The 72089-nt window shown below is 46.1% G+C and overlaps 1 protein-coding gene across 3 annotated transcripts; it reads left to right on the top strand.

Annotated features, from left to right (window-relative positions):
* The first annotated feature begins 43069 nt into the window (after positions 1 to 43069).
* On the top strand, positions 43070 to 69300 carry LOC139272754 (cystatin-POGU1-like). Of its 3 annotated transcripts, XM_070888865.1 has the most exons (6): positions 43070 to 43152; positions 52279 to 52467; positions 61740 to 62025; positions 65513 to 65873; positions 67848 to 67922; positions 69055 to 69300. In XM_070888865.1, exons 4-6 carry the CDS (start codon positions 65652 to 65654, stop codon positions 69124 to 69126), a joined length of 369 nt encoding a protein of 122 aa, XP_070744966.1. In that variant the 5' UTR covers positions 43070 to 43152; positions 52279 to 52467; positions 61740 to 62025; positions 65513 to 65651; the 3' UTR covers positions 69127 to 69300. The 3 variants fall into 3 exon arrangements, with proteins under 3 accessions (XP_070744966.1, XP_070744968.1, XP_070744967.1); XM_070888866.1 differs by lacking the exon at positions 52279 to 52467 and having other exon boundaries at positions 43072 to 43152; XM_070888867.1 differs by lacking the exons at positions 52279 to 52467; positions 61740 to 62025.
* The last annotated feature ends 2789 nt before the right edge of the window (positions 69301 to 72089 follow it).

Raw genomic sequence — 72089 nt, 5'->3', positions numbered from 1 at the left:
CTGTCTCAGCCTGAACCAGACTGTGCACAAGTTCGGCATTCCTATTTGACCCTCAGCTGAGCTTCCAACCTTGTATCCTCTCCATCACCAACACAGCCCACTTCCACCTCCATAACATTGTCCGTCTCTGCCTGCCTAAGCCCATCTGCTGCTGAAACCCTCATCCATAATTGTGTTGCCTCCACACTCGACTCTCCCCTATCTTTCACCCTCCATAAACTTAAGCTCCAAAACTCTACTGCCTGTGTCCTAACTTGCAGCGTGCGATTCATCCATCACCCCTGTGCTCACTGCCCTACATTGGCTCCCAGTCCCAAACGCCTCCATTTAAAAATTCTTGTGTTCAAATCCCTCCATGGCCTCGTCCCTCCCTATCTCTGTAACCTCCTCCAGCCCCACAACCCCCTCTCCCCTCCCCTTCCCCCGAGATATCTGCATTCCTGCAACTCTGACCTCTTTTTATCCCCCCACTCCCTTCACCCCATCATTGGAGGCCGTGCTTTCAGCTGTCTAGGCCCCAAGCTCTAGAATTCCCAACTTAAAGCTCTTCGCCTCTCTCTTTCTTAAAACCTACCTCTTTGATCAAGCTTTTGGTCACCTGTCTTAATGTCTCCTTCTTTGGCATGGTGTAAATTTTTTACCTGATTACACTCCTGTGAAGTGACTTAGGACGTTTTATGATGTTAAAGGCGCGATATAAATACAAGTTGTTGTTGTGCTGCTGGTACTTGCTGTTCTGGCCTTCGGGAGTTTGCTTCTGAATGTTGTGTTTGACTATTTATTATTACATCTAAAGTTCTTTTTTGTGGTTGTTTGTATATCTGTATCTGCATTATCATTGGCGCATTACTTCCTGCTGTTGTTTGGCCCTTTTTTTCCCACAGACTCTTTACCCACAACAGTCGTGCTAGCAGCTGGGAATTCCTTTGGGTACTTCTAGATTTGGAGCAGATGTTTATGTAGAGGAAGAAAAGGAAGGTGTGATTACACAAAAAGCATTTGGGACCCACTCACCTTCATCCCAGGAGTGGCATGTTTAGCCTTAGGTGCACCTGCCTGGGTATGTCTGAAGAGACCAATCTTTTTCATCTAAGCTTCAAACGGGAGACGGTGACTATCTGCTGCTTCAAAGGAAGCTCCTCTGGATGAGAATACTCCTACCTTTGTTGTAACTCTCTCCTAGCTCCAATCTTTAGGTTCAATTCCTTCTCCAGTAGTTGTTACCCACAACTTTGAGTCCAATTCTGAGCACCACACTTTAGGAAGGATGGGAAGGCTTTGGAGAGGGTACAGAAGAGATTTACTAGACCACACTTGAGCGCACTTGATCAGCTCCGCTGGGCAGGCACATTGTCCACATGCCAGACATGAGACTCCCAAAGCAAGCGCTCTACTCGGAGCTCCTTCACGGCAAACAAGCCAAAGGTGGGCAGATTAAACGTTACAATGGCACAATGAAAGCCTCCATGAAAAAGTGCGACATCCCCACCGTCACCTGGGAGTCCCTGGCCAAAGACCACCCTAAGTGGAAGAAGTGCATCCGGGAGGGCGCTGAGCACCTCGAGTCTCATTATCGAGAGCATGCAGAAATCAAGCGCAGGCAGCGGAAAGAGCGTGCGACAAACTGTCCCATCCACCCTTTCCTTCAACCACTGTCTGTCCCACCTGTGACAGGGATTGTGGTTCTCATCCTCAGCCACCGAAGGACTCATTTTTAAGAGTGGAAGCAAATGATCCTCGATTCCGAGGGATGATGATGACTAGCAGGAAACTATAGACCAGTAACATCTGTGGTTGGGAAAATGTTGGAGTCCATTATTAAAGAAGCAGACACAGGACTTCGGGGCTCAGCTTCAAAAGAAGCCTGGGGGGGAGGGGGTTGTAACCTGAACCCCGAGCCCCTGTGTCCGGGCGAGGGAGCGATTTTGCCGGCCAACGCTCCGACCCTTGAGCCCGGTGAGGAGAGGTTTGATGGTGGGGTAGCGCCTTGAAAAAAATCAAAAATTCAATAATCTCAATGCCCTTCGTTGCCCCAAATGTCTTCATTGAATGCCTAGCTTCCCGTTCTAAGCCAGCCTATTGCGCATGCACAGACCAGGGTGTGGTCCATACCAGGGCGTCGACCTTGGGGAGAGAGAGGAAATAAGGTGTGAGTGCTTTGTCCTCCTGTTTTGAGGTTGTTGCAAAGCTACAATTTAATTATGGGGGCACTATTGACAATGCCATACCTCGTGCAAGCCTTCTGCATGATGGTGCTGCAGAGGAGACAATTGATTCGACGTCATCACCTGAGGAACTTCACAGCACGTAGGATGATGGGCAGGAGGCCTACCCACGTCGGGTATATCGAGACAGGCGTTCGTACCTGCTCCTGAGTGATGTAGAATGTGTGAGAAGGCTGCGTTTCTGCAAAGAAGTTGTAACCGAGATCTGTGAGTTAGCAAAAGCAGACCTGCACCCTAGAAGGGTCAGGAGGACTGCTTTGTCAGTTGAAGTAAAGGTTACAGCTGCACTTTCATTCTATGCATCTGGACCATTCCAGGCCACAACTGGGGATGTGTGCACCATTTCTCAACATGCAACACATATCTGCATTCGGCAGGTGACTACTGCACTATATGCCCAGAGGAATGACTACATAAAGTTCCCCATGACCACCCAGGCAATGCGTGACAGGGCTGAGGGCTTCTCCAGGAATGCTGGCTTCCCAAAAGTACAGGGCTGCATTGATTGTACCCACATCGCCTTGCGAACACTTTTGGAGGATTCCGAGATGTGCAGGAACAGAAAAGGCTTCCACTCCATTAATGTGCAGATCGTGTGGGACAACATGCATCGCATCATGTCAGTCGATGCAAGATACCCTGGGATTACATATGATGTGTTCATCCTACTCGAGAGCGTTATATCTGCCATGTTTCAGCAGCAGCCAGAAGGCAGAGCTGGCTGCTGGGGGACAAAGGGTACAGCCTCGCCACCTGGCACATGACGCCCCTACGTGTAACCCAGATGGAAGCTGACCGTGAATACAACATGTCGCACATTGCAATGCGCAGCATCATAGAGAGGACCATTGGCATCTTGAAGCAGCATTTCCGAAGCCTGGACCATTCCGGAGGCAACTTGCAATACTCCCCTGAGATTGTCGGTAAGTTCACTGTTGTGTGCTGCATGCTGCATAACTTAGCCATCATGAGGCAGCAGCAGCTGATATTAGAAGACCCACTAGAGGTGAGAGTGGCTGATGATGAAGAGGAAGATGCAGACGAGGAGGAGGAGGAAGGTATGCAACTACCTGAACCCGGAGCACGACGACGGAGGAGGGCGGGCCGTCGTGCCCCTTTAACGATTGCTCGAGTCTTGCGCCAGCAGCTCATTCGTGAACGCTTTGCTGCCTGAAGGCCCAGCGGCAACTATTCCACATGGACCATGTTTACTGTTTGGACCTACTCCATAACGTTGTGTTGTGTTAATGGAACAAATAATGGAAATGATTCCTCTTTAGTTCAAAAAGTTGTGTTAATAATGGAGCAAATGATGGAAATGATTCAGTTATAATTTAAAATATATTTTATTCAAAATTTTAACACTTCTTTGTACTTAACTTAACTTTAATAAACATATTTTGTATCAAACAGTTAAGATCACTTACAAACTTTAAGATCACTTACAAACTTTTAAACTTGTAAATTTACATCACCTACAAAAAACTTTTAATTTGAGAACAGTTACAACAGTAATAACAATAACAACAACAGCAGCAGCAAAGAAAGGCTGCACCAATCTCTCCTCCACTTTATTCTAAGACAGCTTGGTCTTGGTCTTGGTGACTCCACCCCTGCCTGCAGGCAGTGGCGCAATGTTTCTCGGGTTGGTACCAAGCTTATTCTTTCAAGCATTTTGGGTAATGTTGACTTCTTGTTGGGGGGCAGGCGGTAATGTGGAAGGCCCGGCTTGGGCCTCTTCAGAGGCTAGTCTGGGGATTGAAGTGGGAGTGGCAGTTGATTCTGTCAATGGGCGCGGGGTCTGGGCATGTTCCCTTATTGCAGCAGCTAACTCCGACATTCCCTCCCTCATGTTCACCGACAGTGTGTCAACTACCTCCAACATTCCCTCCTTCATGTTCACCGACAGTGTGTCAACTACCTCCAACATTCCCTCCTTCATGTTCACCGACAGTGTGTCAACTACCTCCAACATTCCATCCCTCATGTTCACCAACAGTGTATCAGCTACCTGCGACATTCCCTCCCTCATATTCCCGGACAGTGTTCCCATTTCTCGTGAGAGTGTTGTTACTTCTCCCGACAGTCCCGCTACCTCATCACCCACCTACTGATGGTGTCCAGGAGTGATCGTGTAAGGTCAATGCTCTCCGCACTCATTACCATCATCTGAACCACATCTGTTAGATCCTGCACCTCAGGAGAGCGCTGTCGAGCTCTCCTTCCCCTCCTCACCCTGGGTGTGGCTCGCTGCATCACACTGGGACCCGCAGCCTTGGACTGTGTGAAACCATGGAATGTCCCAACACTCGTACCACTCAGGAAAGGGCCTGGCACCTCAATGGGTGGCACCAGCACCTCCTCCAGAGTGAGTACAACAGTGGGGGCTTCCTCCCCCCTTCCCTCTCCCCCTCCCCCTCATCCCCATGCTCTTGGCCTGGAAGATGGGATTGGAAGATGTTCTCCTCTTCAGGCTCGTCCACGTCTGAATCATCTTCTGCATCGGCTTCAGCCTCGTCAGGGTTGGCCTCAAGTTCTGCAAAATATAACAGAACAGACAAATGGTTAGCAGCAGAGGAGGGGCAGGGTGGCATGAATAGGCTCACACAGCGCAGGCAGCAGGTTCATTTGAAGGATCATGATGAAACATAGAAACATAGAAATTTACAGCGCAGAAGGAGGCTATTTTGGCCCATTGTGTCCGCGCTGGCCTACAAAGAGCCGCACGGCCCTTGGTCAGCAGCCCTAAAGGTTACATATAAACCTATGAACAATGATGGAAAGGCAAAGAGCACCTAGCCCAACCAGTGAAGGATGCAAAATTCATGAGAACCGCCCCCCCCCCCCACCAGTGTTTGGGCTCATTCGAAAGGAAATTTAATTTGGGACTATCTACCAAAAAGTTTGGAACCCTAAAGTGCTTATGGAAGAAACTACGAACTTTAAGCGAATTTTGGATTTTGAAAGACGAATTCAAGGCTGTGGGCAGGTCTAAAAGGACTAACAGGAGACAACTTGATTAAGTGATACTACCTGGGTGTGAGGACTAAGTTAATTTGTCTGGAGAAATGGGTATTCGAGAATCCTTCTCCACAAGAGACATTAACATCACAAAATCACCCAGAGAGAGCTACCCATCAACATGGGTCTGGAAAACCATTTCAGCATATACATCACAAAGAGGCCCAATCCAGCCTGTATGCGAAAAACTAAGCACAAAAGGACATTGCAATTACCAAACTAATATTTCCATCAGGAAACAGTTTTCTAACATCAGCCAACCCGAGACATATTAACTTTTAACGAGCCCGCCAAAATATTACAAAGAAGAGCCAAGCCCGCCAAATTTAAACGAGGAATTCTGATCAGATTTGGCACCAAGATTAGAAGCACTGAAATCATATAACTGGCCCCCTGTTTCAACAGAGGGTATGCCATACTACACCGGGTTGCTAGGTAGCTACAAGATTGCTGCTACCTCAGCAAGACAAGGAGAGAAACAAACGCGACAGTTGTAAACTAACTTCTCCAGCCTCGAAGTCCTGAAGGAAGGAAGAACATCACCACTGCGGCAGCCACCGACCACAACCAACGTGGTATCAACGAAAAACCACCGCGGTCGACCAAACTCGAAACAAAACTCCAACGGGGAAAAAAACGAAGAATTGAAAAGTTTTCACTCTACAATCTAATCCTGACCTACCAATGGGTAAACCATTACCTAAACGACTGTAGAAACCTATTTCTAACCAAAAAAAACGGATACTTACTCCACAGATCCAAAACGCGCCTTACCGCATCAGCGGACTCAAGCCAACTGAAGATTGCGCAGCAGAACGTCTTCTCCAACGTTCGGGGTACGGTAAGCAGACCTTACCGCATCCAGCGAACCCCGAAACCGCGATCTACCATTAACTGTCAAAAGGATTGGTAAGCATAGTCCCTGACTGCCCTGGAGTATAACCTAGCTAGGATTAGGTATTGGGAGGTGGGAGGTATAATTCTACTGTAACCCCCTTTGAATGTAATGTGTTATTCTCGATTAGAGTCATTATAAACTATTGTAACCCCCTCTGAGTGTGTAAGGTATTGTTCTTTAATAAGTTTGAATACATTTTGACATTGTACTTTCTTATTAGAGTAATTATAAGATTGTAATTTCTTGACTGCAATAAAATCAAAGTTCTTTTACATCAAACCAGTGTTCTTTGCACTTTGTCACATCCCCCAAATAAATCCAGAGTCTAGAACCCAAGGGAGTGGGAGTAATTCGAACCGCTCAAGTTGGTCAGAAGGGAACCTGACTCCCTTACAAAATGGCGACCATGGCAGGACTCTGGTACAAGGGATGTGATGCAGAGAGTGCTGGTTTGGGGCAAAGAACCAAGATGGAAGAGAGGATTTCCTCCTATGTGTATAAGAAAGTGAATATCACTAAAGAATGGGTGCTTAGTCTATTGCGCGCTGAGCGTCCAGCTGACGCTGCAGCCCAGTGGACAGCAAGCAAAGATCAGAAAGAAGCAGTAGAGAAGGCAATTTGGTTGGTCTGTCTACAGCTACAGGTCCAACTCCTCGATAAAACCAGTGAGACACTACAGGCAGAGTTATGGGAATGCGCAGAAAACTACCAGGAAATGGTTATGTCAGAAGAAAGGTTATGGGGAGAACTCCGTAAGCTAAAACAGGAAAGGACCCAAATAATGGAAAGGTTTAAAAACAGTCAGGATTATTTTCAATGTCAGGTTTCCGAGGCCAAAAGTAATGAAAAGTCACTGAGGGAGGAAAGCACTCGCCTCACCCTACAAGTAAAAGAGCTCCAGGAAAGATTAAAAGATGTGCAAGCAGCGTATAAAGTAGCTAGCACTAATGGGTTTGAATCGGGAGACCATGGTCGCTGCCAGCAACAAATTAAAAGTTTAAACCTTGCTCTGTCCAAGGCAAAAGGCATGGTATGCCTAATAAGCCCGGGTACGCCCCAGGTAAACCTGGAAGAGAAGGAGGATACTGCCCGGCCACTACCTGTGGCACCGGTGACTACATCCCAGACATTAGAACAACAACGAAATTGGATGGCAAAACAAAAGAAAGATAAAACCAAAAAGGCCGGAGTATTACTAGTACATCAGTTAGCAGGACTAATTGAGCAAGTAAAGGACGTTAGAGAGAAAAGGGAAGAGAAAAGTAAACAATTAAGTCAGGCACAAGGAAAATGTAGGGAATGGGAAAAGAAATGCCTGGCGTTAGAACATCAGATTCAGAACCGTTCCCAATGGGGGGGAGAAACAGCCTCACTGCCCCCTTACGAAGATTACCAAGGTGAGGTAACAGCCTCGGGTCAGGAAGATCTAGAAACCTTCCCGGCGGCGCCAGTCACCAGGGGAGGAACCGCAGCGAATCCCACTGCAACCTATAAACCATTTACCCCCGGCGAGAGACAGCAGATAATGGCATCCCTATGTAAATTACAACCCCGGTGTGCGAATACCAAATTTTGAGCAGAGCTGGATACAGTTTGGGTGGGCCACCAACTACACCTCAGAGATATCCACCAACTAGTCCGAGTGGCTTGCCCGGCAGATCGGTGGAGAGTAGTGGCCGGAGGACCCGCGGTAGCAGCCAATGCCGACTTTTCAGGGGGACGTTGGACACACGCAGTACCTTTAACCACCGAAGTAGATGGTCAACAGACGGCCTTTGGCCCTTTTAAAACCCAGATCCAACGAGTTTTAGGTAATGCCCCTACTAATTGGAGTAAGATTACTACAACCAAACAACAAAAGGGGGAAGGAGCCTCAGCGTATGGGGAACGATTATTCCAGATATATCAAGAATGCTCTGGACAGGGAAACCCAGGCCACGGCAACCGAGCATTTATCCAGACATTTAAGGACGGACTATTCAGGGCACACCAGAACATTATAAAAATGGGAGTAATTGTAACCCAGGATTATGATGAACTGGTCGAGTGGGCTAGCGGCGTCCAGGGAGGGGGCGATGAAAAATCCCAAACAAAGATAAAACAAGAAAGGGCTTTTGCAGCAGGGACGGGGGGAGGACAGAAAAAGGGGACATGCCATAACTGCGGGAAGGTGGGTCACTTTGCCAAAGAATGTAAGGGGAAACGCATGGAAAAACAATGCACATATTGCGGCAAAAAGGGACATTTAGACGTGACCTGCTATAGTAAAAATAGCTATCCTAATAAGGCAAGGACTCTGTACAGAACAGGAATACCAGCAGTGGTAGGAGTACAAAGCCATCCGGTGATGCCCGGCGGCCCCTGTACAAAGTAAAAAGGAGGGAAGGATATATGTGTCTGCACTAGTAGGGGGCTGACAGTGTGAGATGCTAGTGGACACTGCAGCCTCAATATCCATTACCAATCTACCCCTAACCGACAAAAAGGCTTTAATAAACGGAATAGATGGACGGCCAACACTGGCCTACCTGAGCAGCACCCAAGTGGTGGAAATTGATAATTTATGTATACCCATGACCCATGTTTACGTATGCAAGAATCGTGAGGGAACAATATTGGGGAATGATGTAATGAAGGAATTCCAGGCCCTGATTGATTGTGGCGAGGGGAAATTAACATGGCCAAAGGCAGATGGCAGTAAGGGAGATTTGGGACAGATAGCTCACCATATGGAAAGTTTAGGTGTAGCAACAGCCACAAAAACCAACTGGCATCCCGAGACTGGAGGATATGGCGGCATTTGTGCCTCTGTGCCCGGGGTTTGGGCACAGACAAAATTGGATACCGGAAAGGCGGACATGGACCCTATTAAGGTCCCTGGACCATCTCATAAACCACACCGGCAATACCCTATAAGACCCAAAGCCAGAACAACAGTTGTAGAAATAGTAAAGGGACTAGTGGAAAAAGAGAAACTGTTAGCACCACTAACTCCCCAACATGGCCAGTAGGGAAGCCAGATGGGAGTTATAGACTAACCATTGACTACACTGCCCTTAATAAGGTCACCCCCAAACTATACCCGATAGTGGCCAGACCCTCCACAATCCTTAATGGATTATCCCCTGAACATAAAATCTTTACAGTCCTGGACATAGCCAATGACTTCTGGGCACTTCCCTTCGACCCAGAATCACAAGAGAAATTCGCCTTCACGGTGGAGGATAAACAATATACTTGGACCTGATTATCACAAGTGTCCATAATAGTCCTGCCATATTCCACCGAGTCATGAGCGACGTACTAAAACAAATAGAAGTACCGGCAGGAAATAGTATTTTACAATATGTCGACGACATATTAATAGCTTCAGAAACCAAGAAGGGACATCAGGCAACCCTATACCTTACGAGCTTTGGAGATGGCAGGCCTTAAGGTCAACCCCAAGAAAGCCCAGGTAGGGAAAACCCAAGTCCTGTACCTAGGGTACTGCCTTTCAAAGGGGTTGAAAGAAATGCTTTCGGATAGGAAAAAGGCTGTCAAGGACATGCCTAGACCAGTAACGGTAAGGGGGGGGGGGGCGGTGAGGAAGGTACTGGGTCTCTTTAATTACAGCCGGAACTTTATCCCTGAGTTTGCAAAGATTGCCGAGCCTATACAAAGACTAGTAAAGGGAGGAAAACCGGCCCTAGACCTTACAGAGTGGGGCCCTGAACAAGAACAGGCGTATAGTAAACTCAAGTCAGAACTAGTCTCCGCACCTGGATTGGGACTGCCTGACATGGGTAAAGATTTCTACATCCACTGTACCAATGAAGATGGGTTCTATACAGCCGTGGTCACCCAAGATCACGGGGATAAAAGGAGAACTATAGACTATTACTCCACCGCCAAAGGTCCGGTGGTGACCGGATTATCCAGATGTATAGCTGCACTAGACTGCGCAGCTTGGGCAGTAAAAATAAGCGAGCCCATGGTAATGACCGGAAACATCATTCTCCACACCAAACACACGTTGGTAGAAATGTTAAACACAGGAAAACTGAGAACCGTTTCTAATATGAGATGGGCAAAGTGGGAAGCAGTCCTCTTGCCACCCAACAAAGCAGTAACTATAATTAGAGATGTAGGGGAAAACCCCGCGGAGGGCATAATGCAAGAGGGAGAGCCCCACGATTGCGGGGATGTGGATATGGACATGGAAGAGGATAGAATAAAAGACACGCCCCTTCAAACCGCAGAACAAACCTTGTTTGTGGACGGCTCACGAAAATAGGTAGAGGGACTACCTCGTAGCGGATGGGCTGTAGTTAACCAGGATCTAGAGACAGTGGCAAGGATATTGACCGAGCAGGTGATTCCCCAATGGGGAGTGCCTCTTCAGATAGATTCCGACCAAGGCACCCACTTCACCGGGAAGATTGTAAAAACAGTATGCCAGCTGATGGGCATAAAACAAAAATTCCACATCCCCTACCACCCGCAGAGTTCTGGAATGATAGAACGCATGAACCGTACCCTTAAGAACGCCCTGGCCAAGGCCATGCAAACGTCAGGAAGAACGTGGACAGAAATATTACCTATTATATTAATGAAGTTAAGAGCCACGGTAAACCGGACAACCGGATTAACCCCTTATGAACTAATGACAGGAAGTGTGATGCAATTACCAGAAAGCATCATATCAGGTGGGGCCGACGTAGGCCCATTAAAAGACAAAATTAAACGGTATGTTTTGGAACTAAGCTCTCAAATCAAAGGGATGCGTAAATTAGTAAGAGACAATCAGGAAGAGAGAGACGCTCAGAAAGAGCTTAAAAGGCTCCCTGACGTCCCGATGGCGGGACGTCGCGTCATGGTAAAAACATTACCTGAAAAACCAGGGTTTGCACAAAAATGGAATGGCCCATATGAGGTCATAATCAGTGGAGACACCTGTGCCTGTCTGGACATTAGAGGGAGCATTGGCGCAGAGTGATCCTTGATGTGTGCAAGGTGACCTCTGGCGTTTGTGATTTGACAAAGAATAGGGAAGAGTGTATGGAAACATTGGACCCAGTTGAAATTGTACAAAGAAACTAATCAGTAAACATAAGACATGTGATTCACGATAATGTAACTAGGATACTTGTTTATGCACCCCGAACAGGTGACGACTGCAAGCAAGTCCAAATTACGGCTACTGCTAATGTGTAAATATTGTATTGTTTGAGCGTAACAAACATGTCTAAGATAGCGTATATAATTGCGTTACTCTATGTTGTCACGGTTGCAAAGCTAATAGGATTAGAAGATAACTTGTTTTTCAAGACCCATATACGTTTACACGGCAATCGAACCGTGTGTTACCCACTAACACAATCAGTAGAGGCCCTGTTTGTGGCCACCCCTGGGTGGACCCCCTGTGACGTATATACGGCGGATACCTCGGACGCACCCTGTGAGGGACAAACGGGCGAATATAGAAGGGGTATACAGGGAAGATGCGTGGAATTAATAAATCCCACAGATCCTGTGTGCAGGGGGTCCCGGGGAAAGGACGAAACGGTATGCTCAGACAATGCAAGCTACCCGCTTTGCTTCTCGGGGCAAGGATGGGGGTGTGTATGTGCCCTGGTCCCCGAGAATGCCACCTGTGTGCAGACGCAGTGTGCCCGTCAGCATTGTCGAGTGCATAGAGGCCAGTTTACTTGCACCTGTAATGAGCAAAGATGCCTGGACGTGACTGCAGGGAGGCAAGTTATCTGCGGTCAGTGCAACGGAACTCATGTCAGCTCAGAAACATGGGCATGCCCGTTTGATGCTTACCAATTGGTAGGATTGGGCTCAAATTCAAGGGAACCGAGCAATTGGTGGTATAAGCAGTTCACGAGTGTTAGCAACACCGACGTAAAGTGTTATAGCATACAATATCACCCAAGCCATTGATGCCATAAGAAAGTAGCTTGATGAGTTCAGACAAGGCCCAAAAAGGGGGAATAGCTGGCTTGACTGGCTATTAGGGGGATCCTGGAGGTCCTATTTAATGCATGGAGTAGTTATTCTTGTTGTAATAATAATTACTTGTTGCTTGATTATCGGATGTTTTAATATCTGCTGTAAAGTCATGATGGCCCGAATAGTGCCGGTGGCCAGCGTGATCACCGGAAAAGAACATCTGATGGGAACACCCGGAGACGCCGAGGAAGACGGAGCGGACGACGCAGGCACAAAACACCACCTATGAAGGGTAGGCTAGAGCTACAGGCAAGGCGTACATACGAAATGTCAACGAAGTAACTTGCCTCGAAGGCCGCATATTAGGCACTGAGCCACCTTCATTGTGGTCATCTGGATTTCGTGAACATCCTCCAGGACCAACAGGGGGGACTGTTGGAGTGGATTTTCAGACATAGCAAAGCATGATGGGGTAAGCCAACTATCTGCCTTTTCACTAAATGAACTTTGTACCAAGAAGCCTATCTGCTGTCCGCTAATATGAACTCTGCAGCAACAAGTGACTCATGGCCAGGTGCAGGCCACTGTTTCATAGAAAGTTTTGCGACAGAATAACTAACCACAGAAGAAGATAAAGAGGAAGGGCCCCCAAACTCGCATCATGCTATCAGGTTTCACTGGGACTAAAAAGTTGTGCAACAATATGATTGGTTGTATGTAAATGAATTGCGTTGCCATATGGATTGATTGGTTGTATGTAAATGAATTTAAATGATCGTATTCCGCCCTCTGTAAACTGCTTATAATCCCGTGGCACCAGGCACTCGGGGAGAAGGTGCCTCGCAGGTCGCGGGATCTCAACTCTTCTCCCAGAGCTCTGTTAGCAATAAAGTTGTCTCTCTTACTTTACCAGAGTCTATGTGAATTTATTTTCACTAACAATTTTAAATGGAATACGGGAACCTTGATGTATAGACATACAGGTCATCATTAATGGGGGCAGCGGAAGTTGTTAAGGCCATAAAGCAGGAAACTTAGTTTCTCCAGACACAAAGAATATAAAAGCAAACAGGCAAGATTAAACTTGTAGAAAACCTCAGTTTGGCAGCAGCTGGAATATTATGTACCATCTTGGTACCCTATTATAGGGGGTAAAAAAGCAATAAGAAACATAGGAATATAAGAATTAGGAGCAGGAGTAGGCCATTCAACCCCTGATCTTCTACTTCAACTCCATTTGCCCGCACTATCCCCATATCCCTCGATTCCCTTAATAGCCAAAAATCTATCAATCTCTGTCTTGAATATACTCAACGACTGAGCCTCCACAGTCCTCTGGGGTAGAGAATTCCAAAGATTTACCACCCTCTTCAGTGAAGAAATTTCTCCTCATCTCAGTCCTAAATGGCCAACCCTTTATTCTGAGACTGTGATCCCTGGTTCTAGACTCCCTAGCCAGGGGAAACATCCTCCCTGCATCTACCCTGTCAGACCCTGTAAGAATGTTGTATGTTTCAATGAGATCACCTCTCATTCTTCTATACTCTAGGGAATATAGGCCTAGTTTCTCTCTCCTCATAGGACATTCCCTCCATCCCAGGAATCAGTCTGGTGAACCTTTGTTGCACTCCCCCGATGGCAAGTATATCCTTCTATAGGTAAGGAGACCAAAACTGCACACAATACTCTAGGTATGGTCTCACCAGAGCCCTATAAAATTACAGTAAGACATCTTTATTCTTATACTCAAATCCTCTTGTTATAAAGGCCATCATACCATTTGTTTTCCTAACTGCTTACCTGCATGTTTCAATGATTTGTGTACAAGGGCACCTTGGTCCCTCTGCACACCAACATTTCCCAATCTCTCACCATTTAAACAATACTCTGCTTTTCTATTTTTCCTACCAAAGTGGATAATTTCACATTTCTCCACATTATGTTCCATTTGCCATGTTCTTGCCCACTCACTTAGCCTGTCTATATCCCCTTGAAGTCTCTTTGCATCCTCCTCACAACTTACATTCCCACCTAGCTTAGTATCATCAGCAAACTTGGATATATTACATTTGGTCCCTTCATACAAATCATTGATCATTGAAAGGTACAGTGTAGATTCAGTAAAATGTTACCAATGAGAGTCTGGGGCCCAGGAGAGGCGAGGGCCCAGGGGCAGCACGGGCTAGCCCACACTGTGATATGTGTGTGCACTAGGTCTGTGCAGCAGAGCTGGTCTCTAGTCGTCTTGGTTAATCCTTGTCACTGGATCAAGACCGAGCTCTGTCAAGCCCGTGTGGTGGCTGGTGTGCAACGGTCACCACATGTTAAAAAAATCCACGCACAGGCATCTTCCACCCCGAGATGTAGTTCGGGATCTGGAATATCAGGTCCTTTATTGAAACACCTGTGAACTCATCCCTTTTTGGCATGGAAGCAAGTCATCCTCGCTTCGAGGGACTGTCTATGATGATGATTGGTAGAAAAGATACTTGTACAGTTGGTATTTTTACTGGTATGTCATGTATTGGCATACGACAGATGGGTAAAGCATGTACAGGATACCGGTAGATCAGTTATTGCTTACAGCATGTTTGGCAAACAAAAAGATATAGGAGGGTTCAAAATTCAGTAGCACTTTCTGCAGCTGTGGAATCAGACCAGCAGGGGTCGCATAATACCAGAAAAATACATTCCCTGTCTGCCCATCTCATAGACTCCTAACACAAGGAAAGAAGGCGCTGATTTGAACCACATTCTGCTTACTCGGGTCACCAACGCCGGTTAGACCTATTCCTGGAGGTTTCATCACATGACCATCCGTCGCTAAGCATCCCGCTTTCACACTCTCGCCATTGGTCGCTCGACATGCACACCCGTGGGAAGCACTGCCTGACACGCCAAGTGCCAAGTGAAAAGACATTTTGTTAAAAAAGAAAGACTTGCATTTATATAGCGCCTTTCACGACTACAAAACACTTCACAGCCAATGAAGTACTTTTGGAATGTTGTCACTGTTGTAATGTGGGAAACTCGGCAGCCAATTTGCGCACAGCAAGCTCCCACAAACAGCAATGTGATAATGACCAGATAATCTGTTTTTGTTATGTTGATTGAGGGGTAAATATTGGTCAGGACACCGAGGATAACTCCCCTGCTCTTCTTCGAAATAGTGCTGTGGGATCTTTTACATCCACCTGAGAGAGCAGAGGGGGCCTCGGTTTAGCGTCTCATCTGAAAGACGGCACCTCCGACAGTGCGGCACTCCCTCAGCACTGCACTGGAGTGTCAGGCTAAATATGTGTGCTCAAGTCCCTGGAGTGGAACCTGAACCCACTACTTTCCGACTCAGAGGTGAGTGCGCTACCCACTGAGCCACAGCTGACACGGTTACCCCATTGGATGATTCAAACGGCCTTTTATCCCCACCTCCCAATACTTTTGGAAGTAATTAACTGAAAGTGTTCAATAAAAATGAAGCAGTATCCTGGAGATCACTCTTCAATCCTGGAAGGTGCCCTCAGGACCAACCTTACAAGACAACAACTTCAGACAACAAGGCTCTGTGACTCATGGATTCCATATTTGGAACTTGCAACACAAAAGACAGCATTCTGGGAATAATCTAGAACTTGCCTTAAACAGTCAACTCCCATCTATTCTGAACTATAAAAGAAAGTATCAAGGAGACTAAGTAATTTCAATGTGCCCAATTCAAACTGATGCACCCCCCGTTTTGTATATTTCCTTGGCATGCAGCTACAAACGTGAAATGACTTTATGGAGCCTGTATTTGATTCCACCCCCCCAAAGGATAAAATGCTGACCTGTGCCAGTTGAGGTGGTGTAGAGATGTACTTGCTGTAGGGTCACTGCTCACTCACATCTAAACCACTTGCTGGCCGCCACTTTCACGATCAGCACCAGAACACAATGGAGCACAGGAAGCGGTTGCACTGTAGGCCAACATTCCTCCATTGAAATAATGCCCCAGATCAGCACGAGCGGATAACGGACCGATTTCAAACTGCACGCGTCACTGTGCTCGCGCACATGCGCAGACTGGTCCAGCGGCGCCCTGGATGGCGGTTGGCGGAGCGCGGGATTTGAATCCCGCGCCATTCTCAGCACACGCTGATAAGCAGAACACGATGGTAAATGCTGACTGTGGACATCATATGGGTTCATTCGCAAGCCGATATATAATCTAGAGGACAAAGGTAATTCCCGTTTGGTGTAGTTGAGGTTCAATCTGCCCGCAGCTGATTTTACTTCAGATATCGCAGCTTGCCTTATTTGTACTGCAACTTTAACCTAGAAAATACCACCCAAGGTGCTTCACAGAGGAGCAACAAGACAGAAAATAGACGGGGTGCCAAAGGAGGAGATATTAGGAGGAGTGATCAAACACTTGGTCATAAGAACATAATAGAAGCAGGAGTAGGTCCTACAGCCCCTCGAGCCTGCTCCGCCATTCAATAGGATCATGTCTAATCATTGACCTCAACTCCACTTTCCCGCCCGATAATGGGATAATCTAGCTGAAATTTTTGTTGGTGGAGGATTCAGCCAACCGACAGAGAGACTTTGAGAGCTTCTCTGTTTTGATTAACAGCTAAAAATCCAAGGTAAAATACAAGCGCACGTGTCTGAACTGCCAGAGTCCAGATGGCTGCGCCTATGGGAATAATAGGGCACTTGGGGGAATTCCATCGCAACCGTGAACGTTTCAGAGCGTATGTGGAGCGGCTAGAAATGTTTTTCACCGCAAATAGTATAATCAAAGTCCCCGATGATAAAAACGTTAACCAGATGGTGTTGGAAAGAAAACAGGCTATTTTCTTAACTGAAGCAGGGCCTTAGGTGTATGAAATCCTGAAAAATTTTCTTGTGCCTGTCAAGCCAAAGGTCACATCATTTAAGCACAGCACTACCATCCTGAGCCTGTGGAAATTGCTGAAAAGTATCGTTTCGGAATATAGAAACATAGAAAATAGGTGCAGGAGCAGGCCATTCAGCCCTTCTAGCCTGCACCGCCATTCAATGAGTTCATGGCTGAAGATGAAACTTCAGTACCCCCTTCCTGCTTTCTCGCCATAACCCTTGATCCCCCGAGTAGTAAGGACTTCATCTAACTCCCTTTTGAATATATTTAGTGAATTGGCCTCAACTACTTGCTGTGGTAGAGAATTCCACAGGTTCACCACTCTCTGGGTGAAGAAGTTTCTCCTCATCTCGGTCCTAAATGGCTTACCCCTTATCCTCAGACTGTGACCCCTGGTTCTGGACTTCCCCAACATTGGGAACATTCTTTCTGCATCTAACCTGTCTAAACCCGTCAGAATTTTAAACGTTTCTATGAGGTCCCCTCTCATTCTTCTGAACTCCAGTGAATACAAGCCCAATTGATCCAATCTTTCTTGATAGGTCAGTCCCGCCATCCCGGGAATCAGTCTGGTGAACCTTCGCTGCACTCCCTCAATAGCAAGAATGTCCTTCCTCAAGTTAGGAGACCAAAACTGTACACAATACTCCAGGTGTGGCCTCACCAAGGCCCTGTACAACTGTAGCAACACCTCCCTGCCCCTGTATTCAAATCCCCTCGCTATGAAGGCCAACATGCCATTTGCTTTCTTAACCGCCTGCTGTACCTGCATGCCAACCTTCAATGACTGATGTACCATGACACCCAGGTCTCGTTGCACCTTCCCTTTTCCTAATCTGTCACCATTCAGATAATAGTCTGTCTCTCTGTTTTTACCACCAAAGTGGATAACCTCACATTTATCCACATTATACTTCATCTGCCATGCATTTGCCCACTCACCTAACCTATCCAAGTCACTCTGCAGCCTAATAGCATCCTCCTCGCAGCTCACACTGCCACCCAACTTAGTATCATCCGCAAATTTGGAGATACTGCATTTAATCCCCTCGTCTAAATCATTAATGTACAATGTAAACAGCTGGGGCCCCAGCACAGAACCTTGCGGCACTCCACTAGTCACTGCCTGCCATTCTGAAAAGTACCCGTTTACTCCTACTCTTTGCTTCCTGTCTGACAACCAGTTCTCAATCCACGTCAGCACACTACCCCCAATCCCATGTGCTTTAACTTTGCACATTAATCTCTTGTGTGGGACCTTGTCGAAAGCCTTCTGAAAGTCCAAATATACCACATCAACTGGTTCTCCTTTGTCCACTTTACTGGAAACATCCTCAAAAAATTCCAGAAGATTTGTCAAGCATGATTTCCCTTTCACAAATCCATGCTGACTTGGACCTATCATGTCACCATTTTCCAGATGCACTGCTATGACATCCTTAATAATTGATTCCATCATTTTACCCACTACTGAGGTCAGGCTGACCGGTCTATAATTCCCTGTTTTCTCTCTCCCTCCTTTTTTAAAAAGTGGGGTTACATTGGCTACCCTCCACTCCATAGGAACTGATCCAGAGTCAATGGAATGTTGGAAAATGACTGTCAATGCATCCGCTATTTCCAAGGCCACCTCCTTAAGTACTCTAGGATGCAGGCCATCAGGCCCTGGGGATTTATCTGCCTTCAATCCCATCAATTTCCCCAACACAATTTCCCGACTAATAAAGATTTCCCTCAGTTCCTCTTCCTTACTAGACCCTCTGACCCCTTTTATATCCGGAAGGTTGTTTGTATCCTCCTTAGTGAATACCTGCTGAAAGTATCAGTGAGTACATTGTAGCATTAAAAATGCTATCTATTCACTGCCATTTCGGAAACTTTCAGGACCGAGCAATGCGTGACCACTTTGTTGTTTGTGGGATGAAAAATGATGCGATCAGAAGAAAGTTATTGACAACTCCGAACTTGATTTTTGTCAATGGACATGGCTGACCAATATTCCCGAGAATTTCAGACAACCGAGGTGAATTGCCTGCAGGTTAAAAGTAAAAGGCAGTTGGGCCCCAAGGTCTCAGCAACTGGCTAAGGTAACAATACTTTGAAGTCATGCTATCAGTGCCTGGGACAACACATTGCTCAAAGTTGTCCAGATGTGAAGGCAGAGTGTTTGTTCTGCTTGAAAACTGGGCATTTTGCGAAGGCATGCCGACTGAAGAGTAAACCAACTTTCAAGGCGATAAGTAGAAATCTCCAGAGAATACATAGCATGGAAGAAAAGCAACAGGATGAAGAAATACACATCATCAGGAGTACAAGGGTATCTAACAGTGATTTGAAAAGTTTCATCATCCAAGTAAATGTTGCAGGAACCATAACACTGGCGCATCCATGAGTGTAGTACCGGAGTCACTACATTTCGACAAATTGCATAATATCCCATTGGAGAAATCCAAGATAGAGCTGCGAGGCTACTCAGGAGAGAACATTCCTGTGGTAGGTCGTATCACCATACCGGCTACAAGGCGAGTGTCAGGGACACTAGACCGATTTACTGCCAGCCTCGTCCCGTACCTTATGCATTCAAGGAAAAAGTTCAGCAAGAACTCAAAAGACTAGAGACTGAGAACATTATCTCTAAGATAGATCTATGTAATTGGGCTACACCCATTGTTGTTGTACCTAAGTCCGATATTAAGGTAAGTATTGTGTTCCTAACACAGATGAGGCTGCGCACAGGGAGGTTAGAGTAACAGTGGCCTCAGTCTTTAATAAGACACTCCAGAGTGAGGAACAGATCTTTGGGGCCGGCTTATATACCGTGCTCCCAAGGGATGCTGGGATCCCTTGGGACTTCAGGGGATGAGCTCCCTGGTGGCGGAACATGGGAGTGCATGCTTTACAGATACACATCATCACTCCCCCCGCCAAAGTCAAAGTGAAAATTATTTACAAGGTGAGGCGGTCGGGAGCCGTTCTTTCCCTGGTGGACCGCCTCGGTAAAAATGTCTGTTCTGGTGTGTTGGCTGTGCCCTTGCTGGGCTGGCGTGTTGTTGGCCCTGCAGGGCTGCTAAGTGAGCCTGGCCTTGCTGGACTGTTGGGCGTGATGGGCTCGATTTCCTGGTCCGGCGTGGTGTCGTTGATCCTTTGGGTGTGGTGGGCTCGAAAAAGGTGGTGTCTGCTGTGGGTTGTTCAGGGCAGTCTGTGAACCGCAGCCTCGTTTGGTCCAGGTGCTTTCTGCAAATTTGTCCATTGTCTAGTTTGACTACAAACACCCTATTCCCTTCTTTAGCTATCACCGTGCCCGCGATCCACTTGGGATCATATCCATAGTTTAGCGCATACACAGGGTCATTCAGATCAATTTCCCGTGACAGTGGCGCGACCATCATTTACATTTTGCTGGTGCCGCCTGCTCTCTACCTGATCATGCAGGATGGGGTGAACCAGCGAGAGTCTGGTTTTAAGTGTCCTTTTCATGAGTAGCTCAGTCAGGGGCACCCCTGTGAGCGAGTGGGGTCTCATGCGGTAGCTGAGCAGTACTCGGGACAGGCGGGTTTGGAGTGAGCCTTCTGTGACTCGTTTAAGGCTCTGTTTGAACGTTTGTACTGCCCGCTCTGCCTGCCCATTGGAGGCTGGTTTAAACGGGGCCGAGGTGACATGTTTGATCCTATTGTGGGTCATGAATTCTTTAAATTTGGCACTGGTGAAACATGGCCCGTATGTCAGGCAGGCCGTGGGTGGCAAACATGGCCCTCAGACTTTCAATGGTAGCGGTGGCGGTGCTTCTCGACATTATTTCACATTCAATCCATTTTGAAAAAGCATCCACCAACACCAGGAACATTTTACGGAGAAACGGGCCCGCATAGTCGACATGGATCCTCGACCATGGTCTGGAGGGCCAGGACCACAAACTTAGTGGTGTGTCTCTGGGCGCGTTGCTCAAGTGAGCACATATGCTGCATTGCCTTACACAGGACTCTAAGTCAGAGTCGATACCGGGCCACCACACGTGGGATCTGGCTATCGCTTTCATCATTACTATACCCGGGTGTGTGCTGTGGAGATCTGAGATGAACGTCTCCCTGCCCTTTTTTGGGAGCACTACGTGGTTACCCCACAACAGGCAGTCTGCCTGAATGGACAGCTCGTCCTTTTGCTGCTGGAACGGCTTGATTGGCTCTTGCATTTCAACGGGGATGCTGGCCCAGCTCCCATGCAGTACACCGTTTTTTACTAGGGACAGCAGAGGATCTTGGCTGGTCCAAGTCCTAATCTGGCGGGCCGTGACAGGTGATTTATCATTTTCAAATGCTTCCATGACCATCAACAAGTCTGCGGGCTGCGCCACCATCAACAAGTTTGCAGGCTGCGCCATTTCCACCCCCGTGGTAGGCAATGGTAGCCGACTGAGAGCATCTGCACAGTTCTCGGTGCCTGGCTTGTGGCGGATGGTATAGTTATACGCTGATAGCGCGAGTGCCCACCTTTGTATGCAGGCTGAGGCATTAGTATTTATCCCCTTGTTTTCAGCGAACAGGGATGTGAGGGTCTTGTGATCGGTTTCCAGCTCAAATTTGAGGCCAAACAGGTACTGATGCTAATGCCTTTCTCAATCATGCTGTAGGCGCTCTCGGCCTTAGACAAGCTCCTGGAAGCATAGGCGACAGGTTGCAACTTCCGCGCAATGTTAGCTTGTTGTAATACACACCTGACTCCGTACGACGACGCATCACATGCTAGCACAAGTCTTTTACATGGGTTATACAATACAAGCAGCTTGTTGGAGCATAAAATGTTTCTGGCTTTCTCAAAAGCAATTACTTGTTTTTTTTCCCCATACCCAGTTCTCACCTTTGTGCAATAACACATGTAGGGGGTCTAAAAGGGTGCTTAACCCCGGTAGGAAGTTACCAAAATAGTTGAGGAGTCCAGGTAGCCATCACACTCACATTGTCCTGCAAGTCACCTTCCTGACCTTCAGATCGCTGGCACGTGTAGAACCGATACCTCGCCATCAGCACGCTCTCCCTCGGGTTAAGATGCTCCAGAACCAGTGTACACAGCTCCTCATATGACTTATCTGTGGGTTTCACCAGTCAGAAGATTCTTCATGAGGCTGTAGGTCCGTGCCCCGTAGACTGTGAGGAGGACCGCTCTCCTTTTTGCAGCGCTTCCTTCTCCGTCCAGCTCGTTGGCTACAAAGTACTGGTCTAGCCATTCGACATAGGCTTCCCAGTCCTCACCCTCCGAGAACTTCTTCAGGATGTCCTCAGTTTGCTGCATCTTTGCATTGGATTCGTATTCTCGTCGCCAGTTATTGTGTTCCTAACACAGATGAGGCTGCACACAAGGAGGTTAAAGTAACAGTGACCTCAGTCTTTAATAAGACATTCCAGTGTGAGGAACAGGCCTTAGGGGCCGGTTTATATACAGTGCTCTCAAGGGATGCTGGGATCCCTTGGGACTTCAGGGAATGAGCTCCTTGGTGGTGGAACATGGGAGTGCATGCTTTACAGATACACGACAGTAAGGTTGTGTGGTGATTATAAAGTAACAGTAAACCAGGTTCTAGATGGTAATCTCTCCAATACATTGCCAAATGGAGAAGATTTGTTCACAACACTGACAGGTGGTCAGATCTTCTCAAAGTTTGATCTTACGAATGCCAACTTACAACTTGAACTAGATCATAAGAACATAAGAACATAAGAATTAGGAACAGGAGTAGGCCATCTAGCCCCTCGAGCCTGTTCCGCCATTCAATAAGATCATGGCTGATCTGGCCGTGGACTCAGCTCCACTTACGCCCCCGCTCCCCATAACCCTTAATTCCCTTATTGGTTAAAAATCTATCTATCTGTGATTTGAATATATTCAATGAGCTAGCCTCAACTGCTTCCTTGGGCAGAGAATTCCACAGATTCATAACTCTCTGGGAGAAGAAATTCCTTCTCAACTCGGTTTTAAATTGGCTCCCCCGTATTTTGAGGCTGTGCCCCCTAGTTCTAGTCTCCCCTACCAGTGGAAACAACCTCTCTGCCTCTATCTTGTCTATCCCTTTCATTATTTTAAATGTTTCTATAAGATCACCCCTCATCCTTCTGAACTCCAACGAGTAAAGACCCAGTCTACTCAATCTATCATCATAAAGTAACCCCCTCATCTCCGGAATCAGCCTAGTGAATCATCTCTGTACCCCCTCCAAAGCTAGTATATCCTTCCTTTAGTAAGGTGACCAAAACTGCACGCAGTACTCCAGGTGCGGCCTCACCAATACCCTGTACAGTTGCAGCAGGACCTCCCTGCTTTTGTACTCCATCCCTCTCGCAATGAAGGCCAACATTCCATTCACCTTCCTGATTACCTGTTGCACCTGCAAACTAACTTTTTGGGATTCATGCACAAGGAGTTTAATGCACAAAGACCCCCAGCTCCCTCTGCATCGCAGCATGTTTTAATTTCTCCCCATTCAAATAATATTCCCTTTTACTGTTTTTTTTTCCAAGGTGGATGACCTCACATTTTCCGACATTGTAATCCATCTGCCAAACCTTAGCCCATTCTCTAAACCTATCAAAATCTCTTTGCAGCCTCTCTGTGTCCTCTACACAACCCGCTTTTCCACGAATCTTTGTGTCATCTGCAAATTTTGTTGCACTACACTCTGTCCCCTCTTCCAGGTCATCTATGTATATTGTAAACAGTTGTGGTCCCAGCACCAATCCCTGTGGCACACCGTTGACCACCGATTTCCAACCTGAAAAGGACCCATTTATCCCGACTCTCTGCTTTCTGTTAGTTAGTCAGTCAAGCTTGACTATAAATATTCATCTAGGCCTATATCAATTTAATAGGCTACCATTTGGAGTGTCTTCCGCCCCTGCCATATTTCAAGGGATGATGAACGAGATTTTGCAAGGTATTGCAAAGGGTAGTATGTTATTTAGATGACATACTAATTTCAGCAACAAACAAGCAAATTCATAATAACATATTGAAAGAAGTCCTCAAATGGCTAGAGAAGCACAGAATATGAGTGACTGCTCACAAGTGTGAGTTATTTCAAAACTCAGTGGAGTACTGTCGAAATCTCGACTCTCAATATATGACTCCAACACAATCAGCTCCGGTAGATGTTCCTTTAATAAGTTTTACTTGCAGCAAGGAAGAGTCTCACTCAGTCAAAAGCTAAGCGGCGACTCCCAATATGGTACAGTTTCACAAGGTATTTATACAGTAAAAAACAAGTTATGGTTCCATCCTGTGTATTGGTTCTGTCTTTGCAGTCAGCGAAAACAGATAAAGAGTTAATGATTACCACATCCTTGTCTTGACATTTTTCCCAAATGTCTCCTTTGTCAGTGTTTTTGGTGGGCCAATCAGCGATAACTCAATTAGGGTGTGATAATGTGCTGTCACCGGCTTTGCATTGTTTAGGATTGTCCAGTTTCCTGGCCAGTTATTTGGGCCTATGATTTCCATAGTGGTTGATTGGGTACTTGGCTTCTTGCATATTATGGATGAGTTCTGTACAAGAGATAATGGCTGGTAATTTGATTATCTCTTAGGGGGTGAATTGGTGCTGCATCTTTACAACCTTTATCCCGCCCTTCTAAGGTCTAGTATAGCGACAAACTATTGATAATACAGGGGAGCACAATAGGTGGTACTTATCTCTGCAGGGCAGTCTTAATGTTGTCTGGTGGCTATTAATCAGCAATCAGCAGTTTCAGTCAGGGTTAGCATGTTTCTGCAAACAGACTGTCTGTTGCAGAAGTTTCTAGCAGGGCCTGGACTCCATTTTGTTTTATGGCAAAAAGGGTACAAAAAACAGTGTAATGCAACTTTAAAAATACATTTCCACATTCCCCCTTTTGTCCTTCACAAGGACAACTTAATCCATTCTAATCTTGCATAGTCTTTCTATTTCCATTTCCACACAAGAACCTTCAGTAGTTGTTGCTACCATAACCCTTGCCGTGGTCTCGGTTGGTCACATTGTTTTTCCCAACCTGGCACAGCAACACTTAACTAAGACAAACAAAAGAGATAGGGCGAAGACTATCAGCAGGAATATGATCAAACCCTGTACCAAAGATCTCCCTAGGGATCCCAACCATCCCGATGCCCAATCCTACAAGGTGGTACTGTCCTGACCAATAGCTTGTTTGTACTCTATTACCTTTTTCCTAATACATTCAGCTAGTCTGCCGATCTCTTCTGACTTATTCGGGATATACGTACAGCATTCTTTACCAATTAACGCACATGTCCCTCCTTCTTTGGCTAGGAGATAATCTAAGGCCATACGATTTTGGAGAGCCACTGTTCGAATGGCTACCATTTCGTCATTCACCCCTTCGAAGGCTTGGGAAGTTGCATTAACTACTGATTCTACTAAATTAGCCAGTTCTCGTAATTGCCATTCAGTTGATGCTATTCCATAGGGTGGTATCATTACCTTGAATATTCCATTTAGCCATGTCAAATCCTGTTTAAGTCTATGACTTCCATAGGCATCCCTTAGAGTCTTTGTTGTCCTACATGTCCTAAGTAACAGTACCCTGTCCAGTTGGCTGGTAACCATGGGTAGGCTTTATGGCCACAAATAAAGTAAGTGCAATTATAAGACATCAGCTTTTGGTCCTTTCGTGCCATCCATACTTGAGTGGTCTCCCCGTCCCACCCTTCACCTGAGGCTTTATTATGGACCATCGTCCAGTTAACGGTTGCTATCTTTCTCACGTCAGTGGGATTTGTTATGGTTTGCCATTTAGTCATTTGGGAACACTTGCTGCATCCCATTTCTGGTCCTTTAGTCTCATTACTCACTAGGCATATTATACCTTCTGGATTTCCTATTTTGGGAGTAACACTTAGGAAAGGTGGCTGACGGTTATTATTATAATTTGGCTGGTACCATCCCTGGAAGGTTATAAGTGTATACCCTGCTAACCTCCATTCTGTTAGATCCTTCGTTTCTGACACCTTGGTTAGGTTCGTCTTATTTTGCACTATCAACCATTCTACCATTTCTGATTCATTAAAGGGGACAGATCTTAGGGAAATACCCCCCTTCAGAGTGGACAGGTACATGGGAACATATCCAACAACTAGACAAGTTCCTTTCTTGAACTTACTTATGACTCAGCGCCAAAAATACATTTACCTGCAGTTCCCTTCGTTCAAGTTTCTGTATCCCTGGTATTATTAATAACGCAAAGCAAAACCCTGTCAAGCATAGCACTATCAGTCCCCATAGTCCGTACAGTTTCTTATTTGGTCTTCCTTTTTCTGTTCCTCTGGTTCCTTCTTCCTTTCCTCCTGGTTGGGTGCCCTTTTGCAATGGGACGCATGGATCCATGTCGGTCTTTCCTTTTCCTTGATTGCAGTACTAATCGCCAGCAAGACCTGGTATGGTCCTTCAAATCTTGGTTGTAGACTGCTTTTTCTTTAAAGATTTTGATGTAAACAAATTCCCCGGGCTCCAGATTATGACACTTCCCTTCCTCTGGCTTGACTTGAGCTTCTTTTACCTGCGAATGAAAGCGGGAAATACATTTGGTTCGCGCAATACAATAATTCAACATATTTTCTTCCATTTTATAAATGTCCATTTGTTTTGCAGTAAACGGTGCTGTAAAAGGTAGTCGTTGGGGATGTCCCATAACGATCTCATGCGGTGACAGGCCTGTTGTTCTGTTGGTTGCAGATCGCATTACCGTCAAGGCTAAGGGCAGCAGTTCTACCCATTTTAGTCCAGTGTCAATACATCATTTCGCCAGCTTATTTTTAAGCATTCCATTATATCTTTCAACAAGTCCAGCTCATAGAAACATAGAAACATAGAAAATAGGTGCAGGAGTAGGCCATTCGGCCCTTCGAGCCTGCACCGCCATTCAATGAGTTCATGGCTGAACATGCAACTTCAGTACCCCATTCCTGCTTTCTCGCCATACCCCTTGATCCCCCTAGCAGTAAGGACTGCATCTAACTCCTTTTTGAATATATTTAGTGAATTGGCCTCAACAACTTTCTGTGGTAGAGAATTCCACAGGTTCACCACTCTCTGAGTGAAGAAGTTTCTCCTCATCTCGGTCCTAAATGGCTTATCCCTTATCCTTAGACTGTGACCCCTGGTCTGGACTTCCCCAACATTGGGAACATTCTTCCTGCATCTAACCTGTCTAAACCCGTCAGAATCTTAAACGTTTCTATGAGATCCTCTCTCATTCTTCTGAACTCCAGTGAATACAAGCCCAGTTGTGGACGATAACTGGAATGAAAACATTGGTTAATCTGTAAAGCTTTACACATTTCGTTTATAACAGTTCCCGTGAATTGTGACCCATTATCACTAGAAAGCTTAGCAGGGATTCTGAAGCACGGTGCGATTTCTTTTAACAAAAATTTAGCAACAGTAGTGGCATCGGCCTTTTTAACATGGAAAGGCTTCAATCCATCTAGAGAACACATCTACAATAACTAATACATACTTGAATCCCATACACATAGGTAATTCAATAAAATCCATTTGTAAATGTATAAAAGGCCCCATTGGATTTGGATGGGAGGCAGATTCTACTTTTTCCGTCTTACCCAGATTCATTGTCTGACAGGTAACACAATTTTCACAGATTTGTTTTGCAATTGCCGAAATACCTGGTGCATACCAAGTTGCCAAAATATAATCTGCCATCCCCCCTTTGCCTGCATGTGTGAATGTATGAACACATCGGGCAATCCATGGAAGTAAGGATTTGGGCGCCACCACGCGGCCGTCATGGTGAACCCATATTCCTTCTGGATTTTTATAACATTGATCCTTCGTCCAGGTCAAAACCTCCTCTGTACTGGCCTGTGTGTGCCTGGCATTTGAAAATGGCAAGTTTTAAGGGGCATTGAATGGCTCGCAGAAGATTTTCTACTTGTTCAGCATTCTTGATAGTGGTTCCTGAAGAAGTCAGGTACCCGCGAAATTTCCAAATTTGTCCATAGTCATGTGTTACTCCAAAAGCATACCTGGAGTCAGTGTAGATATTAACCGTTTGTCCTTCAGCCAGAATACAGGCTCAAGTCAGCGCAAATAATTCGGCTTGTTAGGCTGAAAAGGAATCTGGAAGAGATGCTGTTTCAACAACATTAAACTGGGTTACAATTGCATAAGCTGCTTTAGGTTGGCCCCTATCATTTCGTAAGGCTGATCCGTCAACATAGTACACTAGATCAGGGTTACACATTGGTACATCTGTTAAATTGATACGTGGTTTAGTCACTAATTTGGTTACCATTTCACATGAATGGGGTTTGCCGTCTTCTTCCGTGGGGAGTAGAGTGGCTGGATTTAAGGCAGTACATCTTTTAATGATAAGGTTCGGATTTAATAACAGTTCAACTTCATATTTAGTGGTTCTTGCAGAAGTTAGGTGTTGAGTGGCACATTTAGTGAGTAAAGTCTTGACAGCGTGTGGGATATATAAAACGGTTTGATGATTTAGAGTTATTGTCTGAGCCTGTTGTACAGCGTAATAAGCTGCTGACAAAGAAGGAAGACATCCTGGTAGTCCGCGTGCCACTGGGTCGAGTTGGGTGCTGAAATACGCTGCCTGTCCCCATGTAACTGAGTCAAAACGGGCTGTGCAAAACCCGACTTGTGATGATCAAATAAGTTAAATCGCTTAGTGTAATCTGGTAATCCCAAGGCTGGTGCTGAAGTGAGGGACTGTTTAAGATTCTGGAAAGGACAGTCTTAATGTTGTCTGGTGGCTATTAATCAGCTATCAGCAGTTTCAGTCAGGGTTAGCATGTTTATGCAAACAGACTGTCTGTTGCAGAAGTTTCTAGCAGGGCCGGACTCCATTTTGTTTTATGGCAAAAAGGGTACAAAATACAGCGTAATGCAACTTTAAAAATACATTTTCACAGTACTTAGGGCACAGAGTAGACAAAGATGGTTTACATCCAACCAAGGGAAAGCTGGATGCAATCAGAAATGCACCCACTCCCAAGAATGTCACTGAACTTTGATCATTTTTGGATCTTTTGAACTATTATGGGAAGTTTCAACCAAATTTGGCTACAGTATTACATTCACTGAATATACTGTTGAAAAAACAGGTCCATTGGAAGTGGTCAGAAGAATGCAACGCAGCATTCAAGGAGTGTAAAACAGCTTGGCAGAGAGCACCATGTTAGTTCACTATGACGTATATCAGGAGATCAAGCTAGCATGTGACGGCTCTCCGTATGGAGTTGGGGCAGTGATCTCTCATGCACTACATAGTGGGGAGGAGAGACCAATTGCTTTTGCTTCACGCACTCTCAGTGCCAGTAAGCGCAATTATGTGCAAATCAAAAGGGAAGCTTTTGCATTAAATTTTGGGTCAAGATGTTCCACAAATACTTGTATGGTCATAAGTTTACCATTGTTACGGACCATAAGGGGAGGTCGAACGAGACCTGGGTGTCATGGTACATCAGTCATTGAAAGTTGGCATGCAGGTACAGCAGACGGTGAAGAAGGCAAATGGCATGTTGGCCTTCATAGCGAGAGGATTTGAGTATAGGAGCAGGGAGGTCTTACTGCAGTTGTACAGGGCCTTGGTGAGGCTTCACCTTGATTATTGTGTACAGTTTTGGTCTCCTAATCTGAGGAAGGACATTCTTGCTATTGAGGGAGTGCAGCGAAGGTTCACCAGACTGATTCCCGGGATGGCAGGACTGACATATGAAGAAAGACTGGATCGACTAGGCTTATATTCACTGGAATTTGGAAGAATGAGAGGGGATCTCATAGAAACATATAAAATTCTGATGGGATTGGACAGGTTAGATGTAGGAAGAATATTCCCGATGTTGGGGAAGTCCAGGACCAAGGGTCACAGTCTAAGGATAAAGGGTAAGCCATTTAGGACCGAGATGAGGAGAAACTTCTTCACTCAGAGAATTGTGAACCTGTGGAATTCTCTACCACAGAAAGTTGTTGAGGCCAGTTCGTTAGATATATTCAAAATGGAGTTAGATGTGGCCCTTACGGCTAAAGGGTTCAAGGGATTTGAAGAGAGAGCAGGAATGGGGTACTGAAGTTGCATGATCAGCCATGATCATATTGAATGGTGGTGCAGGCTCGAAGGGCCGAATGGCCAACTCCTGCACCTATTTTCTATGTTTCTATGTTTCTATAAGTCCCTGACAGCAATCCTCCATCTAAAGTCCCCAGTTCCAACATTAGCTGCAGCCCGAATGCAGAGATGGGCTTTGATTTTGTCAGCATATACATATTATATTGAATACAGACGATCAGCTTAACTCAGTAATGCTGATGCAATGTCTAGATTGCCTTCCCCATCACAAGTTACACCCGATAGAGAAGAAGTGTTCTATTTTTCATACATTGATGAACTGCCAGTCACAGCTGAAGAGATTGGTAGAGCAACCAAATGTGACTCAATTATGTCAAAGGTGTATAATTACATTGCAAACGGATGGCCAGACCAGGTAACAGAGAAAGATATTCATCCATTCTTCATTCGTAGGAATGAATTATCAGTTGATAAAGATTGTATCATGTGGGGTGCAAGAGTGGTTATACCAAATAAATTCAGGTCCAAATTATTTGGAGATCTTCATGACCAGCACCTGGGAATGTGCTTGACCACTTATGGTGGCCTGGACTAGATAAAGAATTAGGGCTAGAATTTCCATTTTGCCCACCGGTTACTGCCCAGTTACCATCCGTTTTTGCCAGAAATGCAAATTACCGCCTGAGACCGCCTGTTTGCCACCCGTTTTAGTCCCTAATATCACCAGCGGTAATTTTGGCCTACGATTACTACCCACATTGCTACACATTGCCTGCCCATGTTTCCCACGCAAAAAATGAAAAAAATACCCTCCAGCGCCAATTTCCCTAATTATGCCGTTTTTACCGCCCGTTTGCTGAGGATATGTATTGCCCGTTTTTTAGGTACTTACCATGCCTTGTCCCAGCATTATGTCTCCATTTTGTTTTTTTTTTCCTGTGGGGGGGCAAAGGTTGTGTAAAGTTGCCAGCAGGCTGGAATTTTTTTTTTTTTTGTGATTTTCATTGATTTTGAGTGATTTCTGGAATAGTTAGTCAGGGATTTTGAATGTATTGTGGATAATTGACTGTAATTCTTTTGTGTACATCTGTGTGCTGGCCCTTACAAAGATCATTACTCCTCCTTTTCCAGAGGTGAGTGAGACACAGTACAAGAATGGTTTAGTTGAATTAATTTTTAAAATAAAATTTGAATTACACTTTAACAATGTAATAAAATAAATAAAATAATAATTAATTTTCTGAATGAAAATTTTATAAAACAAAATATTATCAATAACAACCAGCAACATCATCATCATCATCATCATAGGTGTAGTGTATATAGGCACCTTTAGTAATGACTCCACGAGGCAGGGTATGATACTTAAACTGTGTAGCTCTGTAGTCCTTTATTTGCAGCTCCTGAGTGATGACAACAAGCTGTGAGTTCCCTTTTAAACTGAGTTACCTGCCGTGTGCAGGCAACCCCTAGGTCTCCAGCAGCAGCACCCTCTGGTGTACCGGTAAGGTGTGTGCAGTATAAGGTTACATTCAATGTGGCATAACAGTGTTACAGACGTCACACAGTAAACAGGCATGCATACACAACAATAGGCAACAATAACAACAACAACAGTATAAACAACACTCAAACCTCCCCTGCACCCTCCCATGATTCTACCTGCGGCCATCTTTACCAACGCCTTTCCTCCCCAATCCCCCCTTGACCCTTGGCCCTGCCCCCCTCCTCCTCCTCCTGCTATCAATACCCCTGGCCCTGCCCACGTCGGGACCAGTACGTTATGCACCAGCACAGGACCTCGAGCGTGAATGCTGAGGGGGGGGGTGACAAAGTACTTCCTCCCGACGATCAGGTGCTGTCACCTTTGGTGGTATGGCACCTTGGAGTGCAGTGCCATATCCCACGACTGTCGATTGCCGCATAGCATTGGCATTGACGGTCTGGGTATTCTCCCTCACCGCGGCAATCAGCTCCGCCATGTCCTCCAATTGACGGACTGCTAAAGCAGCGATGTTTGCAGACAACCCAGCAATGGCCTGGAGGAGCTCTTGACTCAAAGTCGATGCTCATCCTAGACAGTCCCACCATGTCCAGGTTCGCATCTGCCTGTCTCGCAGCGTTCCCACCTTGCCGGAACAGCTGCCGCGGATTCACCATCGGGGTCGGGGTGCGCCGCGCATGCCGCTTGGTCCCGCTTCCTCGGACCGGAATCCAGGAAAGTTGGATTCCGACGAGGAACCAGCGGTCGCAGGTAGAGAGGAACCTTCAAGTCCTGCCACCCCTCCCTCCTCCTCCACCACCACCATCACAACATTTTGAGGAGTGTTCTCCTGCTCCTCAACATCTGTTCCACCGCCATCTCTTCCTCCACCGTCTCTTCCATCCTTATTCCCTCCAATGACTTCTCTCTGGGAGGGGCAAATGGCTCCATCTGTACGACTGTAAAAACATAACATTAATGGTTGGCATCAGAGGAGGGGAGGGGATTGAGGTAACATGAGAGCAATTCACTTTGTGCAGGCTTATGTGAAGAACAAACATATATTACCGAGAATCATTACATGAAACTATCATAAGCAAAGTAGACAGAAACTACATAACATAACAAAACTTGGGTCCCAAACAGTCTGTTGCTTTCCAAGTGGCAGAGTGTGATCAACCAAAAATTCATGTCAGAACTAACAACATTTCGTGCTCCCAGCATTACATTACATTCTACATTATATTGACATAACATTGAATTACATGACCGCAGTACAGCCCAGGGATTATGCAGACTTACCCTCCGCGAGAACTGGTTTGGCACCAACACATGTGGTGGTGCGATCATAAGCTCCCGTCAGGGCTGTAGCGCGTTCTTCGAGGTCCGTCAATATAACAGTCTTCGGCGGACCTCTGCCCATTTTGCGGAGCTCTGCCTTATTGCCGCTTAATTTTTTCTGCCAGGGTCTCAAAAAATATGTGTAAACTAATTTCACAGCTACTATTACAGAACACCCACATACATAGGTAGACATCCCCAGTCCTTTCGTCAACGAGTGCACCATTTAAGTTCTGTTAGCACGCAAGTGTTGCATGATGAACACATGAAAATACAGAAGACTGACACAATGCGATCGATGATGGGAAATAATGCTTGACACCAAGCTTTACAACATAATAAAACTTGGCACTACTGAAGAGTAATCAGTCAGTGCAGGATAAAAGTTATCACTTACTCTCGTCGACCCAATGATGTTATTCCACCGTTTGCGGCATTGGTTCGGCCCCTGCATCATGGGAGCGATGGACAATGCCGCCTCAGCGATCTATCGCCATAACCGCTGGTACACGTTTGGTGCAGGTTTACCTCACCCACCCTGTGTCAATTGCTCCCAGCGAGCCTCCACTTCGTGCACCAACAATTCCTGGGCTTCTTCACTGAAATGCACGGCCCTCCTCCTCCGACCTACCTCCCTCTCCACTTCCATTTTGCATCTTATTTATATTGATATTTATATTTAAATAATTATTTATTGTTTCTTCTTATTATTTTTATGTTGTACTATTATTATTATTATATGTTATATTATCAATTATGAATGAAAATACTGTTCGAAATCGTTTTACAAATAGATCTAAATAACATCTCTCTCTCTCTTTCAACACAATCGATCTCCACTTCACCAACTCACCAACTCACCAACCCTCTCTCACTGTTCCCTGCGCATGCTTGGGTGAATGCCTGTGCATGCGCAGAGACAGAAATAAACATTTGTTTCTAGGGGGCTGCTTGCCTTTATCAGATCGGCGACTTTCAGGGACTTCGCCACCGCCCGCTCCGGCCCACTACCGCTGCACACTGCCACCGCTGAGAATCGTCTATCAAAAATCATGGGTGTGCGAAGCAGCGGTATTCCGGCGGTACAAAAGACGCTAAGAATTGGGCGGGAGCGATCCAATTGGAAATTCTAGCCCATAGAGTACGTTGTTAGTTAGTGTACTACATGTCAATTGGTAAGCAAGAAACCATCATCAGTACCATTACAGCCATGGAAATGGCTTCCCAGGGTATGGCAAAGGTTACATATCGATTTTGCTGAGCTAGAAGGACAGCAATTGTTCATTGTGATTGACAGCCATTCAAAGTGGGTAGATGTGTTTCCAATGTGGACAATAACAAGTCGTAAAACATTAGCCATTTTGTAGATTATTTTCTTCATATGGCCTCCCAGAAGAAATTGTGTCTGATAATGGACCACAATTTTCTTCAGAAAAATTTACACAGTTCACGAGCAAAAATGGTGTGAAACATACCAAGGTTCCACCGTGCCACCCTGCTTCAAATGGTGCAGCAGAGCGCATAATACAAATTGTAAAACGTGCCCTCATCAAACAGATGTTGGATCCAAATCCAAGGAAACGACAGTTGTCATTGGACCACAAATTGGCTAATTTTCTAATTATGTATCGTAATACTCCTCACACAACTACTGGTAGAACACCAGGAGAGTTGTTCCTCAAGCCATGAACCAGATTCTGGTTGTTAAAACCAAACTTGGCAAAGTCCGTAGAAGAGAAACAATTAAGACAGAAAGAGAATCATGATAAAGGTAGAGTGAAAGAGAGAAGTGTGAAATTAAACCAGAAGGTGAGAGTGAAGAACCATCACCATAAATGGTTAAAGTGGTTACCAGGAAGAGTGGTGAAGATATGTGGTCCCCACACATATTTGGTCAAGATGTTTCATCATGGACAGGTTAGGTTTGTTCACATCAATCATATTTTACCTACAGATGTGGAAGGTTGGAATGATTCGATCATTTCTGACTCATCAGATAGTTTTGATACAAGTAAAGTACCAGTAGCATATCCTCCATCAGATGTACTGGAAACAAGTCCAAGAGAAAGTCAGGATTTAAGTCTGAGTCCGAGACAGGCAGACAAACAGTCTGAAGTTGTCGAGAGTTCAAATGTAAATCAAGGGCATCCCTTGGAGGAACACTTTCCTCAGGGTCAGCCTAGAATGAGTCTAAGTTCGACACCATGTTTGGAAGTTTCTGTTTGAGAGCAAAGGTATCCTCATCAAAACATAAAACAAGTGGCAAAGCTTGATTTGTAAATATGGCAAAATAAGTCCCTATCCTTTGTTATGTATAACCATGCAAGTTATGTATGATAATTGTTTGTTATAATTATTTCTTCATTAAGGAGGGAGAGTGTAATATATATAACTCCACCCAGTGGACTACTGTGGTAATACAACCATTACTGTATACAACAATATAGAGGGAGCAGGTCATCTGACACGTTCCTGCAGTTGTTTGTGAGGTCATACTGAATATATAACACCCCGCTCTTCCACCAGCTGGTGATGGGTCCTGCGGCTTCCGCTATTTTGTGAGGGTTGGCAGCTCTGCTGGTAAAAGCGATGGCCCTGGCAATGTAAACTAGGGAGAGGATGAGGTCACGCCGACTTAGTCACCTCAGCGAGTTTGAACCTTAGCGCTGAGTTCAGCGCTGGATCCTAAGCATGTCTCGTAAACCTAGCATGTAGCAGGCTGACAGATATGCTGTCAGCACCTCTTAAAGGGACACACGCATCTTTCAGATAATTTTACATTTAAGGTTTTGGGCTGTATATTTTTATTTTATTGAAGTAGTGGTTTGGTGCAACACATGTTAAAAGTTTTTTAAGTGTGTTGCTGGATGCTTGCAAGGTCTTGGATGGTAAAGGAAGGGCCTCTGAGTAGGTAACATCCGTCGAGAGAGAAACAGAGTTCACATCTCAGGTCGACATGCTGCCTGACCTGCTGAGTATTTCCAGCATTTTATGCTTTTATTTCAGATTTTCAGCATCTGCTCACAGAGGAAGAGGAGGAAGCAGATGGAAGGAAGCAACCCAGACAGCCCCTTTCTGGCCGGGATATCTGGGATAGAATCTTCCGCCTGCGGTCCCAGTGACCACAACCCTAATTCCCCTTTCAGCATTAGTCCCACACCTTACCTTCCCTCTGTTACTGACCATCACAGTGGCCTCTCGGCCACAATGCTAAAATAAAAGCCACCACAAAGCAAACTTTCTAATCCAGCTTTATGCATCTATCCATCCAATGTGACATCAAGAAATCAGCTCATCACCCTTGTTCATTCCCTTGGTGACTGTCCTGTGTGTGCCTTTGCCTATCCTACTGATGTCACCCAGTGCTACCCCAGTGGCTGCAGCATGGCTGGTGGAAGGCTGCTGACTTTCAATGGGGGACACTGCCAATGGCCTTATGGATCGACCTTGAGGAGCTGATGGCTGACAATGCCAAATTGAGTAACAGTGTTCTTCTACTTCTTCAGTCTCCTCTTCCTCTTCTTTGTCACCCACTGGCTGGGCAGGCTGCATTTCTTGGCTTTGTGAAATGAGGAAGGTGCAAGGGTAGAGTTGTGGTGAGAGGAGGGCAAGGAAGCAAGAGTTGGATGCCAGAAGGAGGATAACATGTGAGGATACCGGCTTCTTGTATCCTTTCAGCCCCGCTGCTGGCCGAGGGCTCAGCCAGGCCCCTGCCAAGAATGGCCAGCACTGTCTCCTCTAAGGGGGTGAGGTGAGGTGAGGAATGTGAGGTGTGCCTTGTGATTGGTGCAGATTGTTGGTAGGTGAGTGATTGGGGGTCCTGCATTGAGAGTGTGCGAGGCTAGTGGTGTAGTTTGAATTTGTAGTCACTGACCCTGACCAGTGGTCTGAGCCCATGGAGCTTCTTTGGGGACTGGAGCCAGGTGGTGGGAGCTACATTTCTGTCAGTGATGGTCTTGGTGATGTTCTTTCTGGAGGGGCCTCCTGGCCCCTGTGGGTAGAGGACCTCTCTTGGAGTGTTGTCCTCCTGCACAAAGCTGGAGTGCTGCGTGCGAGACCCCAGGTGCCCCTTCCCTGGCTCGCTGAGCCATTTGCATTAGTGCTGAAGCACTTTCCCCATTGTTTTATGTGCGGAAGGGAATCAGCTTTAAGAGCTGAAAACTGCCATTTTGGATTTTTGTTTCAATTGATTTAGACGAGGAAAGACGGGAGGAGGCTCGAGTGGAGCATAAACTGGTTGGGCCGAATGGCCTGTTTCTGTGCTGTATATCCTGCTTAATCCTATCGCTTGATACTCTTGGCGAGCAAAAATCTATTGATGTCTGATTTAAAATGATTAATTGAGCTGGCATCTACTGTTTTGTGGGAGAGAGTTCTACACTTCTACCATCCTTAGTTTCCTAACTTCTCTCCTGAATGGCCTGGCTCTGATTTTAAGGTTATGTCCCATTGTGCTAGACTCTCCCGCCAGCGGATAAAAGATTCTGTCTACCTACCCTATCAATTCCCATCAAAACCCTAAAAAAACTCCATCAAATCACCTTGTAACCTTTTATATTTCAGAATACAAGGCAATATCCTCTTTTCAATCTTCCTTGCTGCCATGCTCCACCTCACAGTCAACAAGCTCCCCGCTGGAGTGGAACTAAACTACAGAACCAGTGGGAACCTGTTCAACCTTCGCCGTCTCCAGGCCATTCCAACCTCTGTCGTCGAGCTACAGTACGCGGACGACGCCTGCGTTTGCGCATATACAGATGCTGAACTCCAGGACATAGTTGACGTATTTACTGAGGCGTATGAAAGCATGGGCCTTACACTAAACATCCGTAAGACAAAGGTCCTCCACCAACCTGTACTCGCCGCACAGCACTGCCCCCCCAATCATCAAGATCCACGGCGCGGCCCTGGACAACGTGGACCATTTCCCATATCAACAAGAGCAGACATTGACGACGAGATCCAACACCGCCTCCAGTGCGCCAGTGCAGCCTTCGGCCACCTGAGGAAAAGAATGTTTGAAGACCAGGCCCTCAAAACTGCCACCAAGCTCATGGTCCACAGGGCTGTAATAATACCTGCCCTCCTGTATGTCTCAGAAAGATGGACCATGTACAGTAGACACCTCAAGTCGCTGGAGAAATACCACCAATGATGTCTCCGCAAGATCCTACAAATCCCCTGGGAGGACAGATGCACCAACATTAGCGTCCTTGACCAGGCCAACATTCCTAACATTGAAGCACTGACCACACTTGATCAACTCCGCTGGGCAGGCCACATCGTTCGCATGCCAGACACGAGACTCCCAAAGCAAGCGCTCTATTCAGAACTCCTTCAAGGCAAATGAGCCAAAGGTGGGCAGAGGAAACGTTACAAGGACACCCTGAAAGCCTCCCTGATAAAGTGTAAGATCCCCACTGACACCTGGGAGTCCCTGGCCAAAGACCGCCCTAAGTGGAGGAAGAGCATCCAGGAGGGCGCTGAGCACCTCGAGTCTCATCGCCGAGAGCATGCAGAAACCAAGCACAGGCAGCAGAAGGAGCGTGCGGCAAACCAGTCCCACCCTCCCTTTCCCTCAATGACTATCTGTCCCATCTGTGACAGGGACTGTGGTTCTCGTATTGGATTGTTCAGCCACCTAAGGACTCATTTTTAAGAGTGGTAGCAAGTCTTCCTCGATTCCGAGGGGCTGACTATGATGATGATGATTGTGGTTCACTAAGACCTGAATCATGTTCATCAGGTTCTTAGGGATGAACAGGCCCAAGTTTCGGGTGGAGTTGCTCCAATTTTTTTGGAGCAACTAGTTTAGTTTGGAGTATCTTAAAAATCGCAATTCTCGGCATTTAGTTTGCTCCAATTCTAGTAAGCTAGTTTAGTTTAGTTTTACTTCAGTTTTTTTTTCAAAACTTAGGCCTGTTTTGCAAGTTTGAACTGCAAAAAGTTACTCCAAACTAACTTAGAATGGAGTAAGTGTCCACTATTGTAAAGTTCTGAAAAATCTTACCTAGAGTTAAGTTCAGTGCAGGCACAGCCAGAGACAGGGGGTGGGAAGCATTAAACACAAAGGACTAAAGCATTAAACACATCACTTAAAATGGCCTAAAAGCTCTTGCGATTATATTTTGCCTTATATCTGCTGAGTGAGGACAGTTGTGTCTCTTTTTATAAATAAGCAAGTGTAGGCTCCCGGCTGAGGCAGACTTATCAACACCTAATTGTGGCTAAGTTGATACTTCAGAAAAGAACATTAATCCAACTGGGAAGCATTAAACACAAAGGACTGAAGCATTAAACACATTACATCAACACCTAATTGTGGCTAAGTTGATCCTTTGGAAATCATCATACCCCATTAGTCCAACCTATTACTTGAATAACTCACCTTGGACTAGATTATCTCTCATTTGTAGGAACTAACTGTTTGGCATTAACGTGCCTGTGTCAGGGACTGACTGTTAGAGTAATGTGGTGTAACCCACCCTAACCCACCACTCTGCGTCTCAGATACTGTAGGGCAATTGGTCGCTGGCTTCCTTGGCCCACGGACACCCATCCCACTGCAGCAGGAGAGATGTCCGAGCCACAACACGCCACACCAGCACGCCCCTCGGTCATGGCTAGGTGCGGGGGGCAGGCATGACTGAAGGGGTGAGGGATGTCTATCTTTTGCAGGTGTTCCTAAATGTTGTGTAGTGACATGATAATGGACCATGATTCAGTTTTAATGTATAATAAACTTTATTGAAACGTTTGCAAATGTACTTTACTTTACTGCAATAAAATCACTTAAAAACTCCAAATACTTATAAAGTTTTAAAGTTACAAAACTTAATAAACAATTTCAATTTATGAACAAGATCACTGAAAAACATTAAGATAACTTTTAATGCATTAAATTTAAACAACTTATTAAATCTGAGAACATTTACATTTTAGGATCACTTAAAAACTCTAAGATCACTTATATACTTGTAAAGTAACAAAACTTAGTAAACAATTTCAATTCGAAAACAGTTACAACAGTGGCTACGTCACTACTACATCAACAACAGCAAAGAAAGGCTGCACCCAGCTCTCATCCACACTTCGGTGAATGTGCACTGCTTCATGGGGTGGGGGGGGGGGGTTGGGGTGGGGGTGGGGAGGGGGGAGAGAGGGGGCGAGGGGGAGAGAGGGGGGGCCCAGCTTGGATCACTACAGAGGTTGATACGGGGATTGCAGTGGGAGTTGCATTTGATTGGCCAGGATGTGTGCCCTTATTGCAGCAGCTAACTCCCTGATGGCCTCTGCCAGCGTTTACGCTGCTCCTGATATTCCCGCACTCAGTTCACGTGGCATAACTGCTATTTGTCCAGACAGTGCTGTTAACTCATCACCAACCCCTCTGACGGTGCCCTCGAGTGATCGGCTAAGGCCATTGCTCTTCACACCCAATGCGATAACCTCAAGCATATCTGTTGAACACTGCATCTCAGGAGAGTCTATTCGGATTCTCCTTCTCCTCGCCCCGGGTCTGCCTCGCGGTACCCTTCCAGTGCGAGGCGCAGGCTGGGACGGTGGGGCCCTGGGTATTCCAAGCTGCATTCCACCACCATCACTGGGACCTGCAACCTTGAAATATGTGAAACCATGGAATGTCGGACCAGAACTTACATCACTAAACGCGGATGGGTACGCGAGGAGACGCTGGCATGCCACATCAGAACTTAAAGCACTACGCAAGGATGGGGGGTGGATGAAAGAGTGGAATGTTGATGTAACATTGGTTCAACTATTAAACCTCTGACTCCCACTTCTCGTTACCAGTGGGAGTAAGAAAGAAAGACTTGCATTTATATAGCGCCTTTAATTACCACTGGACGTCTCAAAGCGCTTTACAGCCACTGAAGTACTTTTGGAGTGTAGTCACTGTTGTAATGTGGGAAACGCGGCAGCCAACTTGCGCACAGCAAGTTCCCACACACAGCAATGTGATAATGGCCAGATAATCGTTTTTTTTTGTTGTGTTGATCGAGTGATAAATATTGGTCAGGACACCGGGGGCATAACTCCCCTGCTCTTCTTCGAAATAGCGCAATGGGATCTTTTACGTCCACTTGAGAGAGCAGACGGGACCTCAGTTTAATGTCTCATCCAAAAGACGCCACCTCCAACAGTGCAGCGCTCCTTCAGCACTGCACTGGAGCGTCAGCCGAGAATTTTGTGCTCAATCATAGAATCATAGAGGTTTACAGTACGGAAGGATGCCATTTCGGCCCATCGTGTCGGTACCGGCTAACAAGAAGCTGTCCAGCCTAATCCCACTTTCCAACTCTAGGTCTGTAATCCTGCAGGCTACGGCACTTCAGGTGCACATCCAAGTACTTTTTAAATATGGTGAGGGTTTCTGCCTCTACTACCCTTTCAGGCAGTGAGTTCCAGACCCCCACCACCCTCTGTGTGAAGAAATTTTCCCTCAAATCCCCTCTAAACCTTCTACCAATTACTTTAAATCTATGCCCCCTGGTTGTTGACCCCCTCTGCTAGGGGAAATAGGCCCTTTCCATCCACTCTATCTAGGCCCCTCACAATTTTATACACCTCAATGAGGTCTCCCCTCAGCCTCCTCTGTTCCAATGAAAACAAATCCAGCCTATTTAATCTGTCCTCATAGCTTAGATTCTTCACTCCTGGTAGCATCCTCGTAAATCTCTTCTGTACCCTCTCCAGTGCAATCACATCCTTCCTGTAATGCGGTGACCAGAACTGGATGCAGTACTCCAGCTGTGGCCTATCCAGTGTTTTATACAGTTCAAGCATAACCCACCGCTCTTATGTATTGACGTGAATAGAGAAATGGTTGGCAGACAGGAAGCAGAGAGTCGGGATAAACGGGTCCTTTTCAGAATGGCAGGCAGTGACTAATGGGGTACTGCAAGGTTCAGTACTGGGACCCCAGCTATTTACAATATACATTAATGATTTAGACGAAGGAATTGAATGTTATATCTCCAAGTTTGCAGATGACACTAAGCTGGGTGGCGGTGTGAGCTGCGAGGAGGATGCTAAGAGGCTGCAGGGAGACTTGGGCAGGTTAGGTGAATGGGCAAATGCATGGCAGATGCAGTATAATGTGGATAAATGTGAGGTTGGTGGCAAAAACAGGAAGGCAGAAGGAGTGGGCAGGATGGGTGACGTGAGTAGTTTCGCATGTAGCAGGCCAGGCAGCGGGTTAATTTGAAGGGTCACGATGCATTTTCAGTTCTTACCCTCTCCCGCGCCTGTGGGCCCAGCTTGTGCAGTAATGATTGCTTTTCTCCAGGCACGGCTCATCAGGGCAGCGACCCTTTGTTCCAAGGGTGTTAGTTGGTGCAGATTTGGCGGGCCTCCTCCTGTTCGTGTTCTTTCCCTTCTGTTGTGAGCCAATTTCTTCTGCAAAGATGAAAATATAACTTTTTAGAGAGGGTGCCTTTCTTCTGGGTGGGACATATACAGCTGATCACATTTACAATTGCAATTCCATTGAGAAAAGGAAGATATTACTTACACTAATGACTTGACCAAGGTCCTGCCATTTCTTTTTACACTGGGCCCCAGATCTCCTGGTATTCACCACTCCGCAGTATTCGTCTGCAACTAGGTCCCAGCGTTTCTTGATTTCTTTGGGTGCCACCTTTGTGCGGCCTCTGTTGCTGGTGTCCAGCTCCTGCCATCTCCCCTCAATGACATTAACTAGTGTCTCCACTTCTTCATGCAAGAAGCTCTTCGTTCTTGCTGCACATTCTTGCATTGCTGTACTGGACTTACGCTCAGTGATTTTTAAAAACACACAGTCCTTTCCTTGCATGCACCTATGCAGCACTCCTTTGCACTCCAAGAATCACTTGAAGACTTTTCACTCCTTCCCTTCCTGCACCCAAAAATCACACAGCTCGCTTTAACAGAGTGCCACATTCTCCTTTAAATGACCTTGCATGCATCTATGCAGCACCTTTGCAGCACTCCTTTGCACTCCAAGAATCACTTAAATATTTTTCACTCCTTCCCTACCTGCACCCAGAAGTCACAGCTCGCTTTAACAGAGTGGCACGTTCTCCCTTTAAATGGCCGATTGCCAAGGTCGAAGACCCATTGTACATGCGCACATGCCGTAATGCGCATGCGCAAAGCTGCCGACATTGCAAACCATGCTGGGCCCGAGCCCCGCCCCCTGCCAGCTGAGAGGATATTGCTCCGCCCCCCCTCCAGCCTCTGATGCGCCACACCACGGTCTTACAAACAACGAGAATTCCAAGGTAGGATTTCGGCGTGCTTTTTTTCCTAAACAACCAACATAACTGACGGAAGTGCGCCGTTTTATTTACCAGCTGAAACTTGGGCCCGTTAGAAGGAGTCTTTCCTATTCTCCCCGGGATATGTTGGGTAGTGTGTAGATTAACAAACTGCCCACTGTTAGGACTTCATGAGAACTGGATGACTATTTGGTTAAAAGCAAAGTTTAAGTTTCTTGGGATAAGTACAGCACTGAACGAGCTAGAAAAGGCAATAATGAAACAGGTTATTTTCACTAATTGTACCGGCCATACCCACTATCAGCCTGGATTTTTTTCCCTCAATTGCCATCAGGGAAAGATTTTCAGAGTTACTCGTGGTTATTTATCTCTGTCAGAAGATGAAAAAAAATTAGACCGATCCTTGATGAAACTAATCCCGCAGGCTATTGATTAATGGTGACTGAATATGTAAAATTAAGTGTTATCGACATGTTATTCTGAAATTCTTTTTCGTGGATTTGAGTATAGGAGCAGGGAGATCATGCTGCAGTTGTACAGGATCTTGGTGAGACTACACCTTGAGTATTGTGTGCAGTTTTGGTCTCCTAATCTGAGGAAGGACGTGCTTGCTATTGAGGGAGTGCAGCGAAGGTTCACCAGACTGATTCCCGGGGTGGCAGGACTGACATATGAGGAAAGACTGGATCGGCTAGGCTTATACTCACTGGAATTTTGAAGAATGAGAGGGGATCTCATAGAAACATATAAAATTCTGATGGGACTGGACAGGTTAAATGCAGGAAAAATGTTCCCGATGTTGGGGAAGTCCAGAACCAGGGGACGCAGTCTAAGGATAAGGGGTAAGCCATTTAGGACCGAGATGAGGAGAAACTTCTTCACTCAGAGAGTTGTTAACCTGTGGAATTCTCTACCACAGAGAGTTGTTGAGTCCAGTTTGTTGGACGTATACAAAAGGGAGTTAGATGTGGCCCTTACGGCTAAAGAGATCAGGAGGTATGGAGAGAAGGCTGGAGTGAGGTACTGAGGTTGAATGATTAGCCATATTGAATGGCGGTGCAGGCTCGAAGGGCTGAATGGTCTGCTCCTGCACCTCTTTTCTATGTTTCTATGTTTCTATATTCTTTGCCTTGGCTAATAAAGGCAAGCATTCTGTATGCCTTCTTAACCACCTTATCTACCTGGCCTGCTACCTTCAGGGATCTGTGGACTTCACTCCAAGGTCCCTTTGTTCCTCTACACTTCTCAGTATCCTATCATTTAATGTATATTCCCTTTCCTTGTTAGCCCTCCCCAAATGCATTACCTCACACTTCTCTGGATTAAATTCCATTTACCACTGTTCTCCCACCTGACCAGTCCATTGATATCTTCCTGCTTTCTTCTTCATTATCAACCACACAGCCAATTTTAGTATCGTCAGCAAACTTCTTAATCATACCCTCTATATTCAAGTCTAGATCATTGATGTATATCACGAAAAGCAAGGGACCCAGTACTGAGCCCTGCGGAACTCCACTGGAAACATGATTCCAGTCGCAAAAACACCCATCAATCATTACCCTTTGTTTCCTGCCTCTGAGCCAATTTTGGATCCAACTTGCCACTTTGCCCTGGATCCCATGGGCTTTACCTTATGTGACCAGTACCTTTGCTAAAAAGCTTTGCTAAAATTCATCATACGCACTGCCCTCATCGACCCTTCTGATTACCTCCTCGAAAAATTCAATCAAGTTAGTCAGACACGACGTTCCCTTAACAAATCCATGCTGACTGTCCTTGATTAATCCGTGTCATTCTAAGTGAAGATTTATCCTGTCCTTCAGTATTTTCTCCAACAATTTCTTACCACTGAGGTTAGGCTGACTGGCCTGTATTATTCCGTCTATCCCTTTCTCCCTTCTTAAACAAAGGTACCACATTAGCAGTCCTCCAGTCCTCTGGCACCACACCTGAAGCCAGAGAGGATTGGAAAATGATGGTCAAAGCCTCAGCTATTTCCTCTTCTGTTTCGCTTAACAGCCTGGGATACATTTCATCCGGATCTGTGGACTTATCCACTTTCAAAGCTGCTAAACCCCTCAATACCTCCTCTCTCACTATGTTTATTTCATCTAATATTTCACTCTTTTCCTCGATAGTAGTGTCTACATCGTCCCTATCGTTTGTGAAAACAGACGCAAAGTATTCATTAAGAATCATACCCATATCTTCCGCCTCCACACATAGATTACCCTCATGGTCTCTAATAGGCCCTACCCTTTCTTTAGTTATCCTCTTGCTCTTAATATATTCATAAAACATTTTTGGGTTTTCCTTAATTTTACTTGCCAAGAATATTTCATGCTCCCTCTTTGCTTTCCTAATATCATTTTTAACTTCACCTCTGCATTTTCTATACTCCAGAGATTCTGCAGTATTGAGCCCTCACTATTGTCATAAGCCTTCCTTTTTTTCTTTATCCTACTTGACATCCAAGGGGCGCTAGATTTGTTAGTCCCAACCTTTATCTTTAAGGGCACATATTTGCTCTGAACCCTACGGATCTCCTCCTTGAATGCCTCCCACTGCTCTGACATTGATTTACCTTCAAGTAGCTGTTTTCAGACCACTGTGGCCAAATCACCTCTCAGCTTAGCAAAGTTGGCTTTCTCCAATTTAGAACTTTTATTTCTGGTCTATCTTTGTCCTTTTCCATAACTACCCTAAATCCAACTGAATTATGATCACTAGCACCTAAATGCTCTCCCACTGATACCCCTTCCACCTGCCCAGCTTCATTCCCTGAAACTAAATCTAGAACCACACCCTCCCTTGTTGGGCTTGCTACATACTGACTAAAAAAGTTTTCTTGAATGCATTTTAGGAATTCCGCACCCTCTATACCCTTCACACTAATTTTGTCCCAGTTAATATTAGCATATCCCCTAGTAGTACTGCCCTATAATTTTTGCACTCCTCAGAAATTTGCCCTCATATTTTCTCTTCTATCTCACTCTCACTGTTTGGGGGTCTATAATACACGCCTAGCAGTGTGATCACCCCTTTTTTGTTTTTCAGTTCGACCCATTTGGCCTTGTTTAATTATCCCTCTAACATATTCATCCCTCCTCACAGCTGTAATAGTTTCTTTAATCAATACCGTGACCCCCTCCATTTTTACCCCTTCTCTATCCCATCTGAAGATCCTATAACCAGGAATGTTGAGCTGCCATACCTGCCCCGCTTTGAGACATGTCTCTGTAATAGCTATAATATCATATTCCCAAGTGTCTACCTGAGCTCTCAACTCATCTGCCTTATTCGCTATACTCCTTGCATTGAAGTATATACCATTTAGTCAGATCTCCTTGTTGACTACTTTCTAGCTCTTGTTTCCTCCGTCCTTCAAATTCATTTTCTACATTTTTGCTTTCCAATTCCAGCTTTGCTCCACTCCCTACTGAATCTATTCTCAGGTTCCCATCTCCCTGCCAAGCTACTTTAAACCCTACCCAACAGCATTAGCAACCCCCCCACACCCCCGTGAGGATATTGGTCCCGGCTCTGTTGCAACCCGTCCAGTTTGTAGAGGTCCCATCTCCCCCAGAAGAGGTCCCAATGCCTCAGGAATCTAAAGCCCTCCCTTCTGCACCATCTCTCCAGCCATGTATTCATCTGCTCTATCCTCCTATTTCTGTACTCACTAGCTCGTGGCACTGGGAGTAATCCGGAGATTACTACCTCTGAGGTCCTGCTTTTTAATATCTCTCACAGCTCCCGAAACTCTGCCTGCAGGACCTCATCCCTCTCTCTACCTCTGTCGTTGGTACCGATATGGACCATGACCTCTGGCTGTTCACCCTCCCCCCAGAATGCCCTGCAGCCACTCAGTGACATCCTTGACCCTGGCACCAGGGAGACAACATACCATCCTGGAGTCACATCTGCGGCTGCAGAAATGTCTGTCTGCTCCCCTATCTATCGAATCCCCAACCACTATAGATCTTCCATTCTTCCTTCCCCCCCACCACCCCCCGTGTGGCTGAGCCACCCGTGGTGCTGTGGACTTGGCTTCTGGCTGCACTCCCCAGATGCACCATCAGAAGAGAGCAAGATGGACTCAGGGGACTCCTGCACTACCTGTCTAGTCCTCCTCTTCTGTCCAGGGGTCACCCACTCCCTCTCTACCTGTACAATCTAAAGCTGGGGGGTGACTTCCTCTAGAAACATGCTATCCACGTTGCTCTCAGTTGCGCGGATGCACCGCGGCGACTCCAGCTGCTGCTCAAGCTCCAAAACACGGAGCTCGAGTTGGTGCAGCTGGAGACACCTCCTGCACACATGGTCATGCATACAGGAGCTAGGAGCTAAATTAAAACGTAGGACCTCAAAAGTAGTAATCTCGGGATTGCTACCAGTGCCATGTGCTCGTCAGAGTAGGAATCGCAGGATAGCTCAGATGAATACGTGGCTTGAGCAGTGGTGCAGCAGGGAGGGATTCAAATTCCTGGGGCATTGGAACTGGTTCTGGGGAAGGTGGGACCAGTACAAACTGGACGGTCTGCACCTAGGCAGGACCAGAACCAATGTCCGAGGGGGAGTGTTTGCAAGTGCTGTTGGGGAGGGGTCAAACTAATATGGCAGGGGGATGGGAACCAATGCAGGAGGCAGGCAGTGACTAGTGGGGTGCTGCAGGGTTCAGTGCTGGGACCCCAGCTATTTACAACATACATTAATAATTTAGACAAAGGAATTGAATGTAATATCTCCAAGTTTGCAGATGACACTAAGCTGGGTGGCGGTGTGAGCTGTGAGGAGGATGCTAGGAGACTGCAGGGTGACTTGGACAGGTTAGGTGAGTGGGCAAATGGATGGCAAATGCAGTATTATGTGGATAAGTGTGAGGTTATTCACTTTGGTGGCAAAAACAGGAAGACAGAATATTATCTGAATGGCGGCAGATTAGGAAAAGGGGAGGTGCAACGAGATCTGGGTGTCACGGTACATCAGTCATTGAAAGTTGGCGTACAGGTACAGCAGGCGGTGAAGAAGGCAAATAGTGTGTTGGCCTTCATAGCGAGGGGATTTGAGTATAGGAGCAGGGAGGTCTTACTGCAGTTGTAAAGGGTCTTGGTGAGGCCTCACCTGGAATATTGTGTGCAGTTTTGGTCTCCTAATCTGAGGAAGGACATTCTTGTTATTGAGGGAGTGCAGCGAAGGTTCACCAAACTGATTTCCGGGATGGCAGGACTGACATATGAGGAGAGACTGGATCGACTAGGCTTATATTCACTGGAATTTAGAAGAATGAGAGGGGATCTCATAGAAACGTATAAGATTCTGACAGGATTGGACAGGTTAGATGCAGGAAGAATGTTCCCGATGTTGGGGAAATCCAGAACCAGGGGACACAGTCTAAGGATAAGGGGTAGGCCATTTAGGACCGAGATGAGGAGAAACTTCTTCACTCGGAGAGTTGTTAACCTGTGGAATTCTCTACCGCAGAGAGTTGTTGATGCCAGTTCATTGGAGATATTCAAAAGGGAGTTAGATATGGCCCTTACGACTAAAGGGACCAAGGGGAATGGGGCACTGGAGTTGCATGATCAGCCATGATTTTATTGAATGGTGGTGCAGGCTCGAAGGGCCGAATGGCCCACTCCTGCACCTATTTTCTATGTTTCTATGTTTCTATGAGACAGAGGGAAACAAAGAGGAGACAAAAGCAAAAGACAGAAAGGAGATGAGTAAAAGTGGAGGGCAGAGAAACCCAAGGCAAAAAACAAAAAGGGCCACTGAATGTAAAGGGGCTGCAGGAGGGTCAAAACTAAAAATCATGGTTTAAAAACTAGCATTAAAACACTCGACCTAAATGCACGCAGCATTCGAAATAAAGTAAATGAGTTGACGGCACAAATCATTACAAATGGGTATGATTTGGTGGCCATTACAGAAACGTGGTTGCAGGGGGGCCAAGACTGGGAATTAAACATACAGGGGTATCTGATGATTCGGAAAGATAGACAAGAAGGGAAAGGAGGTGGGGTAGCTCTGTTAATAAAGGATGATATCAGGGCAGTTGTGAGAGATGATATTGGCTCTAATGAACAAAATGTTGAATCATTGTGGCTGGAGATTAGAGATAGTAAGGGGAAAAAGTCACTGGTGGGCGTAGTTTATAGGCCCCCAAATAATAACTTCACAGGGGGCGGGCAATAATCAAGGGAATAATGGAGGCATGTGAAAAAGGAACCGCAGTAATCATGGAGGATTTTAACCTACATATCGATTGGTCAAATCAAATCGCACGGGGTAGCCTTGAGGAGGAATTCATAGAATGCATACGGGATTGTTTCTTAGAACAGTATGTTACAGAACCTACAAGGGAACAAGCTATCTTAGATCTGGTCCTGTGTAATGAGACAGGAATAATAAATGATCTCCTTGTAAAAGATCCTCTCGGAATGAGTGATCACAGTATGGTTGAATTTGTAATACAGATTGAGGGTGAGAAAGTAGTGTCTCAAACGAGCGTACTATGCTTAAACAAAGGGGATTACAGTGGGATGAGGGCAGAGTTGGCTAAAGTAGACTGGAAACACAGACTAAACGGTGGCACAGTTGAGGAACAATGGAGGACTTTTAAGGAGCTCTTTCATAGGGCTCAACAAAAATATATTCCAGTGAAAAAGAAGGGCGGTAAGAGAAGGGATAACCAGCCGTGGATAACCAAGGAAATAAAGGGGAGTATCAAATTAAAAACCAATGCTTATAAGGTGGCCAAGGTTAGTGGGATAATAGAAGATTGGGAAAATTTTAAACGACAGCAAAGAATGACTAAGAAAGCAATAAAGAAAGGAAAGATAGATTACGAAGGTAAACTTGCGCAAAACATAAAAACGGATAGTTAAAGCTTTTACAGATATATAAAATGGAAAAGAATGACTAAAGTAAATGTTGGTCCCTTAGAAGATGAGAAGGGGGATTTAATAATGGGAAATGTGGAAATGGCTGAGACCTTAAACAATTATTTTGCTTCGGTCTTCACGTGGAAGACACAGAAACCATGCCAGAAATTGCTGGTCACGGGAATGTGGGAAGGGAGGACCTTGAGACAATCACTATCACTAGGGGAGTAGTGCTGGACAGACTAATGGGACTCAAGGTAGACAAGTCCCCTGGTCCTGATGAAATGCATCCCAGGGTATTAAAAGAGATGGCGGAAGTTATAGCAGATGCATTCGTTATAATCAACCAAAATTCTCTGGACTCTGGGGAGGTACCAGCAGATTGGAAAGCAGCTAATGTAACACCTCTGTTTAAAAAAGGGGCAGACAAAAGGCAAGTAACTATAGGCCGGTTAGTTTAACATCTGTAGTGGGGAAAATGCTTGAAACTATCATTAAGGAAGAAATAGCGGGACATCTAGATAGGAATAGTGCAATCAAGCAGACGCAGCATGGATTCATGAAGGGGAAATCATGTTTAACTAATTTACTGGAAATCTTTGAGGATATAATGAGCATGGTGGATAGAGGTGTACCGATGGATGTGGTGTATTTAGATTTTCAAAAGGCATTCGATAAGGTGCCACACAAAAGGTTACTGCAGAAGATAAAGGTACGCGGAGTCAGTGGAAATGTATTAGCATGGATAGAGAATTGGCTGGCTAACAGAAAGCAGAGAGTCGGGATAAATGGGTCCTTTTCGGGTTGGAAATAGGTGGTTAGTGTTGTGCCACAGGGATCGGTGCTGGGACCACAACTGTTTACAATATACATAGATGACCTGGAAGAGGGGACAGAGTGTAGTGCAACAAAATTTGAAAATGACACAAAGATTAGTGCGAAAGCGGGTTGTGTAGAGGACACAGAGAGGCTGCAAAGAGATTTAGATAGGTTAAGCGAATGGGCTAAGGTTTGGCAGATGGAATACAATGTCGGAAAGTGTGAGGTCATCCACCTTGGGAAAAAAAACAGTAAAAGGGAATATTATTTGAATGGGGAGAAATTACAACATGCTGCGATGCAGAGGGACCTGGGGGTCCTTGTGCATGAATCCCAAAAAGTTAGTTTGCAGGTGCAGCAGGTAATCAGGAAGGCGAATGGAATGTTGGCCTTCATTGCGAGAGGGATGGAGTACAAAAGCAGGGAGGTCCTGCTGCAACTGTATAGGGTATTGGTGAGGCCGCACCTGGAGTGCTGCATGCAGTTTTGGTCATCTTACTTAAGGAAGGATATATTAGCTTTGGAGCAGGTACAGAGACGATTCACTAGGCTGATTCCGGAGATGAGGGGGTTACCTTATGATGATAGATTGAGTAGACTGGGTCTTTACTCGTTGGAGTTCAGAAGGATGAGGGGTGATCTTATAGAAACATTTAAAATAATGAAAGGGATAGACAAGATAGAGGCAGAGAGGTTGTTTCCACTGGTCGGGGAGACCAGAACTAGGGGGCACAACCTCAAAATATGGGGGAGCCAATTTAAAACCGAGTTGAGAAGAAATTTCTTCTCCCAGAGGGCTGTGAATCTGTGGAATTCTCTGCCCAAGGAAGCAGTTGAGGCTAGCTCATTGAATGTATTCAAGTCACAGATAGATAGATTTTTAACCAAGAAGGGAATTAAGGATTATGGGGAGCGGGCAGGTAAGTGGAGCTGAGTCCATGGCCAGAGCAGCCATGATCTTGTTGAATGGCGGAGCAGGCTCGAGGGGCTAGATGGCCTACTCCTGTTCCTAATTCTTATGTTCTTATGTTCTGCGCAAAGAGTACAGGACTTCCCATATGCCACAGGATGTGCAGTCCATGGGACTGAGCTGCCCTGCCATCCCTCTAGTTAGGCTCGGAACTATCAAGCAAAAATAAACCCTCTGGGCTCAAATTTGGTGCACCCTTTTTTTCGGCACTTACCGGAGATGCGTCGCTTTACTCCGTTGATAAGTGCACCGAAAAAATCGCTCCCCACTTTGGCCACTGTCCGGCCTCTCCTCGGTCGTCGCGTAGCGTGACCAGTTGAGTCAGGGGCGGATCCAGCGCCCTGCGCCGAAACCAGTGCTGGGACGTCTGCACATGCGCATTGGAGTCGGGTCGCGATGTCCGCGCATGCGCAGTAGCGCCGAAATTTGACAATCGCCCATTTTTTAAAGGAATCGTAGCTGCTTGTGTTTTGCTGTCTGGCGAGTTTGCTTCCTGCAGCCTGTGTGTGCTCTGATGTCGGCAATTCCCGCCCCTAGCCCAGGCCGAGTGGTCTCCTGGTTGTTCTGCTCCTAGCCCTGGCCGAATGGCCTCCAGCACTGGCCGGGCCGCTGCCTCCCCAGCCGAGTTTTCAGATGAAGGTGGGACTTACTTCTATTTTTTATTTGTTACTGAATGCTTATTATTTTTTGTGCTTTGTTTAGTGCTTTGTAAGTCTTGGTGCTTTAGGTACAAGTCCTCTCCGTTTCCCTTCCCGCCCCTAGCCCAGGCCGAATGGCCTCTGATGTACCTACCTGTGCTGATTTCGTAACTCTCCGCAAGGGTTCTCTGAAGTGGCCACATACGCTGGCCTAAGTAGATTTGAAGTAACTATTAGCTGGCCAAAGTGGCCTAAATGGCCAAAACTGGCAAGGCGGCTGGTAACGCCCCTTTTTGAGAAAAACTAAACTAAACTAAAAAAATCGTAACTAATTCACTTACACTGGCGCAAGTTGAATGTGCAAAATGGGGATTTTTAAGATACACCAGAAAAATCAAGTTGCTCCAAAAAAAAACGAAGCAACTCCTGGCCAAAATTGAGCCCTAAACCTTAGCAAAACACACCCAGCAGCTACTCAGCAATAAGCTGATTTAACTAATGAGGTTTTTTAGATTAGAAATATCACTTATCAATTTAATTGCGGCTCCTTTATTTAAAGGACTAAGAACTAACCTTTATTTAAAGACTAAGTACTAACTTAACAGAATAAAACCCCACTCACGCTCTTGTGCCAACATCACTTTTAAACTCTGACATCCCTTTCAAATGTTGCCCGTTGAGCCGCTGCTTTTAAGCCCTCCGCCTTGCCTCAACTCCCGCTGCTGCTCTCACGCAGGTCTGCTACCTCAGCTGACAGTAAGGAAGTCTAGCAGTAAGGAATGGCACTTTTGGTGTCCCCCTTGCAATCATATCCATAATTATACACTGTAGTCTGCTGTATATTACCGGTCATGTGACTAGATCTGTCTTTTGTCCAGTGATGTCCAGTAAATATTATTTTTAACTGACTGCTTGGTAGAGACAGAGGCAGATGATTTGCATTAAGTTCTCTGAGACAGAGGAATCAGCCATTTCTCTGATATCTTTTGAGGGATAGCCTGAATTATAAATATGTGGGGACAGTAGCGTCATATGTCCTGGGTATCTGTGGGTACTAATTCTGGTTTTCTCGGACATTTCATTTTATTTTTCATTTTTAAATGGACACAAGGGTGTTGCACACTATTAAGCTGCCGCCTCGATGGTCTGGTGTCTTTATCCTGCAAGACCTAAGGCTTGAGAAATGGACTTTCTGACATTGTACCAGAAATAAATAATGAATGGTTGTGAAGAGCTGCACTATCACAGTTGGGGCCTGGAAAGGTAGAAGTGACCAGTGTTGCCCTCGTGCGACTTTGTTTCAAAGCATCTCCATAAACTGCAGGAAATTGCCAGTAAATTCATCAACAGTGGGATTTGAAAATATGCCTCCTAAGGACGATAAAGACATTTCCTGGGGACTGGCATCTCCATACAGCATTATTTCAAATATGTAGATATATATATATATAGACAGATAGATAAGATGCAGACACTACACTGTTTCCTATTTTCTTTTTTACTTTCAGAGAGTTTTGAATGCCTGGATCATTTATATTGATATCCATAGGTTGGTGAACAAGGTGTAGAAGGTAGCAGATGAGAAGGGCAGACATACAGAGTCAGGTTCCAGCCAAGTCTTACCACACACACAATGAGTGACTGCAAAGATAAGCTGTTCCCTGAGAAGGACATCATTATCCAAATGGTCTCTAAATATGCATGTGCTGTAAAATATCTCTAATCGTTCCCAGAAATTAAAGTGAGGAGACAACTCTCAAAAGCATTTTAAACACTATCTAAATAGCTGTTTTCATATGTGTAATATTAAGCACAAGGTAAATACCCCGTGATTATTGTATTAAACATGTACCTGTAATTCCTTTAACAATCACAGGTTTCTAATAAGCCACTTTAGCAAATCTTCAAAGAGGAGCCTCCCATTAGCCTTTACGTGCTGGGGGACAAGTTCAATTAGTAGCACTAAAGGACACAACAGAGTCTTTGTGTGATGAACTACTAAAGATTAAAGCCCCAATTTCCCTGACATCGCAAATTTGAGGCTGTAGTCATGGGTCCAAGTAATGGAACATTCCTTTAGTGAGATCAATATTGATTCGAATGCTGGCATCAGCTTCATTGTATACATGCTCTGCAGCTATAGGAGAGTTTCTAGTTGGGGTTATCAATCATACCCTAGTCTCCCAACAGCTCTCTTGGCATCTGCAAACAATACCAACATCACGGGCTGCAGTTGAATAAAAGCATCCTGAGCGCTCATTGGCAATGATGTCAGAAACGACCTAGATGAATGGGAAGGAGTGGCCCTCCATTCTATTGATGTGTGCATTGGGGGTTGATGTTTAGAGTCCTAATGGCCACATCGGTTCGATCTATAATGCCCATACGCTTGCATTCTAGTGGAGTGAGCTATCCAATGGCTTATCTTGCAGATGTCCCCTGTGGTGACCTGGAAGCAAGCTGACATATAGAGGCTTAGTATCGTGGTGACCTTGAGAGTTTTGGGGAAAGCCAACCCAGTCCTTGATGCCGTCTTGTTGTAGGTCAGTCAGTAGCAGATGACATAGCTCAGTCACTGCCGCTGCAGTGAAATGAAGATGTGAAAGACAGGTCTCCTCTGACAGGCCTAGGTAGGAATGGTGTATTTCTGTAAACACAGATCCTTGGGTCTTGCAAGGAGCAAACATACCATCTTTTGACCTGACAATGTTGTCCACTTATGAATTGATCCTTCTCATCCAAATCATATAACAATGTGGGAATAAACATAGATCTACAATTTCAGATTTGACAGGTTCCACCAGCAGGAACATTCTAACCGTGCTCAATTTGACAGGATTTAGTTTGTTGTAATAATGAAGGCATGTTCCTAGCACGATTAACACTCTCTATTGGGTCTTACATCTGGGAAATCGCATAACATCTCTGGCGATCTCAGTTCACCAAAATATCTCTCTTTCATTTGACAAGAACATGTGGAAGTCAAGAATCAGACTAGCAATCAAGTGCAGATTATCCAATTGCCTTTTTATCCCAGACTTGACATATGGAACAGACATGTGGGTTTGTAACCAATCAAGCTGGATGGCCCCGATATTTACAGAGAGGGAGCGAGGGTGAATTATAGCAGCCAGGAAACTCAGAAATACAGGCAGCATGGAGGTCCTGCTAAAGTTAACACCAGCACCTCATTTGAATTTTTTTTCTTCATTCCAGCCTGGCAGCTAGCCAGATTGAGAGGCTGGCTGGCTATCAGGTGAGAAGGCTTGCAGTAGAAGGCCGCAGCAGGGGGCCAGAGTGGAGGGAGGGAGAGATTATGGGGATGGGGGGGGAAGGGGAGATTGCAGGGTGGAGATCGTGGGTCAGCATCAGAACCGGGTGGAGGGGTTGCTGAAGTTTGGATCGTGGGGGTGTCAGCTGATCACAGTTGAGGGAGGCAGATGCGGCAGGCAAGCTTGGGGGTCCGGGGGAACCAATCCAACTCCTCCTTGTTTTTTATTATTCATTCTTGGGATGTGGGCATCGCTGGCAAGACCAGCATTTATTGGCCATCCCTAATTGCCCTTGAGAAGGTAGTGGTGAGCCGCCTTCTTGAACCGCTGCAGTCCCTGTGGGGAAGGTACTCCCACAGTGCTGTTAGGGAGGGGGTTCCAGGATTTTGACCCAGCAACGATGAAGGAATGGCGATATATTTCCAAGTCAGGATGGTTGTGTGACTTGTAGGGGAGCTTACAGGTGATGATGTTCCCATGTGCTTGCTGCCCTAATCCTTCTAGGTCATGGGTTTGGGAGGTGTTGCTAAACAAGCCTTGACGAGCTGCTGCAATGCATCTTGTAGATGGTACACACTGCAGTCACGGTGCGCCAGTGGTGGAGGGAGTGAATGTTTAAGATGGTGGATGGGGAGCCAATCAAGTGGGCTGCTTTGTCCTGGATGGTGTCGAGCTTCTTGAGTGTTATTAAAGCTGCACTCATCCAGGCAAGTGAAGAGTATTCCATCACACTCCTGACTTGTGCCTTGTATACCCAGCCTCTGACCTGCTCTTGTTGCCACAGTATTTATGTGGCTAGTACAGTTAAGTTTTTTGGCAATGGTGACCCCCAGGATGTTGATGGTGGTGGATTTGGCGATGATAATGTAATTGAGAATGTAATTGAGTATCAAGGGGCGGTGGTTAGGCTCTCGCTTGTTGAGGATGGTCATTGCCTGGCACTGTGTGGTATGAATGTTACTTGCCACTTATCAGCCCAAGCCTGAATGTCGTCTAGGTCTTGTTGCATGCGGGCATGGACTGCTCCATTATTTGGCCCACAGGCCGTGCTGGGAAAGCTCTTACTTGCTGGATCTGGCGGTTGTTGCCTCCCTTCAGCTGCCGGGTTTCCTGAACCTTGGGAAACCCAGCCCATAGCTGTTAAATCCAAATGGCTGCACTCAGCCTCATTTAAATATTATAATCCCTGACCCAACTCTCAAGAGCAGGCTACTCGCCTGAACTCCAACCTGCCCCGGTTAAACCGGAAGTATGCCAGTTCAAGGTTGGTTAGGGTCGAGTTCCCCACCCTTCACCCGCCCATCTTGTGGAGTTAAAACTCCCCTTGATACCTTTGACCAATGGTGCCTCGGCTGAATACTTGGGGGCAAAATTGGTGAAACCCAAGGCCTGCCCAAAGGACTGCCGTTGGCTGGCGAGAGACCGGGCGGTACTTTGCCAGGAAGATTCCTATAAAGGAGATGGCAGTACCGCCCGGCGGCAAAGTAACGGCTTACGCCGTCAATCTGGGTTGCAGCGGGTGGGCAGGCAAATGTGCTTACTGCCCAAGTACCACTGAGGATGGAGTCGGGTCCATGGAGGGTGGAGGAGCTGAAATGAAAAAGCATTACAAAAAAAAAATCATTGGAATACCTTCAGGGGACCCCATCCAGGTAAGACACTGTAAAAATGTTATGTTAAAGATATTCACTAACTGTTTTTTTGCAGGCCTTCGTATATATTGTCAGGGTTAGACCTGCCTCCACACAGCGGTCCTTCCCCCTGCTGCCGCTGACTCCCGCTTGCACCAATCTGGCAGCTCAGCGAGCGGGAGGCCACTTGTGTTACTTGGCCGCCAGAGGCCGTCGGCGGGCGGTTCCTGGTGGTACTCCCCTCCCACCGGCTCCAGCCCGAGTGGAAACTGACATAGAGGGGAGACCGGCGGCAGACGCCGGCTGTGGGTGGTAAGGCCACCAATATCGGGGCCATGGAGTCTGCTGGTATAACGTCAGGAATTCGGAGATCAAAGGCGAACAGCATAAGCCGCTGTCTCTGAAACTATGAGACTCCAATGACTGCAACTATTTGGACATATTGTCCGGTCAGGTGAGGAATTTGACATGAAGAGAGCTCTGCAGACATCCCAATCAAGGTTCCTTCCAGGCTGGCGCAGACCAGGGGTGAGATGTGGATGTCACTTTCATTAGGTGGGCTCAGTTGGTGGGCGAGTGCTGGGATGTGGCGGTCCATACAGTGTGTGCAAATAGTGAGGTTAACATTGCGGCATGTAGAGGTTTTCGCAGAAAATACTCACCCTGACCGCCCGAGTGAGGTCGTGAAACTTCTTCCTACATTGCGCGGCAGTTCTACCCACCGCACTTCTTGCGGAGATGTACTGCGCCACCTCCCGGCAAAGCTGTCGAAAAGTATTTGGCACTGGCCACCATCAGAGCCTCCAGGCATCGTTGCTGAAGCGGTGAGCTTGCTGGTGTGGCCTCTGCGCTGCCACGATGCTCATTCAAGGCCCAGTCCACAGGCTGCAATGATGAGATTGAGGCTGTGCAGCATCATTGAATCTCCTCTTTCAAAACCATAAGGCACCAGGATGTCTGATGACGCTCTAAATTAGAGTACCGGAACTTGATTAGCGCTCTGACGTCAGCGCCCTGCTTGCCGACTGTATCGCCCGAAAAGAAGTGCGCACTGTTTGATTTAACGCTCCACCTCCCTCTTAGGGCGCTAAAACTGAAGTTCATGTTCGCCGGCACTAAACTTACCTACCAGTTGATGTTAGCGCCTCAAAATGGTCGATACTGAATTTGTAGCCCGTGTCTGATGATAGTGCAGCAGAGCAAAGAGCACCCAATGTCATGGACTCATACATATTGTCATTATCCCAAATAAGAGAAAGGAGGGATTAAATATTTGGGGCAGAAGGAAAGAGACAGACAAAAGGAGTGGTGCGGGCACACTGGGGAAGGAGGTGGCCTTGGTAGTCACTGCCATCTCGAACAGCCCACACATGGCAAGTCAGTGCAGAAAGTAGTTCAATAGTTTCGCCAGAGTAGCCAAAGAGGCGGGAATCAGAGAGCCTTCAGTGTGTTGTGCACCCTTTATATAACCTTCCAGCAATGCGAGGTAACACAATACGCACCACATTCCTTCCTTCCCCTGCACGTGTATCTCAAACACAGCCAAGGGTGCAGTGAAGCAACAAGGCTCACCTGGCATGTAGTTGCTCTTTTCCTGCACCTCCATCACCCTCAAGGACACCCTCAAAGCAGCCCTGATAAAGTGCACCATCCCCTCCGACACCTGGGAGTCCCTGGCCAAAGACCGCCCTAAGTGGAGGAAGTGCATCCGGGAGGGTGCTGAGCACCTCGAGTCTCATCGCCGAGAGCATGCAGAGACTAAGCGGAAAGAGCATGTGGCAAACCAGTCCCACCTCCCTTTCCCTCAACCACTATCTGTCCCACCTGTGACAGGGACTGTGGTTCTCGTATTGGGCTGTTCAGCCACCTAAGGACTCATTTTAAGCGTGGAAGCAAGTCTTCCTCGATTCCGAGGGAATGCCTATGATGATGATGATAAAGAATGCTTCCTGCTATCAGGATTGGATTCCAGATAATGACAAAGGCCCCTTACACTGTACTTTCTTCTTGAGGAGAAAGTTGCGCATACCAATGAACAACTGCATGTAGTGAACCCATCAATCCTCCAGTCTCTCAACCAATTTTGAGGAGGAAGCCCTTGAATGCTTGGGAGAATGAGAGAAACTGGGAGATAGGTAAGTAGAATGGGCGGAGGCTGATGCAGGTTGGTCATCTTCTCATGTCCTTTCAACTCCCGCAGCATACGTAATCTGTCATCATAATATATTGTTAGTCCGCCATGTCATATCTTGAAAGTACAAAGCTATTGTGCCACTCATCTAGCACTGATTACCTCTTGTTGTGACATCATTTCATTTAAATGTCATTTACATGCTTCTGCCAGTGTGGTTCTCAGAAACATGGGTCACCTGTAAAAGGGGCAGAGTCTCCTTTTTCATGTCCATAACATCTATGAGGTGACACAGACAGGACATCACAGACAGAGAAATTGGCCCCATTCGATTAGTGTTTAGCCTACATGTGACTCCAGACCCACAGCAATGTGGTTGACTCTTAACTGCCACCTGAAATGGCCTGGCAAGCCACTCAGTTGTACACAACCACTAGGAAAAACAATAATAAGAATAAAACCAGACGGACTACTCGGCACCAGCCACGGACATAACAATGGCACACCCACCCCAGTCGACCCTGCAAAGTCCTTCTCACCAACATCTGGGGATTTGTGCCAAAATAGGGAGAGCTGCCCGACAGACTAGTCAAGCAACAGCCTGACATATTCATACTCACAGAATCATACCTTTCAGCCAATGTCCCAGACTCCTCCATCACCATCACAGTGGTATACAGTCGGGAGGGAGTGGCTCTGGGAGTTCTCAACATTGACTCTGGACCCCATGAAGTCTCATGGCTTCAGGTCCAGCTTGGGCAACAAAACCTCCTGCTGATTACCACCGACCGCCCTCCCTCAGCTGGTGAATCAGCACTCCTCCATGTTGAACACCACTTGGAAGAAGCACCGAGAGTAGCAAGGGCACAGAATGTACTCTGGGTGGGGGACTTCAATGTCCATCACCAAGAGTGACTCGGTAGCACCCTACTGATCGAGCTGGCCAAGTCTTGAAGGACATAACTGCCAGACTGGGCCTGCAGCAGGTGGTGAGAGAACCAACACGAGGGAAAAACCTACTTGACCTCGTCCTCACCAATCTACCTGTCACAGATGCATCAGTCCATGACAGCATTGGTAGCAGCGAGCACTGCACAGTCATTCTGGAGATGAAGTCCCGTCTTCACACTGAGGATGTCCTCCATTGTGTTGTGTGGCACTGCCACTGTGCTAAATGGGATAGATTCAGAACAGATCTAGCAACTTAAAACTGGGCATTCATGAGATGTTGTGGGCCATCAGCAGCAGCAGAATCATATTCCACCACAATCTGTAACCTCATGGCCCGGGATATCCCTCACTCTACTATTACCATCAAGCCAGGGGACCAACCCTGGTTCAATGAGGAATGCAGAAGAGCATGCCAAGAGCAGCACCAGACGTACCTAAAAATGAGGTGCCAACCTAGGGAAGCTGCAGCACAGGATTGCATGTATGCTAAACAGCAGAAGCAGTGTGGTATAGGCAGAGCTATGTGATCCCACAACCATAAGAACATAAGAAATAGGAGCAAGAGTAGACCATTTGGCCCCTCGAGCCTGCTCTGCCATTTAATAAGATCATGGCTGATCTGATCATAGACTCAGCTCCACTTCCCCGCCCGCTCCCCATAATCCTTTACTTCCTTATCGCTCAAAAATCTGTCTATCTCCGTCTTAAATATATTCAATGACCCAGCCTCCACAGCTCTCTGGGGCAAAGAATTCCATAGATTTACAACCCTCTGAGAGAAGAAATTCTTGTGCTCCAGAACTGATGTGTCAGCTGTGGCTCAATGGGTAGCACACTGCTTGAGTCAGAAGATTGTGGGTTCAAGACCTACTCCAGGGATTTGAGCACAAAAAAAATCTATCTGATACTCCAATGCAATGCTGAGGAGCACTGCACTGTCAGAGGTGCCACCTTTCAAATGAGATGTTAAACTGAGGTCCTGTCTGCTCGCTCAGGTGGACGTAAAAGATCCCATAGGCACTATTTCGAAGAAGAACAGGGGAGTTATCCCCAGTGTTTTGGCCAATATTTATCCCTCAATCAACATAACAAAAGAACAGATTATCTGGTCAATATCACATTGCTGTTTGTGGGAGCTTGCTGTGTGCAAATTGGCTGCCATGTTTCCCACATTACAACATTGACTACTCCAAAAGTACTTCATTGGCTGTAAAGAGATGTCCGGTGGTCGTGAAAGGTGCTATATAAATCTAAGTCTTTATTTTTTTGTTTGTTTGTTTCTTTCTAGCCAAGCTGTTCCAGTACAGCTACAACACTGGCATCTACCCGACAATGTGGAAAACTGCCCAGTATATCCTGTCCACAAAAAGCAATACAAATCCAATCCAGCCAATTACCGCCCCATCAGTCTACTCTCAATCATCAGCAAAGTGATGGAAGGTGTTGTCGACAGTGCTATCAAGTGGCTATTACTCACCAATAACCTGCTCAGTTTGGGTTCCGCCAGGACCACGTGGCCCCAGACCTCATTACAGCCTTGGGCCAAACATGGACAAAAGAGCTGAATTCCAGAGGTGAGGTGAGAGTGACTGCCCTTCGACATCAAGACAGCATTTGACTGAGTATGGCAGCAAGGAGCCCTAGTAAAACTGAAGTCAATGGGAATCAGGGGAAAACTCTCCACTGGCTGGAGTCATACTTAGAACAAATGAAGATGGTTGTGGTGGTTGGAGGTCAATCATCACAGCCCCAGGACATCGCTGCAGCAGTTCCTCAGGGCTGTGTCCTCGGCCCAACCATCTTCAGCTGCTTCGTCAATGACCTTCCCTAAATCATAAGGTCAGAAGTGGGAATGTTCGCTGATGATTGCACAGTGTTCAGTGCCATTCGCACTCCTCAGATAATGGAGCAGTCCATGCCCAAATGCAGCAAGACCTGGACAACATTCAGGCTTGGGCTGATGAGTGGCAAGTAACATTCGCGCCACACAAGTGCCAGGCAATGACCATCTCCAACAAGCAAGAGTCTAAACACTGCCCCTCGACATTCAACAGCATTACCATCACTGAATCCCCCGCCATCAACATCCTGGGGGTCACCATTGACCAGAAACTTAACTGTACCAGCCACATAAATACTGTGGTTACAAGAGCAGGTCAGAGGCTGGGTATTCTGCGGCAAGTGTCTCACCTCCTGACTCCCCAAAGCCTTTCTACCGTCTACAAGGCACAAGTCAGGAGTGTGATGGAATACTCTCCACTTGCCTGGATGAGTGCAGCTCCAATAACACTCAAGAAGCTCGACACCATCCAGGACAAAGCAGCCCACTTGATTAGCACCCCATCCACCACCTTAAACATTCACTCCCTCCACCACCGGTGCACCGTGGCTGCAGTGTGCACCATCTACAAGATGCACTGCAGCAACTCACCAAGGCTTCTTCGACAGCACCTCCCAAACCTTCGACCTTTACCACCTAGAAGGACAAGGGCAGTAGGTGCAGGGGAACACCATCACCTCCACGTTCCCCTCAAGTCACACACCATCCTGACTTGGAAATATATCTGCCGTTCCTTCATGGGCGCTGAGACAAAATCCTGAAACTCCCTCCCTAACAGCACTGTGGGAGTACCTTCACCACACGGACTACCGCGGTTCAAGGTGGCGGCTCACCACCACCTTCTCAAAGGCAATTAGCGATGGGCAATAAATGCTGGCCTTGCCAGCGTCGCCTGCATCCCATGAACAAATTTTTAAAAGTCTATCACAACTACAGTTGTACTTCTCCAGTCCGACACCCTCGGGACCTGACCGGTGCTGGAACAGAGAATTTCCCGGGCTCCTGAATGTGTGACTGCATGCCACAGCAGCTATGGACGGCTCCCTCAGCATCCGTGCACACATTCACTGATAGACAGACGCTCTCAGCCCATCGCTGAACATCCCGACTGATCAGCCATTGCAGCCGATCGAAACTTATAAAAAATAAACGCTCCTCTCCCGCAGGCCCAACTAATGCTGAACCACGGCTGTTTCCGGATGAAAGAGTCCCAGACTAGAGGTACAACCTGTATTTTACTATATCAAAAGAAGGAGCTCAATTTAAAATGGATTGTTGCTGCATGGGTTTCCCAGGGGTCGGCTAACCCGGCAGTGAAAAGGAGCTGGGAGCTGCCAGCACCACGAGGTTAACACCTCTTTTAGAACACCTTGTAGGCCAGGAGGAGAACGAGTGCTCCACCAGCCTCGATCGCCAGCCTCCCCTCCAGTTGGCCTCTCCCCCCTATTCCCAATCATGACCTCTCGTCCCCTCCTGATATTGGCTTCCTGCCTCCCAATTGATGACCTCTCTCCTCCCTCCCAATTTACGACCTCTCTCCCCCCTCCTAAATGTCGGCCTCTCTTCACCCCCTCCCACTTGCCAGCTCTCCACCCCCCCTCCCGTTAAGTTCAGCAGGATCTCTGCGTCTCTTGCCTTGTCGGGTTCTTTGACCATTTTTGGCCTTCTGCGCAACCCTCCTTGCCTCTCCATAAATATCGGGGCCAACATATCTGCTTTTAACTATTTATCTGCTGCGGCATAGAAGGTGAAAATAGCCCCTGGAGCCTGCAATGAATATATAATGAAGGTGTACTGAGGGAAATTAGGTGGATTCTTAGTGGTATAACACCGACGGGTGTAAGAACAATTCTAATGCATTTCCAGTGGTAACTTTATTGATGAAGAAAATCCAGTTCAGGGTCTGCACTCCATATAATATTTCATGTTCCTCTCTCCCACTGCTCCCCCCACCCCCCCCCCCCCCCTGCACCCCCACATAATGGCAGCTCTACATCACATCACAAGCACCCCTGGTGCAAAGAAAATTATGGATGTAGCTAAGATCTGAAATAACTAAACTCAATTTTCAGAGCAGAGAAATGCAGAGCACCCAGGAGAAAGGTGACACGCTGGACAACATTTCTAGAGAACCCATGCCACCAGCAATGCCTGGTGCATAACAAGAAACATTAAGCGTGCACTGCCAGTGATGTTTGCATCCATTGATATCCGTGGACAGAAAATCGCAGGCAATGCGCTCGCGATTTTCTGCTAAACCACCCATTGTGTGTGAGGTCTCGCCACTGCCGCTGAATCTCAGATGTTTGTCCACTGTTTCTGAAGCCTGTGGTGGGCTTGTTTGGAGGACTGTAGGAGGCCAAAAACAGAGAGACCAGAGTGAGACTGGGAAGGGGAGATAAAGTGGCAAGCCACAGACAGCTCAGGTTCACACTTATGGGCAGAAAGAGATTGATTGGCAAAGAGGTCGCCGAATCTGCATTTGGTCTCTCTGCTATAGACAAAACCACACCAGAAGCAGTGACTACCGTACATTTGATTAGAGGAAGTACCTATTAGCCATTGTCTCAAATGGAAGGAGCGTTTGGGGCCCTGGGCATTGGTGTGGGAGGCGGTGAATGGAAAGGAGTCGCATCTTCTGCAGTTACATGGGAAGGTGCCAGGGGAAGAATTGCTGGAAGTCGGGGTGATGGAAGAGTGAACAAGGGCATCGTGGAGGGGACAGTCCCTCCAGAAAGCAAAGAGGTGTGGGGAGGGTCAAATGTGCTGGAATCGCAGGCGATGGAAATGGCAGAAGTTGATGTGGCGAATGAGAAGGCAAGTGGGGTGGGAGGTGAGGACAAACAGGGCCCTGCTGTTGTGAGAGCAGGAGGAGCGCACAAGAGCAGAGGCCCAGTAAATGGGGTGTGGATCATCAAGAGTCCTGTTAACTTCCATGGAGGGGAAACACTGACTGAGAAAAAGAACAGTCACGAAGCTCTGGTGTGGAAAGTGGAGTCATCAAAGTGAATGTGATGGAGATGGAAAAGTGATCTATTATGTTTGTTATTGGTCCTAATTGTACTTGCCCCCAGCATGAAAATGATAATGGGAGGCTCCTCACTGAGGATTTGTTAAATTGCCTATTTTAAAACCTATCGTTGTTAAAGGAATTACAAAGAGCTTACGTTTAATACAATAATATTGGGGTACTTAACTTTAGACTATGTTTTTTTCCTCAGCTAATTTGTGGGAAAGGTTGGAGATATTTACTGCAGATACGTATTAGAGGATTTACGTAATACCGTCCTTCTCAGGGAAGAGAATAAAAAGCTGGCCACCAGCGTCTCTCTTCAGTCACTGTTGTATGTGGAGTGGAAGATGGCAGGTATCTGGCTCTGTGTGTGTGCCCTTCTTTCTGCGGCTTTCTTCAGCTCAATCTCAACCTTAGCCAATGAGGATGAGGGTCTTCTTGGCATGCGTGAGATCGCGGATGTGAACAACGCAGGAGTTCAAAGTGCCTTTGCGTTTGCCATTGAAGTATACAAAAGATATTTCGCCCTCAGCTCCGGAAAGTACACAATACAGAAAGCTGAAGTACAGGTAACAGTGTAGTGGGCTGTGCCTACATCTATTTCTATCATACTTGAACCAATACTGTATGGGGCTGTTGAATTCGATGGACTTTCCTTGTCCTTAGTAAGCCTAGACCAAAAAATTCCTCGGAGCTTTTCCAGGCAAAATTTGAAGTTCCAATGTTGATCCATGCTGTGGTGAATGCTCTGCTTAACAAGTTACCAACAATTCTTCCTAGTTTATGAAAATGCCTTTGAAGCTTGTGACAATGTTGGGTACAGCTACCTTTGCATACTCAGTCCAAGGCTTTCACTGAGACTGCAATTCCCTAGACCCAAAAGCATTAATTATTCTTGGGTGGCAGAAAGTCCACTGTACAAGCCTTAAGTTTGCTCTGCTCAAGGTAATATTGTGCTGACTTGGATACTCTGTATAGACATGTCCTGAGAAAGCATGGAACCACATTGAGTTAGTTCCATCCAACAATCCATGTATGATTAGCAGGGCCGCTGGTTTTCCATTTTCACCGAAATATGAACAGAATAGCAGAAAATGAGGCCCCAAACACTAGTAACAATCCAGGAATCTCATCTAATAATACAGAATTTGACTTCATTACTGTAAACCAGTGGCCTTAAGGGTTAGTGTTATCAAGAATTCGCCTCAATTTAAATCTCTTGAGGATGGTAAATAACTACAGATAACTGGACATTTCTCCTTCATGGTAATTGAGTGAAAAACCAGGCTGATACAGGGTGAGGTTAATGCAGGTTTAGTGTAAATAACTAATGTCAGTTTGGCTCAGATGTAGCACTCTCATCTTTGAATTAGACAGTTGTGGATCAGTCCAAAACCACAACTGAGGCAGTGGTGCACTCTCGGATGAGACATTAAACCAAGGTTCTGTCTACCTGTTTTAAATGAATGTAAAAGATTTCATGGTATTCTTCAAAGAAATTCTCCAGCAGTCCTGACCAACAATTATCTCTCAAGCAACATCGTCAAAACAGATTAACTGGTCAATTATTTCATCGCTGTTTGTTGGATCCTGATGTGCACAAAATTATTACTGCATTTTCCTACACAACATTGACGACATTTTAAAATCAATTTGTTGGCTGTGAAGGGCTATGCGACGTCTTGAAGACATGATAGACATTTTATATATATGCATGTTTTTATCGTTAATCTGTTTTATAGTTGCCGCTTCTAATTCTGTCAGTGCTTATCCCCAGAAACTCTCGCCTTGTTTTTAACCAGATGTTCAACCAGGTTCTGATTCACTGAAGTCCTAAAGGGACCCAGTTTGGTACATATTTGTCCCCATTTTAAAATTCTCATCCTCAAGTTCAAATCCCACCATGGCCTCGCTCCTCCCTATCTCTGTAGCCTCCTCCAGCCCTACAACCCGTCAAGATTTCTGCATTCCTCTAATTCTGGCCTCTTGTGCATCTCCGATTTTCTTTGCTCCACCATTGGGGGCTCTGCCTTCAGCTGTCGAGACACTCAGCACTGGAATTCCCTCCCCAAACCTCCTTGCCGCTCCACCTCTCTCTCCTCCTTTAAGACGATGCTTATAACCTACCTCTTTGACCAAGCATTTGGTCACTTGTCCTAATATCCCCTCCTTTGGTTCTATGTCATTCACTTCCTCAGGACATGATGATAACACTCATGTGAAGTGCACTGGGACGTTTCACTTCATTTTACTACGTTAAAGGTGCGATATAAATGTAAGTTGCACAACGCCAAACATATCCCAAGGGACAATACAAAGGTCATCGTCAAACATCCTTAAGAACCTAATCAAGACAATTCAGGCCTTGTCACTTTCAATGACTGAAGAGCGCTATCTGTTATAATATGACACTATCCTGGACTGTTACAATGCTTTGGGTGAACAGGAACTTATCAGAAGATTTAATACTAAATTAATGCTATTGAAAACATTAATGATTAGTGCTTAAAGTTGCTTAATATTCAATGTGTTTCTGCTCTCAGGCTGTTGCTGGATTGAAATATTATTTGACGGTGGAGATATCATTGGAAGAGAATGACTTTGTTAGTTCAACTAAAGTAAGAAGCACTTTCTATTTTATTACAAACCTATGACCACACTGAGCAGTGGCTCAGATTTTCTTCTTTGAGGTACATGTATCTTCGGCATGGTGGGACTTCCGCCCGCGACAAAGACACGCTCCTGACCCCAGCCAATCTTCCACCGTGAGGTCAATGATGGAATTTACAAATTCCTCGACCTCTGGTAAGGAGTCTGATGGTAGTGGGGTTGGAGATTGCTTATACCTGGGCTTGGAGGCCTACTGCAATATAGCACTGCTGCCGACCACCGCAATACAGGTTATAGAGCAATCAATTGCACAGGTTTCCCAGCTTATAAATTTAACCCCCCCCCCACCCCACCCCACCCAATGTAGTTGAGATTGAATGTAATGAAATGGATAATTTTAGAACGGGTGGTATGTAGGGTAATTGTACTCTATTTGGATCAGTTTATATTTGGTAGCACCAGGTGTGCTAATGCACACTATACACCAAGTTAGAAGCGCACTGCTTGACAATGTTGCCCACATTGAAGGATTAACTGGTGGGACTGAGATGCTAAGTGATATCGCGGTTGACCCAGATTTCAATTAAGCCCGGAGCAGTAAAAGGCTTTAAGAGCCCTAAATTATATGAATAGTCTCAATCCAGTTCCTAGAGGGTCCTAAGCACAGATAACCACAACTCGACACAAGTTGGAAATGTGAGTTAGAAAGGCCATTATGCTAGCTTGTGTGAATAGTAGAAAACATCGCATTAGTGCAGCAACTCCCAAGAGTGGCAACTGTTGGGCTTGGAAGGGAGCTTTATCCTGCATCTGTGAATACTGTACCTGTCCAGCGAGTGTTTGTTGAGAAAAGTGGGAAAGAAGTTACGGTGCCCAGCACTGACATCCCTCACTTTGATAAGAAGATAAATAACCAAAAATTAAATCAATTGATAATATAATTATTGTATTTCTGGAGTAATGGTCGAAGGTTGATTACTAAGAAGCAACACAAAGTAGATTATGACATACTTTAATTTTGATTGTTAATGACAAATTAGAATATTAACGATTTTATCACCAATAATGCAAATTAAGAGGTACAACTCTGTTAAATTTTACATCGGAAAAGGTTTTGAAAATGTTTTCTTTTCCTTTCAGAAATGTGTCTTTGAGGTGTACCATCGTCCCTGGCTTAATGCAAGGACACTTACAGGCTTTTCCTGCGAATAGTGAAAAATGAGCATCAGATTTCCTCATCAGCTGAAGTACATGTGTTGATCTTCTGAACATGTACTAACAATGTTACAGTGTAAAGCTTCACATGTAGTTCCTGTTCTTGTTCTGCTCTCGGGTAATGGCATCTTGATTGTAGTGTAAAATGCAATAAACATTTTCTCAAGCAAATGTTTTTCTCAGTTGTCCTGAACTCTGGCTAAATCTTATTAACAAATACACAGCTTCTTTCAGTGCTCTTTAGTGAAGCTGACACCAATCTCCTTTTACAGAGAAGCTGACACCACTCTCCTTTAAATAGGTAAGAACCATCACCAATTTAACTTCTGCACAAGGAATAAAATTCCAGCTTCTAATTCTCCTCCAATTTCTAAATCCTTCATTGACCAAATTGAACCCCAAATCTGAACCAACAAGATTTCACTCCTTACAGAGTTGGTTTTCAGCATAGCTGAGAATATGCCCAAGATTAGCATCAGCTTTTCTTCTCCATTTACAGCAGCAAACGGGAGTTGAATAAATGCAGAATTCCACTCCCGATCCTCAACACGGACATCTCAAATTCCAAAGAGCCAACCTATCCTAAACCTGCCTCTCAGCAGATTTCCAGATGTGACTTCTCACCCCCGTTACGCCACTATAAACTTCAGTGCAGAAAATTCAGGGCACTACACTTTGGGAAGGATGTCAAGATCTTGGAGTGCGTGCAGAGGGGATTTACTGGAACGGTACCAGGGGTGAGGGACTTCAGTTATGTGGTGAAACTAGGGAAGCTGCAATTGTTCGTTTTAGAGCAGAGAAGATTAAGGGGAGATTTAACAGTGATGTTCAAAATGATGAAGGGTTTTGATAGAGTAAGTAAGGATGAACTGTTCCCACTAGCCAGATGGTTGGTAGCCAGACGATGCAGATATAAGGTAATTGGTAAAAGAACCAGAGGGAAGATGAAAAGAATTTTCTTTGTGCAGCAAGTTGTTCTGATCTGGAATGCACTGCCTGAGATGGGTGCAGGGGAGGAAAGACAAGCAGTGGTTTCAGACCACTTCATCCCCAAAATAAGCTGATAGGAGGGTTGCCAACCTCATTGGTGGGCAGGATTAATGCTGTAACCAAAAAAAAGTTACTTTGAGGGAATTTTATTGCCCTATAGTGCTCACACAGGCTTGGGTGTAGCCTGTCGCACGAATGGACCCTGCCCTTGCCCTGTGTCTAGTGGCCGGCTCACCTGCCCATCAAAGCTCTGCCACCTCTCATTGGTGCATTGGCACTGCCCATTAACTCGACTTCCCTATTTTCTCCCGCTTTGCTCACAGCAGGAAATTCATCTGTAAATCCAGGAAGGGCCGGTTGACATCTATACTAGTAGCTGATTCACACAGCCCAACAATTCACCTTGCTGCAAACGCCCCCCACACCCATCTCCTCTCCGGCTCCCCCAACATCCTTCACTGCCCTCCATGATGTCCCTCCCCACCGCCCTACAATCTCTCCCTCTCACCTCTCCACTCACCAGCTGCGACCCGTTGCCGCAGGCCCTCTCACCCAGGCAGCCAGCCTTCTTGATGTGACTGGCCGACAGCGGGAAACGGAGTCATTTAAATGAGGCCCTGCCGTTAAATTCTGTTGCGGCAAAGCCCCCCCCCCCCCCCCCAACCACGCCCCGCTCCCTCCCTGCCTCCCCGTAAATATCGCAGCCTTACTGTCAATGGATTCCATGCTGGGACCTCTGACAGAATATGTTATTAGGATTGAACCACGGAAGATTCTTTGGGGTCGTCCATGTGATTTTCAGGGAGGCACGGCACCTCTGCTCCCCGGTGATCCAGGTAGAGACCTTCTTTTGCAGCAGAGTTTGCAGCTCGGGTCTTTCCCTTTAATCAAGCAAAGAGCCCCTCCTACGCGGCGGCGCTCTGCGAACCAGTGCGTAGCTCCCGACCCGATCGCCCCACTACCACTCCAGAAAGGAAGTGGAGCGCTTTACTTTGCTCTCCATTTCCTTTCGGAGGCGGTAACCCCAAATTCGCGCGAGCGGCGAGACTTCTGTGCCAGGCGCAAAACCTCACTGCTCGTGGTGTTACCGCCCCAAACAGGGAGGTACCCAATTTTCCCCTGTTAGCTTCTATATGATGCGATCTCTGCCGCAGTCAGGAACCAGTCCAGCTCCCACTTTAAGACCTGCAGAGTCAGCACCCACCACACCAGCCGGCAATTTATTCCAGAGACTCACTACTCTCTGGGAAATGAAAAACTGTCGAACATCCAGTCCATCATGTAATAAGTGTATGTTAATGTGTAGTCATTTTGGAAGTTAGCATTAAAGGAATATTTGCTCATTTTGCCTACACTCTTAAAATTCCTCCCTGGATTATTCCACTTTAATATCCACTCAGGTAAAACCTGGTATTAATGAGTTTTGAGCTCATTAAGGGCTTTTGCAGCACCAGTTACAATTACTGGCAGAGTGATGCCTACTTTACGCTTTGGTTTTTGGTGGGTTGTCCGAGACAGAGCACTTATTCCTGCTTATACTGCAGGCTGCAGATCAGTATATTTCTATTTTTACACTGATGCTCCTTTTACTCAGAAACATATACATTCTCAGTGGCGAGACTGTCCCACAGTATACCCTTCATATCAGTGAAGTAGCTATTGAGCTAATTGAACAGCAGTGGTGCAGGTACGTTTGGATTCATCACTCAGCTGTGCATTAAGGGGTCGATTTTAACTCGACCTGCGTGGCAGAAACTGGGCAGGCAAGTAATTAAAATCGACGGGGTGACTTACTCGCTGATGTACCACCTAGATCCCGCCAACTACAATTATAACCTGCTTTTCTGAGCAGGCAGCAGAAACACCTGCCTGAATCTAGCAGATTGGGGTCCAATGACACCATCAGGCCCGACTACCATTTTAACTCCAACCTGAGTGACGAAGGAACTCCAGCTTTCTCGCAAGGTAAA

The sequence above is a fragment of the Pristiophorus japonicus genome, chromosome 9, assembly GCF_044704955.1.
Source record: "Pristiophorus japonicus isolate sPriJap1 chromosome 9, sPriJap1.hap1, whole genome shotgun sequence".
Classification (NCBI taxonomy): Eukaryota; Metazoa; Chordata; class Chondrichthyes; family Pristiophoridae; genus Pristiophorus; species Pristiophorus japonicus.
The sequence above is the reverse complement of the archived record's forward strand: the minus strand, read 5'-3'. Positions and strand labels throughout refer to the sequence as shown.

Bases quoted from the DNA above. Each gene is read 5' to 3' on its own strand.
- LOC139272754 (XM_070888867.1), top strand. From the start codon at position 65,652: ATGGCAGGTATCTGGCTCTGTGTGTGTGCCCTTCTTTCTGCGGCTTTC. The intron at 65,874-67,847 runs GTAACAGTGTAG...TTCTGCTCTCAG, and splicing joins TACAGAAAGCTGAAGTACAG to GCTGTTGCTGGATTGAAATA. The intron at 67,923-69,054 runs GTAAGAAGCACT...TTTTCCTTTCAG, and splicing joins ACTTTGTTAGTTCAACTAAA to AAATGTGTCTTTGAGGTGTA.